Source organism: Phalacrocorax carbo, chromosome 2, assembly GCF_963921805.1.
Source record: "Phalacrocorax carbo chromosome 2, bPhaCar2.1, whole genome shotgun sequence".
In the NCBI taxonomy this organism is placed as follows: Eukaryota; Metazoa; Chordata; class Aves; order Suliformes; family Phalacrocoracidae; genus Phalacrocorax; species Phalacrocorax carbo.
Window position 1 is genome coordinate 131,346,576 of NC_087514.1, and position 70,380 is coordinate 131,416,955.

The window sequence follows — 70,380 nt, forward strand, 5'->3', positions numbered from 1 at the left end:
TGCAGATCTTCTTGATGTGAGCAATAGCTGTTCAATTCCACGTGGATTTGTTTTTTTCTTGTACTCATTTTTAGAAATGCCTGAGCTGCTTCCTTTGGGAAAAACATTACAAAACACAAGAGCCTGAGAAGACAAGTACTCCATCAGAACAAAGGTCCACCTGGCCCAATACTCAGTCTCCAAAATGGCCAACAATATATGTCTAAAGGAGAGCACATGAGCAGTGCAGGTCTACTTCTGTCAGGGTCCTGGGGGTGCTCATAGGCCTCAATGGCTGGGACTGGCCTCCCCTGGCACCCTCACCCCCACCATCTCCTGCCAAAGGCCCAGGGGACGTGTCTCAGCTCAGCCTGGGTCCTTCAGTCCCTGCCTGAGCGATGCCGTAGGTGTGCCTGTCTCTGACCCTGTCTCCTGGATGGGCCCGGGACCTGCACTGCAGAGAGCTGCCCTCCTGGATGGACCCCTGTGGCCTAGGCTATAGCTTGCCATGCATAATGCTAGGCATAACACAGCAAAGCTATTCTATTCTATTCTATTCTATTCTATTCTATTCTATTCTATTCTATTCTATTCTATTCTATTCTATTCTATTCTATTCTATTCTATTCTATTCTATATTTTCTGCACTCATGATGAGTCAAATAATGATGACACCATTATTTGCCTGAAATGCCAGGGGTTTTTCGGCTCCAAAAACACTTTCAAGGACACAAATCAGAAAGAATACAGGTGGAAACATGATTTTATTTTACTTTATTTTATTTTACTTTTCTTTTTCTGAATCTGTTTCAGAGCCAATGCTCAGGAGCGTTAACAAAATGCATATGTACAGCCAGCAGCAGGCTGATGCATTCTTCAGTTTAGCTTGAAAAAAACATCCCTTGCAGTCTGGCAAAGGAAAGTCACAGAGCTACAGAAAGTAGCAGCAAGAATACAGGCCAAGCAGCCCGTTTCCTGAAGAGTGAGAATTCAAAGAATGAGGATCGGTACCAGTCACACACAGAAGAAGAGGAGGTGTGTGGTACTGCGGGGTATTTTCAAAAGTATTAGATCTATAGACGACAATCATACTTTTTGCCTTCAAAAAATTCCTCTGCTGTGCTTCTTGGCCAGCAATGCGTGAAAAGTGCTCTCGTGCCTGCCCTGCGCTTGTGTTGCATGCAGGGAGAGCTGGAAAGTGGCAGGTCCTGATGGTGCAGCAAGCCTGGAGCCCTTTTGCACAAGCCGGAACACCTGGGGAAATGCAGCCAAGGAAAAGCAGAGCTCGCTCCCGCTACAAACTTGCAAGGGGAAAGAGAGCCAGAGAGATCCCAGGCATGAGAGGTGCCTGGAGGTGCAAGAGCAGAAGGCAAGAACCTCGCCTAAAGGGCCCAGAGGAGCCTTGACAAGGGGCTGTGCTCATTGCTACAGAGGACAAGAAGCAACCCCCGGGGGGCCACCCTTGGGGCCCACCCTGGGAGTCTATAAAGCTTCCTCCCCCTGAACGGGGGCACGAGGGCCCCCTTCATGGAGCACGAGCAGGCACCAAGCCAAAATGGCCCAAAGGAGCCCTGGCAAGGGGCCGTGCCCAGTGCACAGAGGAAGGCAAAAAAACCCCAGGGACATGCTAGCCCACCTTGGGGGAAAAAAAGCCTTCCTCCCCCCAGCTGCAGGGCATGAGAGGCCATCTTCGTGGTGCATGAGCAGCAGGCAGTAACCTAGCCAAAATGGATGAGAGGAGCCCTGACAAATGGTCGTGCTCAGTGCTGCAGAGGAAGGCAAAAAACTCCCGGGGACCAGTGCCAATCTACCCCGGGGGAAAATTCCTTCCTGACCCCAGAGCTGGCGATCGGCTATTCCCTGAGCATGCGAGCAAGACCTGCCTCCTCCTCCCACAGGCTGGTCATGCCTCCCAGGAGACACTAGCACTGCCCATCCCCTTTCCTCCCTCAGCCTGGAGCCATCTCAGGGGCTTCCAAGAGTAGCAAAAGGCCCTCGGGCCTGATGGACCTTGGGGGCAAGAATCCATCCTGTGTCTAGCAGGGCATCAGTGGGAGCTCCAAAGCACTGGGGGAGGGCACTGGGACATCTGTGCATCCCATTTCTTACAGGTGCTGCCACTGGCTCAGCAGGGGAAGAGGATGGTGAGCTCTGCACTGTCCCTCAAGTGCCAAGAATGCATTTCCCTGGTCTTGCCACTGCTATCCAGGTGAAAAAGCCTGAGAGCCTCGGGCACCTCCAGGGGTTGGTGGTTCTTCTCATCTCCTGAGGAGCTTGCTTCTGTTCCCCAAAGGCTGAAGCAGGATTTCCATCCATCAGATGAGCTTTGAATGTGGCCCCACCAGTAGCTGGAATTGCAGTAAGAACCTCCAGAAGCCTCGTCCAGTCTCAGCTCTTCCTCCCTCAGCCCCCTCCAAGTAATTCCACAGACTCCTCAAGGCATTACTCTCAGATGTCTTCAGGCTGCCCCCAGGCCAACCTTGTCCCCATGGCGAAGCCAGGCAGGCTGGCAGCAGGACACAGCAGGATGCCCCCTTTATCCTGCCCCGGGGCATTGTGACTGCTGCGTTGGCAGGTGGTGGCACTGTGCACTGTGACATGGGGGTGACAGGGGCCCCTGCAGCCCTGCCCACCTCCCCTCTGCCCAGCATCCCTCGGAGGAAGGCCTCTGGGGTGCTGGCCCAAAGACAGTCCCTGTGCCAAGGAGGACTGGGGTGCTGTTCCTGCCCTTGGCAGCCATGCGCTGGGCACAGCTGCTGGGCATCCATGTAAATTAATCTGTACGTTCAGACTATGTGAATAAGGGAATTTATACCATACACATTCATTTGATTATGGCAATGCCAGAGGTAAAAGAAAGTCCTGAATTGTTTTGTGTTCTTGACCATATTTTGCCTTGCACTTTGATACCTCTTTTTCCTCCTTTGGCCTTTGTGCTGATTTTGACTGGGATAGAGTTAATTTTCTTCACAGTAGCTAGCATGGGGCTGTGTTTTAGATTTGTGCTGGGAAGTGTTGATAACGCAGAGATGCTTCAGTTACCACTGAGCAGCGCTTACACAGCGTCAAGGTCTTTTCTGCCTCTCACCCCACCCCACCAGCAAGCAGGCTGGGGGTGCACAAGGAGTTGGGAGGGGACACAGCTGGGACAGCTGACCCCAACTGGGTCAGTATTCCATACCATATGACGTCATGCTCAGCATATAAAGCTGGGGGAAGAAGGAGGAAGGAGGGGACATTTGGAGTTATGGTGTTTTGTCTTCCCAAGTAACCATTACCTGTGACAGAGCCCTGCTTTCCTGGAGGTGGCCGAACACCTGCCTGCCCATGGGAAGGAGGGAATGAATTCCTTGCTTCCTTTGCTTGCATGCGCAGCTTTTGCTTTATCTATTAAACTGTCTTTATCTCAACCCACAAGTTTTTTCACTTCTATTCTTCTGATTCTCTCCCCCATCCTAACAGGGAGGAGTGAGCGAGCAGCTGTGTGGTGCTTAGTTGCTGGCTGGGGCTAAACTACAACAGCCTTCAACCTTGGTATCTTTCTTGAAAGTGATGGCAGCTCTGTTAGCCTTTGTCTTGCTCCTTCTAGTTGTCATCTTATTTTGTAGGCCCTCTATGCCCCTAATAAACTGCTTAGTTTTTGTTTGCCTTCATGCTAGATGGAATTTATCTTTCTTGAACCTGAGGAATGTGAAATGTCCATAGTGGTACAGGGGAGTTCTCACTAGGGCTTTGCACAATGCTTGCCTTCCTATGGAAAGGCTTGTAGCATTTAACAAATCTCTTTTGCATTTGTAACAGAGGATGCTTAGAAATTTGCTTGTGTTTATTAACATCAATGAGCGCCTAGTTTGGGGGTTTACCTGTTTGAGGGTTTACTACTGTTGATCTTGAATGCAACACTTCACTGATTGCTCCTTAATTTCATGTTGTTGACAGATCCATAAAGCACTTTGATCCCAGTTCGGTTTAAGCTGTGTGAACTGAGCAGGTTTTCCCTGCAACACTCAGGAAAAGCAAGTAATTGGTTCACTTATGTAGAACAGTTTAAAAAAACTCAGCTAAATAACACTCCAGGAAAGGGTACTGTACAGAGGGCAGAGATTTAGAGGTTGCACAAATAACCCCAGCAAGTTTTTTCACATTCTTGGAATGCAGAATGACTGTTGGTCTCTCTCCTATAAGGTTTATTTCTTGAGTGGTGGTCTATCAGAAGAAAAGGGAAAGTGACCAAGTTTGTTTTTGGAGATGTTGCTGTAGGCTGCAGAAGACAGCCCCAGCTGGGTTCCTATCTGAAATGAGGAAATTTCTGTGTCTGTCTGAACAAACTGTTCTTTTAAGCAAAACACCATTATTCACTTTGAAAACAACAGTAGAAAATGCTATTGCCTCTGCCCACTCCTGGTACAAAATGAGCATAATCACCTCTTAGACACCACCAGGAAAAAACAAGAAATATGCACACAACCAGACACTTATCTATATCTGTTTCTGCATCTATATCTAGAACTATATCTATATTGTCTACATCTACCTCTGCACCTCTGTATTTCTATATCTATACTTATCGGCTGGATTAGTGCAAATAAACACTCACATCACAGCAGTACTGGTATGTCCAATGGAGGGCATGTGTTGAGACACCAATTTGAAACACCAGAGCTGCAGCCAGGGCAAAGCTTTGTATTGGGTATCACCTGTTTTCCTGACCATGCAAACCACCTCTTATCTTACCATGCCTGCCAACATCTGTGATACATTGATGTGATGCACTGATATATGAAGATAATGCATTAAATTACTACAAATCATTCTCTCTGTGATTGTCATAATGCATGGTTTTTACCTGTCAAGCTGGTGAGAAGTTGGGATACAAATGTTTCCTCTGCCTATATTCTTCTGCCAAAAAACTCTACACCAAGAACTAAAACATAAGCTTTAAGCATAGAAACTCTGAAGTATCATGACATTGAGGGAAAATCACAAGCTGTCAGTATTTAAATATATCATGACCAGCCTTTTGTGATGCTCTTTGTCAGACCTTCCTGCTTTGAGGGATTGCGTACTATGGCTAAACCCGATACTGATCAGATAGAAACTAATTCCCCTACAAGAGAATGTGTCCTGTGAAGTATCTAAAATGGATGAAACCAAGGAAAGCGAGCCTTGGAAGGTCTGAAGTTTCAGCATGAGTAAACATGTAGAAAATACAAACTCTTGTTTTAAATCTGCTGAGCGTGAAACGCTGATCTGTGACTTGTGGGAGAAGTGTGCTCCTGTGAGGCTTCTCTTCCTTGTTCTTCTCCCTTCAGGTAGAAATACTGTGAGAAACAGTTTCAGAAGTTAAGCCCAAAAAGCAGTGTTCCAGTATGAAAAATGCTTATGCAGAGCATCAGCTTGCTTCAATATGTGTGTTGTGTCTCTGAACAGCTGTCTCTATACAAAAAAAGGAATACATCTTTTACTAAGCATAACTGCAACTTATAGTTCTGCTTCATTAGGAGCGGATTAGCTGATACTCAAAATAAAAATAAAAATGATGAGAAGCATAACCAAGGTTGTCTTTCAGTCTGTAAAAACTCCTACAAATAAAGAGCTCTAACAAGTTAAACCAATTCTGAGTCTTGGATCTCAGGCCCAAGAAAAACCTTCAGCCTAATGAAGACGACAATGGAAAAGAAAAGGCGATGGCTCAGTGCCACAGCACTCAGCAGATGCATCAGCTGAAAGAGGACATTTCTGGTTGAAAGCATTTAATCTAGAAATGACTGAGGAGAAAAAAAATTTTACCACCATCTTCTTTTCATTATGATTTCCCAGACCAGACATGTACCTTTAGATATATGAACAAATATTCTCAGTTCTGGAGCTTAAAACACCTTCAAGTTGGGAACAAGTTGGAGATTTGCTTATCTTCCATCCAAAGAGACATAATTCGCCTTTGCTCTGGATGGACAATGGGACTCCACTTAAAATCTTGTGATACTACGTTGCATAAAGTCTCCACATCCTCTTTGAGATTAGAACTATCTTTAGGATTATTTGTAAAAAATCCTTGGATAAAATTAAGCAGTATCAGCACATTTGTGTCTTAGACAAGTTGGTGAGTGAGCCAACTAGGGAAAAGGGCCCCACTGGACCTGTTGTTTGCAACAGAGAAGGACTTGCGGGTGATGTGATGGTTAAAGGCCATCTTGGGCACAGTGATCATGAAATGACAGAGTTTTTGATTCTTGGAGAAGGGGCGGAGTCAGCAGAACTGCCACCGTGGACTTTCAGAGAGCAGACCATTTAGGAGATAGGTTGACAGAGTCCCTTGGGAGCAGTTCTGAAGGGCAAAGGAGTCCAGGAAGGCTGGCCATACTTCTAGAAGGAAATCTTCAAGGCCCAGGAGCTGGTTGTCCCTATGTGCCAAAAGCCGAGCCAGCAGGGAAGAAGGCTGGCCTAGCTGAACAGTGAGCTTCAGCTGGAGCCCGGGAAAAAAAAGAGTTTATGGCATTTGAAAGAAGGGGCAGGCAACTCACGAGGACTACAAGGATGTTGAGAGGCTATGCAGGGAGAAAATTAGATGGGCCAAAGCTCAACTAGAACTTAATTTGGCTACTGCCATAAAAGACAATAAAAATGTTTCTATAAATACATTAACAACAAAAGGACAGCTAAAGAGAATCTCCATCCTTTATTGGATGCAGGGGGAAACATAGTGACAAAGGATGAGGAAAAAGCTGAGGTACTTAATGCCTTCCTTGCCTCAGTCTTTAAGAAGACGACCAGTTGTTCTCTGGGTACCCAGCCCCCTGAGCAGGAAGACAGGGATGGGGAGCAGAATGAAGCTCCCATAATCCAAGGGGAAATCATTAGTGACCTGCTACACCACTTGGATACACACGTCTATGGAGCCAGATGGGATCCACCCAAGGGTACCAAGGAAGCTGGCAGAAGTGCTCGCCAAGTCACTTCCAATCCTTTACCAGCAGTCCTGGCTAACCGGGGAGGGGAGGTCCCAGTTGCCTGGAGTTACAAATGTGATGCCCATCTACAAGAAGGGCCAGAAGGAGGATGTGAGGAGCTACAGGCCTGTCAGTCTGACCTCTGTGCCAGGGAAGGTTATGGAGTAGATCATTGTGAGTGTCATCATGCGCACATACAGGACAGCCAGGTGATCAGGCCCAGTCAGCATGGGTTTATGAAAGACAGGTCCTGCTTGACTAACCTGATCTCCTTCTGTGTCAAGATGACCCATGTAGTGGATGAGGGAAAGGCTGTGGATGTTGTGTACCCAGACTTCAGTAAAGCCTTTGTTACTGTTTCCCACAGCATTCTCCTGGAGAAACTGGCTGCTCATGGCTTGGACAGGCGTACCCTTTGCTGCGTAAAAAACTGGCTGGATGGCTGGGCCCAAAGAGCAATGGTGAATGGAGTTAAATCCAGTTGGTGGCTGGTCACAAGTGGTGTTCCCCAGGGCTCAGTGTTGGGGCCGGTTCTGTTTAATATGTTTATCAATGATCTGGAGTAGGGGATTGAGTGCACACTCAGTAAGTTTTCAGATGACACCAAGTTGGGTGGTAGTGTTGACCTGCTTGAGGAAGGCTCTGCACAGGGATCTGGACAGACTGGATCGATGGGCCGAGTTCAATTGTATGAGGTTTAACAAGGCCAAGTGCCGGGTCTTGCACAACATCCCCATGCAATGCTGCAGTCTTGGGGAAGAGTGGCTGAAGAGCTGCCTGGTGGAAAAGTACCTGGGGGTGTCTGTCAACAGCCAGCTGAACATGAGCCAGCAGTGTGCTCAGGTGGCCAAGGTGGCTGACAGCATCCTGGCTTGTATTAGCAGCGTGGCCAGCAGTAGGGCAGCGATCGTGCCCCTGTACTTGGCGCTGGTGAGGCAGCACCTTGAATACTGTGTCCAGTTTTGGGTCCCTCAGTACAAGGACACTGAGGTGCTGGAGCATGTCCAGAGAAGGGAAATAAAGCTGGTGAAGGGTCTGGAGAACAAATCTTATGAGGAGCAGCTGAGGGAACTGGGGTTGTTTAGTCTGGAGAAGAGGAAGCTGAGGAGAGGCCTTATTGTTCTCTACAACTACCTGAATGGAGGCTGTAGCGAGTTGGGTGTCAGTCTCTTTTCCCAAGCAGCAAGTGATAGGACAAGAGGAAATGGCCTTAAGTTGTGCCAGGGGTGGTTTAGACTGTATGTTGGCAAAAATGTCTTCACTAAAAGCATAGTCAAGCATTGGAACAGGCTGTCTATGGAAGTGGTTGAGTCACCATCCTGGAGGTATTTAAAAGACATGTAGATGTGGTGCTTAGGGACATGGTTTAGTGGTGGACTGAGAGTGCTAGGTTTACAGTTGGACTCGATGCTTTTAAGAGTCTTTTCCGATCTAAATGATTCTATGATTCTAAGTTTCTTTAATATGCCTCTTCTTTATAAAGTCAGACTTCTGACTGTTGATCCTGCTTACAGAAAGTCAGGCAACAAGCCCCAGTGTTTTTGACAAAGATTTTGAAGCAAAAATACACACAGATTTAAAATGGGAACTCTGTGCAGAGTGGTGCTTCTGAATAAGAAAACCATTTTTGGGAGGCAGGAATCAGATGTAGAAGCCAATGATGCCTCCGCTGATCTAGCAAATCTGAGGGATTAATACATTTAACCAAGGAAACAAACCAAACCCTGCCATCCCATACCTTACCCAGAAGACGTAGCTTTTCACCAGATTAAAGTAATTTTGGAGACACTGCAACGAATGGGATTACTTGACCACTTACTAAAAACCATTATCTAGTAAGAAAATCCATCACAAAAGGTTACTGCATTCTCAAACACCGTGCTGTTAATGCCAGCATCTTTAGACCTAAGAATATGAGCTCCCATCTGGCAGGTGCCATCTGGAGCCCTAGGAATCATATCCAATTCTCTCACCATGTTAAATCCCACAGCACTTTACAAGGAAGAAAAGCACCATTCCTGCTTGCATGGGGGGAGGATCAGTTGCAGACTCCTTTTCTTGGGCAAGTGTTTCAGTTTTGCTTGGCAAAATTTTTTTGTTTTTTTCAGCTTGAACCAACTATCATGTATTCGAAATGAGAGCCCAGAGTACTTTGATAGGAGTCCCTGTAAGGGATTTTCGTGATGGAAGTTTCCCATTTGAACTTCTAAAGGATGTGAAGTTACCCAAGCTAATGGCTGGGATTGTCCCAACAGGAAGGAGCAGGAGCGAAGCTCAGAGCTTCTGCAGCTCTTTCCAGGTCCTGCTGAGAGAAAGGTACCACCCGAACACTTTTACCTCAGCTGCTGCACACCCACCCAAGTGCTGTCATAACTGAAGGCTGAGAGAACAGCAAAACACCATCGGGTGGAAACTGCCCGTGAACAGCATACAACAGTTAGTCTACATACTCGCTCTGCAAACGAAGTGCAACTCCTTGAGCTAGTGGAGACACAGCTTCATAAATCAACAGGTAAAAACGTGGCTCTGCTTGACCCTGTAACATTTTGACCCAGGAACCAGCCCTATTTCCATGGTATTGCACTTGAGCTTGTAAGGTGCATCAATTCTGTGCAGTAAGACTCTTCATTGTGGGGGAGGCACCTCAGAAACAAATCTGGGGGTATCCAGTTTGGTTTGGAGGCCTCTGTCAGCAGAGTCGACATGTCATAAGATAAGCACCTGAACTCAGAAGTTGAATAAAAGGTGGCATTTTGAGGAAATCCCAAACAGAAAGGGGACACCAGCAGTGAGGAAAACACTGAGGATGTTGGAGAAAGCTCTTAGAACAGGAAAGGATGGCAATATTTTATAGTGCAAGAGTTTAATTCAGGTGAGTAAATAAGATAAATAATGATTGACAGTTAAAGAAAAAATGTAATTCTATTTATATTTGAAATTACAGCACCATATGTTGAATCCTAGATGTACTATAATCTATTTTTAAGAAACTGTCAAGCAGCTTTAAAGAGAACTGGACCATAAATCTAGAAGTTACCGCAAAGCATGTAGAATCCATTTGTGCTGAACTGATAAAATTCACTTGCAATGCTGACAGCTTTTTTTGCAGGTATTATTTGGTTTATTCCATTTAACAGCAGTTGCTCTTTAATTAACTGGCAATTCAATACTAACAAATTATGAGTTTTAATAAAAGCAAAAGGTATAATTCTTTCCTAGCAACAACCAGGCCGTGACAGGATGATGCCGTAAGTTACCATGATTTGAATTTTGCATAACCTAGAACTACCCGGTTATGTTTAACTCAAGAGTATTTTCTTCAGCCAGGGTCATGAATAGTATTGGAGCAAGCACAACTGGGGTTCTTTTCAGGACAGCAGCATCAACACAGAGTGATCACCAAATGTCAGCCTGAAACCTATTTGTTTTGGTATAACAAAGGACAATGACCAGAAACGTCCGCACAACTCACTAACTACAGAAGATATCTCATTTTATTTAATCAGTTAATTTTAAATCAATAACATTTGTTAACTTTTTGCATATGTATGCAGCACATTCAGCATTTTACAGAACTTGTAACTTTAAAGTGTTGCATTTCATTACTATCAAAATGCAGTTCAACACAAAATGAGGAGAAAAAAAAAAAAAGGAAACAAATACCAGTCAGCATTTCTACCATCATAATGTAAAAAATTAGAAATCTAAGTAATTATCTAACCAGCTGTAAAGTTGCTTAAATATTAATACAGTGCACTTTCACAGATCATCAGAAGGAAGAACCAAACATAATGTAAAAGCTGTATCTAGTTGCAAATCTGTACTTTAAGGGTACAAATGGAGGGGAATCAACCTTTCAACAAAAACCTCTATACCTACCACTTACAATAACTGATAATTTAAATCAGTTGTTTAACCTGTATTGCTTCAAATCAGCAACTTCATATAAACTTCATATCCACACTTGAAACAAAGTATAGAAACTGCGTAGTTTCAGACAGTAAAATGCAAACTGTAGAATAACAGTTTTAAGACTCTTTAAAAAGCACTCCATAACTGAAGAAGCAGGCAGAATGCAAGCTGCTTTGGAATTCTTGTTCAGCCTGTGTATTTCTCAAGCTACTGGGTAAAAAAGCAAGCATTTCAGAGTCTTACATACTAGGTGTGTAAATATTCCTATTATAGGCCTCAAAGAATTAACCTGGCAGGCAGCCAAACACCACAGAGCTGTTCACTCACTCCGCCACCATGGGATGGGGGAAGAGAATTGGAGAAATGGTAAAACTTGTGGGTTGAGATAAAAACAATTTATAATAGGACACAAAAGGAAGGGAAAATAATAATGATAAAAGAATATAGAAAACAAGTGATGCACAACGCAATTGCTCACCACCTGCTGACTGATGCCCAGCCAGTTCCCAAGCAGCAGCCACATCCCCCCAGCCAACTCCCCCTATTTTTTTGCTCAGCATGATGTCATGTGGTATGCAATAGCCCTTTGGCCAGTTGGGGTCAGCTGTCCTGGCTGTGCCCCCTCCCAGTTTCCTGTGCACTCAGCAGAGCATGGGAGGCTCAAAAAGCCCTCAACTAGCGTAAGCACTGCTTAGCAACAAGTGAAACATCAACATGTTATCAACGTTATTCTCATCCTAAACCCAAATCACAACGCTATACCAGCTCCTAGGAAGAAAACTCTATCTCATCCAAAACCAGGACAGCCATGAACTCTGTAGAAGACTTACAGATAAGACAAATTTGGGGTCATTTGTCTAAGGAGCAGGCAAGAGAAGCTAGCTAGGCTCTGAAATTACCATGGCTTGATGCAAGGGAACCCCTGCAGTAACAGCAATATCAGATTTTTCCTAGGGCCATAAATAGATGGCAACTGAATTCTGCCCAACCCCAGTAATACAAAAATCTTGACAAGACAAAGCAGTTACACAAAAAAAGGTAATAGAGCATCAGTTTAGTCACCCCGGTGTTTAACTTGAATTGTTTTACAATGACAAGTTTAGATTCACAATGCAAATGGCTTTTGAAATGATGTGAGGACAAATAGTTGTAGTAATGATTTGTGAAACAGTATCAAGAGAACATCAAGCACAGACTAAATTCCTTAATTCACTCATCACACCATATGACGGTCTCCAGGAATACCCATCTTTTTTTAACCTTCTAAGAAAACATAGCTGGGCAATCTTAACTGTCTCACCTAGGACACTGACAGTAGTGCATTACAGTATTCTTTTTTTTAGTCAAAACTCTGATTTAAGGGAATTCTGAAACAAGCTTGGCTGCTGACATATGGAGAGGCACAGCTGAAGGCAACCTGTACCATGGTAGTCAAACACAAAAAGGTGTGTAGATGAAAGCAAGTGAAAAGAGGAATGGCAACTGAAGAAAGAATGGAAAAAGGCAACTTTCCTCCTCCTGAGCTCCCACCTCTTATTTCTGCCCTTCTGAAGGCATTCTGCAAGCAGTCGATTATAGGACTCATTTTAAAATTCAATATGAAATAGAAACAGTATTTTCAGTAGATTGCCTTGTATCTTCGTTAAATATTCTATTTTAAAGGCAGAGCTATGAAAGTATCCTTCAGGTGACGGCATGAAGAGTAATTCCCTCCGAAACACCGCTAGTTACAGTACAGCCTTGCATTAAGACCTGAAATTAAAGCAAAGGCTGATATTTCCCGGTACATCTGCAGAGGCCACTTGGCTTTGTGACCAGCAGTCATACCTAGGCAGTATGGTTGCTATCGGTGGCTTAAAGTTTTAAGTACCCAAAGCACATTCATTTTACAGGCCCTTCCTGACAGAAAAAAAAACTTGTGCCTCAGGCATCATTCACTGAAAAAATACAAAGAGTCAAAGCCTGGTATTTGTCTCATATTGTGATTACAGAGTAGCAATGGCGTAATATTAATTAATCTACCCCGAAAAAACAACTTACAGTTAAATATATTACGAATTGAGAGCTTACCATATCAAAAGTTCAGAAATATCATACCGCTTCAAAAGAGTCACAGCCTATCAGTATAAAGGAAGAATATAAAACTATTTTATTGACCACTGTTCACCAGTATTTACAATAAAGTAAACAATATACAGTCTGATAACATTCAAATTACTACAAAGTTAGTTTTCACCTGGTCTTCTTAGGACCAAGGGATCCCAGATACTAAAAAGAATGATTCTACAGGTTTAAAGGGTTAGGTTTGGGTAAAGAAGATACATGCACATCAATAGTATAGAAGACTACAAAACATCTGTGAGTTTGTTTAGACATTCATTATGATTCTGTAATAACTATGGAAGTTTATGAATGTTTTATAAAAGCTTTTACCTAACATGGAGGAAGTAGTAGTATCAAATGCTCTCTTGTGATAAATGAAACAAGTTGCAGAAAGCTTTTATTTACTTGCTGTTGATGCAAAACATACTACTTCAAAAAAATATCAAATTTGATTCTGGTTAGAACGTATGCTTCCCACATTGCTAATAAATCAAATTTCATGTTTTAATATTAATATATATAAAAAAAGCAATGCAAACAATTATTGTGCTTCATCTTCTGGGCACGAATGCCAAGTTAGTCTCTCTTCATAAAAAGCAATTACGATCTGAGGACACTTCACGTTAGCTTCTTTGGCCAGGACCAGATCTGCCTCATCAGAGTCTTTCCTGATGTAGAAGAGAGTGGGGTTTAAGAAAATGCATAATCATTAATTCAGTAGATTTAGCAGCTCTTGATAGGTCATACGGTCTGAAAAGGATATCAGCTAAAAATCAGTTTTCAGTATACCTTTCACTATGGCTACCAAGCATTTCCATGCTAATGGCAAGGTTTCACAGCTGTTATCTTCCTTCCCTTCCCATGTTTTTTAATGTTTGAAAGGAAAACACTATTCAAAGGGAATCATTACACACTGCAGTAGGTAACTATAAATGGAAGAAGTAGAACTTCACTAATTTGTCTTTTAAAGCACAAAACTCCTTCACATTGTTTGATCTTCATCTCAACCTCAGCTTCCTCCACCAGTTCCTTCCAATTCTCTATCCGCTTGGTTGCACTCAAGACAGCAGCACTACAGCCGGTGAAAAGTTTGGTTATCTGGCAGCTGGCTTTTGCTTATTGAAACATGTAAAGCTGGAGTTCTGCCTGCCACTCCCTCAGCAAGAACACTACTGAGATCCAGCTTTTCCATACGAACGCCAATTTTTCCGTATTTTATCAAGATTTACCTTTCAAATTTCTACTTCTGTAGAACTGAACCAATAGAACCTAAAGTTATTTTCGTTTTGGAAAGAAGAGGCAATAAGTACTAACTGATTATACAACCCTCGTATTTCTAAGAATACAGGGTTAATAAGAAGATCACCAGCTGTCTTACTCCTGAAATGAAGTTGTCTCTTTAGCCTCAGTGCAACTGCCTGCCCTCCCTTAATATAGCCCAGAACTGTGGATGTAAGACTTACCATTTCATGAGGAACATAAGCTCTCCACTGCTATCCGTAGCCCCAATTATCCGCTCAGGATCAAGACCCCTTGCAAACCCTCTTGGTTTATCAACCTATTGAGTAAGTTATACCACTGTTATCTAGTTTAAGATAAAATTCTATTTTGGCATTAGAGCTACATATATGTGTGTGTATATATATATACACACAAGAACATGTGTATCAAAACAAAATATATATCCTCACATAATTATAAAAGCCCTAATTACATAAAGTTGTCAGAAGATGACATTTATTTTTTCATCTCTGATCTTCAGGCCAAGTCATTTAGATGTAGAGTAACAATGAAGGAGTTTTACGTCAATGCTTCTAGCATTTATTTCTGAAAACTCAATGGATGAAACAAGCGATCTAAAAATCCTTACAGTAGACAAAAAAGCAGGCATGGTCAGTAAAAGCAACAAAGAGGCAAAACAAAAATGCACTCCTGGAAGTGGGATAAACACATCCTTTTCAGCAAAACAACAGACTTGGGTAGGCTTAACCCAACTGTGAAACTACACCCTTGGGGAATACCTCAACTCTTGGCTCACTGAGATTGCACTGGTGGTAAAGAATATCACGACTACTTCCTGTATTAGTTCCTCTAGTTTCACAATATCCTTTTTGAGACTGTGGCCATCACTGTACCAGATGAAGACACAATTGACTAAAATATTCTTTGTATTATTCATCAACTATTCTTCCCGATGCCTTCCAACTTTTTTGAGAAACCCATGTTTGGTCACACTCTCAATGTCACAACAGGATTTGGGGAGGGGGGGAGGTATAGGGATGGAGAGGTAGGGAAGAGACACAGAAAAAGCAAAGCTTAGCACATGAACATATACTTACAGAATCACGCTTTTTCTTTGATTTACTATCATCAGATTCACTATCTGACAAAGATTTTCTTTTAGCACCATCTGTTTTTTCTTTACCGGCTTTCTGAGAGTTCAGAAAAGCTTCGATTAGCTCGGGACAATCTAAGTTTTCTTCAGGCTCCCATGTGTTGTCAGCACTGAAACATACACACATTTATGTAAAACTAGGAAAGGAAGAAAAACGTAAAACTAGCCACATGCCTCACCTTAAGCAAGTTAATTTTTTTCTCATTATGTAAGGCAGGTTTCTTAAACCTAAGGATGCTTATCTTGCCATCTTTAGTAACCTTCCTGTACTGCATTTGATGACTGAAGTATGCTTTGCTATTGTTGAAAAACAATGCTCTTAAACTAGAAATACATAATAAGCAGCTCAATCAACTGCAATTAACCAGCAATCCCCATCCTACCAAAACGTACCTGTCCATTTAAACTGACTCCCTTCCCTGGTTCCTCTAAAGACTGTCCATGCAAACAAACCATATGATATGAGCACTAAGACTTACAGAGAACAGAATGTACACAACACTCACTACAAGCGGTGCAAGTATATGTCTAAGCTTCTATATACGAGGAATGCTCTCAAAAGTTGTCTCTGAGAACTGAGATCAACTATACCTAGAACTATCTCCCTCCTTCAGTTGACTACAGGAGGGAACAAAGGTTCCGTGTCCAGAGCTGGGCACTGCAAACGTTCCAGTGAGTGTGCACTTTAACTAAAATTTGAAGAAGCCAGGAACGTTCCCTACAATAGCTAAGCACCTCATCAGAAGTCCTCATGCACAAATACTGCCACAGCACTACTGCACAAGCAAGAAGCCTACAAATTATTTTCAGTTACTAAAACATATTTTCACAACTTGAAATCAGACCCTTGAATACTAAACACATTGTGTTTTGCTTTAATGCATTTATCACTACACAAATTTCAGGTGCTACAATGCAGAATGTTGCAATGCAATCACTTTGGGAGGTACGCAACAATAATATGGCCGCATGTTTAACTACTTATGTTCAAATGCTAGGTGCGTCTCCTTTTTGCAGCTAGTAAAGCAGTCTGCCAGAAAGTGTCACGGGAGGGAGGAGGCACAACTATTTGTCTTCTTTAACAATCTACTTTTTAAGTCCACTCTAAGGTTTTCTTGTGCTTCCATAAGCCCTGGGAAAGAGACTCAAGAGACACCTTTTGGGTATGCCTAATGAAGGCAACCATGGCACAGAATTCCTTATGCAAATTCATCTAATTTGAGAGCAGTTCAGAAAAGTGAATAATAATAAGCAAACTATCTGCTTCAATTTCATCGCTTCAGAGCTGCCTGCAGTTGAAATCCCTGCAAAATTTCTTACTCAAAAGTAACATTCATTCTACTGCATGTATAAATATAACAACTGTCAGTCCAGCTTACCTTGACAGCTACTGACACAAGCTAAACCAAACAACAGTGGCAAAAGAACGGTCACTAAGGACTTGGTAAAAGTCTTGGAACATTTTATGGAGCACGAACACTAAGCTACATATCTTCTATTTTATTTTCATACTTGACTGCCCCACTTGAATATGCATTTATGGATGTCCTTCCCTTGAGGTTCTTTAAAAATGTATCCCCGTTATCCAATCCCCCCTCTGCAGAGTTATTTCAATTAAATATTTAGTATTTAGCATTCTATCAGAAAAAAAAAAATAGGTAATGCCTTACTCTGTAAATCCTTTCCACTTCAAGTAGTATTCCACCTTTCCATTTACGACACGTCTGTCCAGGACTTTCTCCACAACAAATTCTTCAGGCTCTGCCTCTTCAACTTTTTTACCTTTGCCATTCTGTTTCTTTCCCATTTTGTGCTACAAAAGAAATTCAGAATTACATTATTCGTTCTTTTGCTTTACACAGTTACTTCACCGGCCAAATCCAACTTTGCTCAGTAAACAGCAAAGAATCGTGTATTTATTCACACTAAAGCCAGAAGCTCAGACTCCTTTTACGTTAGTGCATGTGGTCAGGTAACCTGAGCAAGACACGTTAATGTTTTGGGTTTTTTCAGTTGCTTAATGAGATACCCAACACTAGTGTTTAAAAAGGTGAAATATTTTTGTTCAGTGCCTCCACTCCCCTTATAAATTTAATTCTCAGTGCTACATGCTCAAAAATTTATGAAGCTTCTAAAAGTTAACTCTACGCCTGTGAAAAGGCAGAGGGCAAGAAACAGCATAAGGCAGAAGTAAAGAACAGTAATAAGGTAACTGTGAAAATGCATAAAATAAGAAAGGGATGCTACTCAAAAAAAGGCGGTTACTACCTTTTCCAAAAAAAAGGAGAAGCTGATGGGAGCAAAATTTATGATGTATTGCTACAATAAGCAAAATACTCAACAATAACCCATAACTATTGAACAGGATACATGCTAGGAGCATTCCATTATTGCAGTCCCTTCTCATTCTTAGCCACGCACCGATGTAACTTACATTCAAACAGATGCCACAAAGGTGCAAAAATTTAAGACAGCTACAGCACTTAACATATAAATGAAATTTATAAGTGTTTTAAGTTTACATTTGATATTTCAAATAATATTAAGTTCTTAAAATAAATATTACATCCACATCATCCTCAAGGCATTCCCAGTTTAATAAGGCACAATTAAATAGTAATAGAAGGACACATTTCAGAATTTCCTTGTTTGTGATCTTAAAAAGGTTGGAACAAGCCTATCATGTTGTCATATCACATTTCTGGAGCACTAGCAGACCAAAAGCAGTTTGCTTGCCATTTTGGACCGCACCTTATAAGGAAATTGTTAAAGTGGCAGCCATAAACTAATGGGAGCAGTATTAAGCTCCTAAACCATATGGTCAAGCAGTACCCTAAATCAGAGTGGACATAACTAATTCCTCACTAATGCACTTCCTATATAACAGAAAACAGAAAAGCAAAAATCACAGAGCACTTCTATTTGCTTGATGGCCTTTTTCTAGCTCTCTCTAGAACTAATGCAGTTTAGTTTGAGAACAGTAAAAAGCAATTTTGAAACTTTCACATTTTTCGACTCTTGTAGAATTTAGTCTTGATGTGGTGAAAGGTAAAAAAAAAATGTATCTGTTAGACGTAAGAAAAACTGTCATCTTTTTGTAAACTGAAGATCTGATACCGATTCTTTCTTTCCAAAGCCCTGTTTTGTGCCCCTCATTTTTCATAATTAATTTTTCCCTCCCTCCCCAAAACAGCTTTACTCTAATTCGTAACCCATAAACTGAAGGTGCAAACAACAAAGACCAGGAAAAGTTTCAAGTTTCTCTTTCAAACAGCAAGTTTCTGTGTATGATTATATCTTGTGATATTTGTTTTGATTTGGAAGCATAGAAGAGAGATTATCTAAGACAGAGCATATATTTCCAATTGGACTTTAACTGCCTGCATATCCCAGGTATATTTTGACCACAGCATTCATGTCTGAAAAGTGGCAGCTTAAGCACACTGGCTTTTTTTGCCTCCACAGGAAAAAGAATATAAGACTGAAATTGAAGGAAAATAAAAACATGATGTCCAACGCTTCTATGAAGGCAGCTTCTTTCAAGAAATGGAAGTGTGAAAAAGAGAAACGGGTAGAGATGAGGGAAACAAAGAAGCGGAGGGGGAAAAAAAAAGCCAAAAAGACACAGACTCACTATACTAGAGTAATAACATTATAATTACTGGTGATGAGGCAAGCAGGCTACAAGTGGGGAACATCTTCATCAGTATTCTCCGTTGGACTACAACTCTTTGATTCAATGGAAGACTGTTTTCTGGTACTCTTTTCGGCTTCACTAATTCTTGTCACTTAAAGATAAACATTTTGGATTTCTGTATCAAAGCAACAACTTTTTTTTTTTTACTTTCTAAGACTTAAGTACCTATATAAACCTCCACAGAAGCAAATTAATGTCACAGGCATCTGTATTTTTTTTCTTGAAGTGCAGTAAGAAATAATAAAATTGAAAATATGTTGATTTTTGTTCTAAATATTAGAGAAGTAATTAGGTCTCCCGTGCATCAGCACTGCTTTCCAGTCTTGAGCCTTTCCAACCTACTAAAATAATTCTTGATTGCAGAGCATGCAGAAATACTGGACATTTGTTAAAAACCTGTACATTCTGAGATTACAGAAGCCAATGTAAATCTCAGCCCACAGCAAATGTGGTGCTTGACTGAAATGAAAGGGTACTAAACATCCACTAGACCCCTGAAGCTCCCTTCTCTAGGGTTGCATGTAGTAAGCTGTAACTTGGGCATCTGACCACTGAATGCTCATCTATGGCTCGTTTCCCTTTCTGCATTCAGAAGTCACGTATGACAGATGCAGATGCTCTTCAGTGGATTATTGTTCTTCCTTTGAGGGGCAAGAGTAAAATACTGATGTGACACTGTGGTGAAGGGTTTAACATACAAGAGGTAACAAAATCTGAATTACAGTTCCAGAGCTACGCTATCCCTTAATACATTTTGGTTTTGCATGCAAATACATAATGAAGCGGAATTAGTTATGGTTCCCATGGGAACCATAACTGATTTCCCTGACCTGTGCATCAAAATTCTCAACAACAGCAAAAGATTAAAAATACTGCATTCACGGATTCTTTCTTCTCCCTGAGGCACCCCCACCCCCAGGCTAGCTAACTCCTCTTACTCAAATTAGGGAAAGCAGGCAGTCAGTTACTAACAGAAAGTTCAGACATTCACCTTGGTGAAATCTTTTAAGTTAGTTTGTTATTGTATGATATGAAGGAAGCACTCCATTGCAATTCTAAGCCAGGAGTTAATACAAGTTTTTAACATACCTCTATCTGGGTCAACCAGTAATCATTTCAGGAAATATAAGAACAGGCCTTTTGAATGCATTATAAATCAGTTTTTCTGCTGTCTAAATTTTGAATTGTACATGTGGTTTTTTTGCTTATTTCCCCACCTCAACCTCAGATGCATCTCACTCTGTCTTTCACAAAACTATATATCACTATTAGTTGAGTGGTAACCAGTAACCAACTGCCCTTAGAAGTCCATTTTTAACCTCAAGCAAAGCTTTACAGGACTTGAAATCCATGAATGCATCATTAAAATGGTCCAGGAGGGGTTGACATCTGATAATCTCTGCTCCTATGAAATTCAAAGAAACTGTTATTTGTTAAAAATAATTTCAAAAGGCATCTTAACTACGCCACATCATTTCCCAGTAATGTTATTTTCATCCGTAGAGACTGCCTTTTCTCAGACAAATAGTTTCCCCAAACACACTGGGAGAAATTAAATTAACACATGATTTGGGTTTTATTTTTTACATATATGACTAATTACATGGTGTGCTGAAAGGAGGCAAAAAAAAAATCCTTAGTGTTTCCTACTGTAGGACAGATGAAATAGTGCTGAGTCGTTTAGTATTTTTTTCCCAACAAGTCTCTTCAGAAATGACAGATTTATTAAAGCCAAAGCCAATGTCCTTTCAAGTAGCCTTACTTTCTGGATCTGAGATTTTGGTCAGAATAATGCTGGGGAGGGGAGATGTGGATGTATCTTTTAAATGGAGATGCCAAGTTATAAGTTTGAAGAAAAATATGTTGATTAAATCCTTATATACTTTAGGTGTGCATGAACTTACCAATGTAGTTTTATTGGAGGCCATTTTTATTGCAGACTTGCAGAGCTTTTACTAGAAAAATGCATGACAATTAAAAGGAAGTTTACATTACTCAAAGAAAGGCATCCCAATACAAGCATGGTCCTTGTTCCAACCCCCATGAATTCACTGCATATAACATTTCTAATACGGATTAAATCCAGAACAAAAAGTAGGTTACTACTTTGTCCGGCATAACCCAGTAACGCACCATTATGCTAGCCAGGATAAATGATACTGACAAAGTGATACATAGGGTTGAAAAAAGGTTTCTCCCAAGGCCTTCTAAGGCACAGAGATGTTTCTAGGGAAAAGGGGGAGGACCATCAGGGATGCTTATTTCCTTAAACCCAATAGGACATGAGTTAAGATTCTAGCAGTTAATCAAGATATACATAGGTACATTAACTGCGAATTTGGTGGGGAGCAGCTACATATCTGGGGTGTAATAACGAATCGCCCATTACTCTTACACGGTAGTAAATGCTTACAAACAGCAAATATTTATCTTAACGCAACGATAACGTTGCCTTCTGATTCTCAAGTTTGCAAGAGTTAAGGTCCTAGAACAATATTAACTCGGCTAAGCTGTACATACTACATATTTAACCTGCGCAAACGATGCTGAACACAATCCATCCCCTTTTCCATGTCATTTTTCATACCGGCCATCTCCTTAGGCATGTATCGTCCCCGCCCCACTGCAAACTATAGAACTGTTAGAATTCCCCATATGCCTGGGCAAGGCAAAAGAGAAAGTCCTTCAAGGCCAGAAAACCTCCCGGGCTCGGCAATCCCGCCCAATTCTCCCCCGACAGGGGAGGTGGGTTTTGGCAGTCCCGTAGGCGATGGGGTAGGTGAGGTGGGAGGCGGGCAGGGATTAGGGCCCCTGCACAGAGGGGCTTGGCTCGTCCCCGCTTGAAAGGCAGGAGAAAGGGGAAAAGAACAACAATAACGGTAATAATCACAATAATAAAAACCCCAGCAGAAAATAAAGGCAGCCCTGCTGAGGCCTGCGGGGGGAGGCTGCGCCTCGGGCCTATGGTGGGCGCACGGGAGGCCGGCGGGGACGCCCGGGGCCGTCCCGCCGCTGCACGGCGAGGGCCGGGGGAGGGGACCCGCCGCTCCCGCCGCCACCGCCCGGCGGGCCCCGTGCGCCGCACCCCCGCCGCCGGGGCCCCTTCCAACGCCACCTCCCCCACCCCGCCACGTTTCCCCCGGGCCCGGCACACGCCACCGCCTCCTCCCAGAGCGGGGACGCCCGGTGGCGGAGACCGTCCCTCGGCGCTGGCGGGCTGGCTTTGTCTCCCGAGCGCGTCCGCCGCCGCCGCTGCCCCCGCCCCCCGGCGCAGCCCTCCTTCCCCGCGGCAAAGCCCGCTCACTCCGGGGTCCTCCTCCAACCCTCTCTCCCGCTCGGGGCCGGGAGCCGCCGTGCTCGGGGCCCGGGCGCACCCCCCTCCCCCGCCCCAGCAGCCCTGCTCCGCCCGTTACCCCCCGCCGCCAAGGAAGCGGCGGCGTACTGATGGGGGGGGGGGGGGGGGGGAAGGGAAGGCGGGCTGCGCCCCGCATCTCCCCGCAGGCGAGGCCCGCGCCGTGGAGGGGAGTTGGGGAGGGGTTGCGGGGGGGGAAGGAGGCAGCTGGAGCAAGAGAAAGAGGGAGAGAGAGAAGGATACAGACTTCAATGGTGCCCAGCCGCTCGGGTCTCCCGTCTCCTCCTCGCTCTCGCGCTGCGCGCACTGAGCAGCGGCGGCAACAGCGACATCTGAGGGGGGTTGAGGCGGGGGGTGGGGGAAGGGAGGGCGGGGGGAGGGAGGGGGTGGGGAGCGGCTGGGCGGCAGCGCGGCGCGGCGCAGGGCGGGCGCGGCGGCGGCTGGTGGGGCTGGGCTGGGCTGGCCGAGCACTGCGCGCCGGCGGCTGACGGGGCAGAGCGCACGACGCCGCCTACGCGCGAGCTGCAACCTCCTACCGTCGTCGCCGCCAGCACAGGAGGGGGGCCAAGACGTCTCTCCAACGGGGGGCTAGCGCAGGACCGCGTCAGGCGTCCAAAAGAAGGAAGATGCCTCGCGGCGACAGAGAAAGCGACTGGGTGAGCCGGCGGGGGTGGCGGGCGGGGGAAGGGACCCGCGGCGCCCGGTAACCGCCGCCGCCGCCATGATGGCCGCCGCCATGAGGGCGCGTTGGGCCGGATCGGACGCCGCCCGCCGCAGAGCGAGGCCCGCAGTCGGTGTGGGAGCGAGGCCTCGGCCAGCCCCCGGGAGCGGGGAGGGCGGGCGGGGAGCGCCGGCGAAGGGTTTTGAAGCTGTTCGCGGCGTGGCCGAGGGGGCCGTTTGGAGCGCGGCCATTTCCCGCGTTGCGGCGGAGAGGCCTAGTTGTTAGCGAGGGCGGGGGGGGGGTGGGGGAAGAAGGGGGGGCTCGGAAAGCACGGCGGGGGGCGCTCGAAAACTCTTTTATTAACGCGGAGAGGGGTCTGAGTTGGCCGGGGAGGCTTCGCTGCGGGTATGGAGCCGCGGGTGGGTCCCCGCGCCGGCTTTCCCCGGGAGCTGGGGGGAGGGGGGTTGAAGAAGAGGGGGCGGGAAAAAAGGAGCAGCCTCAGCGCCATTTCCCTGGTGCGCGGGGCGGCAGCACTCACCCTTTGTCGCGGTGCGTGCGGGGCCGCTGGAGAGAGAAAAAGGGAGGGAGGGGAGGGAAGAAGGAAGGAAGAAGAAGAGTGCCGAAGCGGGCGGCGCGCCCGATGCCGGCGGTGCGGGTAGAGCGGTGCAGGCTGCGGCGAAGTCCGCCTCCCTCCGCTGGCTCCCGGGCCCCCGCGGTGTGTCGGCGCTGGCGCCAAAATCTGGGTAGTTATCACTTCCTCCTGCCCGGGCGGAGGGGGAAGGGGCCAGGCCGCCAGCCACGGGGGGGTGGGGGGGGAAGGAAATTTCGGGGGTGCTCTTCGCTCCCCTCCTGTCCGCTCCCTGCCAGTACCACAGGTGGCCGCGGGGAGGGCAACGCGGTGGGGGGAGAGAGTTAGGGCGGGTACGAGCCGAGGCCGTCTTCGGGTAATTATAACCCCTCGCTTTGAGGTTTTGAGCCTTCTGGGCCGTTCGGCAATTTCCGGGGGGGAGGAAACGGGACGGTGCCAATCGTGCTCGGGGCCCGTTCGGCTCCACTCGGGCACGTATTGCGAGTTTCTTCCCTTGTCGGAAATTGCCGAACGGGCTCGGATGGTCGATGGCTGCTGCGTCTTTTTTCTCCGGAAATTGCCGAGCAGGTTCCGAGCGCCATTCCGGTCTGCTTCGGCAAATTCCGGAAATTGCCGAAGCCGGTCGGATGGGCTGCCGTTCCCCGTTCGGCTTTTTCCGGCGGCTGTCGAAGCGGATAAGCTCGACGACGACGGCTCCTTCGGCTCATTTCGGAGACGGCCATTACGAACGGGGTTGATGACTTTTTGTTACGTGATAAAAACACTTAGGGGCGTTACACAGAACTGCTGCCCCTTTGGAGATATTTAAGCTCCAGATTCAAGCCTTTTTTTTTTTTTTTAAAAAAAACCTAAAACCTCGGAAGCGAGTCTGGGCAGGAGGAGGAGGGCGCTAGCACTACGTGGAGCTGAATTTCAAATTACGTAACAGTTAAGGCAGCCATTACTGACCGCTTGAACGGTAGTCTCAAGCAGGAATACGTAAACCATGAAGAATATGGTATGTGAAGGGGGAAAATTCAGAGTTCGCTTTTAAAGAGGGCGGCACGTTTGGTTATGCGTAGGGAGTGAAATTTTCCGGGTCTGTGCGTTCCGAGGCTGTGAGCCCCTGCCAGCGCAGGTGTGAGCGCCGCGGGTCGGCGGGCTGGCTGTCTTTCGGCAGAGGAAGCGTTAGCGGGGAGGAAGGTTCTGGAAGCGGCGGTTGGGGCTGGTGCGCGGCCGAGAGAGGAGGCGGAAGCTGCGGTAGCTGTGCATGGCGGGTGGCGAGTTCTTAAATCGTTTGACATACCCGTTAACCGAGCAGCCGTAGGGGTGGCGCTGGAGGGGAACACACGGCTATGGAGGTCTGTCAGGGCGCGATGCGGGGAGTCGCCTTTGCCGTGGGAGGTGCCGGCCGGCCGGGATGGCGCTGCTAGTAATGGCGGTGGCGAGGGGGAGGGGTAAAATGGCGGCGCCGAGCTTCACTTGTGCGTGGAGCTGTGAGGATAGCTCCGGGGATGAGGAAGCGGGTGAGGCGGGAGGGCAGGCGGGGCTGCGAGGCGGGCAGGCAGCTGTAGCCCTCTAGTACCCGCGGAGGCGGAAAACAGCGCTCGGAAGATCTTCCTGGTACCGTGTGTGTAGGTGCACGCTAGAAGCGGTTTGTAGCACTTGGTTTCTGTTTAGCCCGAGGACCCGGGTGTTATTTTTCTTTTTTTTTTTTTTTCTTTTTTTAAATCTGGGGTCGGTGCTTCTATAAGTTCTTCCCTTCCCGCCGCATCGCTGTCCCTGGAGGTGACGGCTGCTTCTGGGCGCCATTTTCCCCTTCTAGCTGCGGGGGCCCCTGTTTTCCTGATATCCGCCACATGGCGGAGCCGGCACGGTAACCGCTTCGCTTCTGATAACATCAGGCAGCGGGGGAAGGGGGAGGACCAGGCTGTTGCATTGCGAAGCCCTGTAGAACGTATAGGGTTTAACGGGGCGCTTGGAGACGAGTGGGGGAGAGAAAGCAGGGTCTTCGTAGTTCGGGACCAGTAAACCCAGCTCTACTTTTGGCAGGCCTAGCCATAGGAATTCAGAGATGCCACTCGCTTGTCTCAGTTAACCATTTTGTTACTCGGGTTCTTAATTCCGCAGAAGTCTGCGGTCAGCTTGGAGTACTTGTGCACATATTCTTGCTATATGAAACACATTTCCTTGCTCTGATGATGAATTTTCCAGCAAAGGCTACGCATTTTCCAGTCCTTTGAAGTGTTGCTTTAAGCCTCTGAAGGAGGATTTAAAATAAGCACTAATGAAGATTCTACAGAGTTCATAAAGATATCCTCTCGTGCTCCATTCCTGCCACAGAGTGTACTATGGAAATCTTGAAAGAGGTTTTTCTTCCAGCTTTTATATTGTGCGCCTTGGTGTGGGTGGGTTGTTGGGGGTGGGGTGGGGTGTTGTTTTTACCAAATGAGGATTTTCATCAAGATTCTGAGAGGGACTGGAGTGATAATTTTTATCATACATTTTGGAGCTTCAGTATAACTTCACATGGCCAGAGCTTCTAAGAATTCATACACCTGTAAAGTGTGTTGTTGTTCTGTTTAATGTTTATTAGTAATGTCGGGTATGTTTTTGTCCTTTAAAAGTCAAATGCAGTTGTTACAACTGATAGATGCCATTCTTTCTCTGAGCATCATTTACATGTTTTTAACTGTTTTCAAAGATAAACCTAACACTGGAAAAATCCTGCTTGCCTACTAAACTTGATTGATTCTCATATTTTTATAAGACCATAAATGTGCATTATTAGACACGTGACAACAGGTTATATAGGAAAAAGTGTCTTTTGTGGACCTATGAAACTGTAATAAGTAGTCCCTAATTTTCAAGCAGCAGAACTGAAGTAATTTGAAGGGAGGATTTTTTTAGCAGTATTGTTGCTTACAATGATTTTTTAGCTTGCCTACCCAAATTATAAATTATATTATGACTTGGCAACATATGGCTTCTTAGCCAAAGTCTGGTATGCAGCTTTATTCCTTTTAAAGAGATGAGGTGAAAGGGAACTTGTCATAACGTGGGTTTACTGCTTTTAGACTCTTGTGTCTAATTTTGCCTGTCTGTACAAGGTGGAGACAGTGCTAGCTTTGTCTTCCTCAGAAGAAAATACTAGATCAACCAGCAGATTGCAAGTGTTTTTAAGAGACATTTACACTGAGCGTTCTTAAATATAGTATTGGGGGGAGTTTATTTTTCTAGTGGTTGACTTCCTTGTCAGACTGCAGTATCTCAAGCTGGTAATAGGGTGATGCATTTTGGACAAAAACGGATTCAGTCCTACCTACAGTAATTGTTTTCCTGTTACATGCATCTAGGTCCACGCCTGCCTTGGACAACCTTAGAAAACACATTGGCCTACATGCAGATTGGCTTAATACTTCTAAAGGCATTTGTGCACTGAACTGTTTCGTTTATTTTCCAAACCTCATTGTTTGTCTAATTTTATGTTTATCTTAAATGTCCAGTGCATAGTTGGTTGTGTTGTGTTCGTCAGTTATAGCTAACTGTACAGTGTTTGGGTTGTTTAAAAAACAACCACCACCCTGAACAAAACACAAAACCAAATACCCAAGCAGATTATTCTTGATTTTTTTTAAAACTAGTTAATAGCATAAAGCAGAAATATTCACTCCATTTGAGTTGTCTTGTCCTTAGCAGTACAGTTCTCTTTCAGACAACATGACGAAGTCTTAAATTTTATGAAAGGGAACTACTTTTTAGTGCATTTTTAAATTGTTGCTGTTTGACATAAAAAGTTTCAAAATATATAATCTAGTGAGTGATGCTATTGTGTGTGGAAAATGACAACTATGATGCTTGCTTAGTATAAAAAGTTAGTATAAAAGCATTTTTAACTGGTAGAAGTTGGAAGGTTGTCTTTCCTGCTCTGATAAGATACCACATACAAAACAGTAAATGTTCTTTTTTTAATGATGCACTTGTCACAGCAGAAATTTCTGCTGAACAAGTCCAATGATAATTTCTCTGAAAGGTAATAGAACTTAACTGAAGCCTTACTGAAAACATAGTTTCTGTTAGTGGATACAAATGCAAGTATGTATTATTCACATTTCCATTTTAAAGGGGATCTGCTTAGTTTTGATACCGCTGCTGCTGAGGTTACTATTAGTTCCAATGGTGCAGGATCCCAGATTAATTTTACAGATGTCCCAGCTTTCATTTGTTTTAATAATTAATTAGAAACTATGTATCGGTGACCAATCTTGGAACATCTTTAGCTGTATCTTCATTTATTTTCATTTGTAGTGCCTTGGATAAATAGCATGTTAGTATTCATGTACAGCAATTTGAGCCAGAATCGTTTTTAAAAATAAATGCCATTTGGAATAGAATGAGACAGTATGAATTAATTCATGTTATCTGTAATGAGAACTTTTGATTTTGTTTTTATTTTCCTGTTCTGTAAAAAGCGTCTCCTAAAGATCTTTGAGAGGACTATTCTGGACGTCTTTGAGTGTGGTCCATTGTTCTTCATATTTGGAGGGAGAGATGGGAAGAAGCACATTATCAAAGTATATCGTAAAAGTGGATCCACGGAATTGCATAAATTGCTTGATTTCTTGAATAGAACATTTAGAAGAGCCAATCCTAATTTTGAAAAATAAGTCTTGGTGAAAGTTTTTGACAGTTAAGATTAGTGTCATAATTATGCTGATGCAGAAGGGGTCTTGTTAATTATATTAATGTAATCTTCTTTTCTGTGATAGAGGGAAAAGGAGCAGTTCCGCAAACTGTTTATTGGCGGCTTAAGCTTTGAAACAACAGAGGAAAGCTTGAGGAGTTACTATGAGCAATGGGGAAAGCTTACAGACTGTGTGGTAAGTTTGGGATACTAATGCACAATCTCAGCATAGAATGTTCAGAAATTATGAAAGTGGGGAGGTTTTTTTTCTGGATAGCTTAATGAAAAGAAGGAATACTAAATTTTCTTAAGCATACAGTTGATTGGTTTAGCCATAATTCAGTCCACTGAAGCTACACACAGAGCTTCCCTTGCAAACTCTGTTCATAGAGTTAGGGAGTATTCACAATCTGTTCCCTGTCAAATCTCCCAGATAATCTCTTAACCAGTGATTTCAACAGTTTAAAATGAACTGGGGTGTCATTGGCTGAAGTGCATTAGGGAGCGCTTACACAGAGTTCTGTTACACCTGAGTGATTGGTAACCTTGAGCAGAAAGCTGATATGGTAAGTAGCCTCAATAAAATTGGAAAAGGATGTCTTTCTGTGTGATGTTTTCATAGAATCATTTAGGTTGGAAAAGACCCTTAAGATCATTGAGTCCAGCTGTAAAACTGATCTGCCAAGTCCTCCACTAAACCATGTCCCTAAGTGCCATGTCTATATGTCTTGTAAATATCTCCAGGGACAGTGGCTCTTGCAGAAGTACCTCTACTGAATTTTTTTCGGGAGCAGTACATACATGTTCCATAACACAAATTTAAAGTCTTCAGAACGCTTAAAAGAAATGAGGTGTTTGGTTTTGTTGGTTGGTTTTTTGTGGTTTTTTTTTTTGTGTTTGGTTTTGTTTTGGGGGTATGTGTGGTTTTTATGTTTTTTTTTTTGTTTGGGGGGGGTGTGTGAGAAAAACATAAACATTAATGTATGTCACTGATAATAGCAGCATTTCTGAGTTACAGGTAGAGTCCTAGAGGGCAACAATGGTTTGAATTTCCATGATGCCAAGCAATGCAGTTTGTGTACTTAACCAGCATAGCTTGCTACTTTATTATAATTGTGTTTTGAAATCAAATCAAGGAAAATGTAAATTAAGTTTACATGTTTCCTCCAAATGTTGTTAGCAATAAGCTTAACATGAGACAGGTAGAAATGTTTAAATGTGTTTATTTTTAGGTAATGAGGGATCCTGCAAGCAAAAGATCAAGGGGGTTTGGTTTTGTAACGTTCTCCTCCATGGCTGAAGTTGATGCAGCCATGGCTGCAAGACCTCACACGATTGATGGAAGGGTGGTTGAGCCTAAGAGAGCTGTGGCTAGAGAGGTAAGTATGGCTTTGAAAGCAGATACTTTTCATGCTTTGAAAAAGGAATCTCTGTTTTGGCCAGGCAGTTGTGTTCTCTTCTTGTTAGAAAATGCTTGGGTAGAAATTCTCTAGTTAAAAGGGTGTAGTTGAGGCGCTATTTGCCACCCTTCCGGTCTGTTAAATGATGCTATAAATGTCTGTTATTACAGTGAATTATTAAGTTATTCTGGTTGTACAGTCACGTCTGCAAGGGATGCAACTGGGGTCTGAAAGTATTGTTAACAAAAACATGTTGAATGCCTGTAATTATGCAAATTCCAAACTAACCTTTCTCTGGAATGGTTACTGTGACTAAACCTCAAACTAATAAACTCCTGTCAGTCTCTCCTGACTCTACTCCAGAATCTTTTTTGGTATTTCTAAAAGTGCATAACTGAAGTGACTGAAAACAGAGAATGTAGTAGGGGTAGAGAAACTCTGATTTTTTTCATAGAAAATGGTGTTGGGACTACTCTGCTTTTAGCCCCAGGCATATTTGGTTTTAAACTTCAGGGTACAAATCAGGTGTGTGCACAGGAATGCAGTGCACCTGTGAACTTTTCTGCCAGGTCACTGTGGCACAGAGATACTTGAGGATTAAGGTTGTGGTTTAACCCAGCAGATAGCTAAACACCATGCAGCTGTTCACCTCCCTCTCCCCACCCCCTGCCAGTGTGATGGGGGTGAGGTGGCAAAAATTGTGGGTTGATGTCAAGGTAGTTTAATAGGACAGAAAAGGAAGGGAAAATAGTAATGATGATAAGAGAACGTACAAAATAAGTGATGCACAGTGCAGTTGCTGACAACCTGCTAGCTGATGCCCAGCCAGTTACCAAGCAGCAGTTGCTGCCCACCAGCCAACACTCCCAAGTTTATATACTGAGTATGATGTCATGGTATGGAATATCCCTTTGGCTGGTTTGGGTCATCTGTCCTGGCTGTGCCCCCTCCCAGCTTCTTGCTGGCAGGGCATGGGAAGCTGAAAAGTCCTTGACTTAGTGTAAGCACTACTTAGCAACAACTAAACCATCAGTGTGTTATCAACATTATTCTTGTCCTAAATCCAAAACACAGCACTAGCCAAAACCAGGACAGGGAGCCAGTACAGATTGTAGGTGATTTCTGTTTACCATGTTGTGGGAGCTCTGGGAGGGTTTACCCATTTCAAGTTTTACCCATGTGTTCAGTGCATTTGGGCTGATGAACTGGAATTGAATGAGCTGTCTCAGAGGTCAAGGGAAATGGAAACAGTAACCACTGGTACCTCTGTTAGCTATCCCACTTGTCTTTCCGTATCCCGCAGAATGCAGGGTTGATTAGCATTTGGAAAAAGGTAATTAAAGCAGCATACATGCATACTGTTTATGCACACAAAGTGATTGCTAAGCTTCAGGAATAAGTCATTCCTACCTAGTGCAGCGGCTTAGATATCATGCTCAAAGTGTAAAAGTAACCCATGAATGTGAGGGGTTGTCTTCGTATTTTGAATAGGCATTAAAATACATAGCTGTGGATTCACTGAAGTCAAAGGATCTTTGCAGTTGATACGAGTGGAATGTGGATTTCACTGCTGTTGGGGAAGTAGGCAGAGGAGGCTGACACATCCTTAAGATATTAAATACTTGCAGTTTTTCCAAACAGTTGATCTTATATTTTCTCTAAACATGTTCAAAGTCTTTTTATTTACTTCTACACATTTCGTAGTGCTTTTAACTGTATCTTCTTCAGTGCTTTTTAAGGCTTTGACATAAAATGGGGAGAAAAAGCCTCCAAATTGCTCCATTTGCTTCCCTCCCAGAAGGCCCCCGAAGCAAGGTTGCAGGGACGTGCATCATAAGAGGGCTACTTCTGTGCTTGAAAAATCTTAGTTTTTCAGTACTCCATTCCTGAAATCCTGGCAAAATAGTGATTTGTGAAAATGTTTTTCTTTGTGGTAATTTAAAGGATTCTTTTAACAGGAATCTGGAAAACCTGGTGCTCATGTCACTGTGAAAAAACTATTTGTTGGTGGTATTAAAGAGGACACTGAAGAGCACCACCTTCGTGACTACTTTGAGGAATATGGAAAAATCGACACTATTGAAATCATTACTGACAGACAGTCTGGTAAAAAAAGAGGGTTTGGATTTGTTACATTTGATGACCATGATCCCGTGGATAAAATTGTATGTAAGTAAGCTTCATTTCAGTCTTCCACTTGATAGTATTAAACGTCACAGTCATGGTAACTGCGTAAAGCTAAACTTAAACTAAAGAGATAAAGGGATTAGTTATGTGCATGAATATTTGCTGTGTCGTAGTTCTTACGAATTGTGTGAAGGCTTGTATCTTAAATAAGTACTGGCTTCTTTGCTTAAAAATCATATGGTATTTTGGGTCCTTTTTTAAAGGACATGGAATAAGTATGGATTAATCTGAAAATTATCAGGCTTCCAAAAATGAAGTACACTTTGTTGCCAGATCAGTACTTAAATGGTGACGGTATCTTCCTTGTTGTGGTTACAGTGCAGAAGTATCACACCATCAATGGCCATAATGCAGAAGTAAGGAAAGCTCTCTCTAGACAGGAAATGCAGGAAGTTCAAAATTCTAGAAGTGGGAGAGGAGGTACGTACAAGTAATGGTTAATGGTTTGTGATTGGTTTTTGTGTTCTCATTCCATGATCTCACCACTTAAAAATATTAAACTGTTACAGGGAACTTTGGGTTTGGTGATGCACGTGGAGGTGGTGGCAACTTTGGTCCAGGACCTGGCAGCAATTTCAGAGGGGGAGCCGGTAAGACAGGCATGTTTGTAGCGCTTTTTTTTTTTTTTTTACCCCCCTCTCTTCCCCCCCATATGTATACTTGGGTAACAGAGCAGTGGAACAGGCTGCCCAGGGAGGCTGTGGAGTCTCCTTCCCTGGAGACATTCAAAATCTGCCTGGACACATCCCTGTACCCCCTGTTCTAGGTGTACCTGCTCAGGCAGAGGGGTTGGACAAGATGATCTCCAGAGGTCCCTTCCAACCCCTACCATTCTGTGATACTGTTTCTGGTTCTTGGTAACTGTAAGCTACCCTTGTTTAATTTAAATGCGGCTGTAGCAGTCAGAGAATTTTTGGGAAAAATAACATGCAAACATCTTCTGTAGTACACAGATTGATTATGTGGATATTCAGTAAAATTAAGGGGTTTTTTTGTTTTTAAAGGGTTTTATTAAAAGCCAAAATGAACCTAAACTTAATTTTGTTAAGGAATTCAGAGATTTCTCCTCTGTAATCCTATGCAGCAGTCGCCTGACCTTCACAGTGGAAGGGCTATGTCCAAAATTAGAACTGGCTACCCTCTAATGGCAAGAAAATAGAAGATAGAGAGCAATGATTGGGTGCATTATTTCACATATATTTTTCTAAATTCAAGTGTACATCTGCTTAATCAGTAATCTCTAAGATTTGCCCCTTAAGGTCATAGGGTTTTGAGGATTCAGTTAGTTTGCTACAGGTAAATTGAAATACTTTGGTTTTTTTCTCCAACAGATGGATATGGAAGTGGCCGTGGATTTGGTGATGGGTATAACGGTTATGGTGGAGGACCTGGAGGTTAGTTTACTTTTTTGGTGGTGGTTGTTTTTCTCTAGCTCAAAAATATCTTTACATTCACTTACCATGTGTATAAAACTTTCATATTAATTGCCAAAGCCATTTGTTGGCTTTAAGAAGCACACGTGGCTGTTGGCTCTTGTTAAACCTTTACATAGTAAATTGTATGGTTATTTCTTGGACAACCATGCCCTTTTCTTTTCTTTTCTTTAGAATAGCAGTGTTTCTTGAATTTCCTGGAAAATTAAGCCTTTTAATTGAAGCTTTTAGGCAGTTTGACTGGTGGGTTTTGGTCACAATTCAGTTAGGGTGGAAGTTAGTATGTGCCTTTAAAAATAGTGTTCATAGAAATCTTTACGAAACTCCGACACTTTTTTTTTCCCTGTAGACTTCTAAACAGAAAAATATCCTCTGATTCTGAGGATATTTTGCCTTCTACACTGAAAAGTTTAAAATAAACTATTATATTGTCATAGGTGGCAACTTCGGTGGCAGTCCTGGTTACGGAGGAGGAAGAGGAGGATATGGTGGAGGAGGACCTGGATATGGCAACCAGGGTGGGGGATATGGAGGTGGTTATGACAACTATGGAGGAGGTAACCTACGGACTGAGCATTTCAGTTGTCAAATACTGTAAATCATTTGAGACTGGGGGAGGAAGGGGTATAAATATTATCTAAGGAAGCTCTTGTTTTCCAAATAGTATGAAAAAGCAGTTCGCTGCATACACTGCTGGAATAGCCGTGTAATTTTGTACTTCAGTTAGAATTTTACTAATGAGAGAACTTTTTTGAGTGCCATATGGATTTTAGCTCATCTAGGTATTTCTCCACTTATTTATTGATAATGCAGGCAATTATGGAAGTGGAAACTATAATGATTTTGGAAACTACAACCAACAACCTTCAAATTATGGTCCAATGAAGAGTGGAAATTTTGGTGGCAGCAGGAACATGGGAGGACCATATGGTGGAGGTATTGTCTATGTTCTCACCTGCGTTGGAGGCAAACTGAGTGGATGGGCTTTAGCCTTTTGGGGAAGTGGAAGGGAAGATAGGACAAGGGGTAACTGTTTTGAACTGAAATAAGGTAGATTAGGATTAGATAGAAGGAAGAAATTCTTCACGATGAGGGTGGTGAGGCACTGGCATAGGTTGCCCAGAGAAGCTGTGGATGCCCCATCTGTGGAAGAAGTGTTCAAGGGAGGTTGGATGGGGTTCTGAGCAACCTGATCCAGTGGAAGGTGTCCCTGCCCATGGCAGGGGGGTTGGAACTAGATGACCTTTAAAGGTCCCTTCCAACCCAAACCATTCTATGATTCTAAGATTGATATGTAGAAATGGAGTAGCTTCTGCAATAAATGGAGTGCCCATATTCTTTCTGCAAGTTGGCTACAGTTTCTCATTTTGAGACTGTGAAGTTTGTCTTGGGGAAAATTATTTACTGTATTTTTAGAAGCTAAATTCTCCAGAATATTAGGAAATGTTTTGCAGTTCCCAGTCTGTAAAGATTTTAGTGAAGTGTCAAATTCTTTGCTATCAGCTCACTCTATTTGTAGAGAGCCTAGTTAATGTCCACTAAACTGGCTGGGATTTTTTTCTCCCCCCTTGTTAATTTTTTTTTCTAACACTTCCTGCATTTTGTTGTCAAAATGTTATTTAATATATAATGTTAATTATTAATGGTTAATAATTAATTAAAATTAATTTATTAATTATTAAATAGTTATTTAATACGTAATATTAAAGTGTTATTTAATATTGTTTGTGAAGCTTGTGAAACAAGCACGAAGCCCATTCTTCTAAGGTTTAGCATGCAAGTAAAGTCAACCCTCACAGGCCCAAGACAGCACAGTACATCAAATTGCATGTGACGCTTGAATCTTCTGAGATTTCAGCTCGTAGTTCTTGTGGCAGTTCTTGGAGGTTATTTAGAGGAGGGCAGTGCAATATTAAAATATTTGTTGTCTGTGCTGTCTCTGGAAGTAAAGTGGATGTTAATCTTTACACAGAATCAAAAGCATTCCAAGATTTAAAAAGTGTACTGATGTAACTGTTCTGTTTCCTCGTTTTCCTCAATTGCAGGAAACTATGGTCCAGGGGGCAGTGGAGGAAGTGGTGGATATGGGGGGAGGAGCCGTTATTGAGTTTCTGCAAGCATGCCATGGGTAAGTATGTTTATAAGTGTTAAAATTGCAGTGATTCTTGAGAGTAGCTGCAGGAGTTAAAAGCTTTTTAGGATCATATTATCTTTCCTTTAAAAAATGGTTAGATGAATAATTTCATAACCTATTTTTTTACTCTTTACTTCTGTTGAAACAGGCTTCACTGTATAAATAGGAGAGGATGAGAGCCCAGAGGTAACAGAACAGCTTCAGGTTATCGAAATAACAATGTTAAGGAAACACTTATCTCAGTCATGCATAAATATGCAGTGATATGGCAGAAGACACCAGAGCAGATGCAGAGAGCCATTTTGTGAATGGATTTGGATTATTTAATAACATTACCTTACTGTGGAGGAAGGATTGTAAAAATGCCTTTGAGACAGTTTCTTAGCTTTTTAATTGTTGTTTCTTTCTAGTGGTCTTTGTAAGTGTAGAAGCATTCCTTTGATAATGTTAAATTTGTAAGTTTCAGGTGACATGTGAAACCTTTTTTAAGATTTTCCTCAAAGTTTTGAAAAGCTATTAGCCAGGATCATGGTGTAATAAGACATAACGTTTTCCTTTTAAAACTTTAAGTGCGTGTGTAGAGTTAAGAAGCTGTTGTACATTTATGATTTAATAAAATAATTCTAAAGGAAATATTGTGTAATTTTAGATTTTTTTTTTTAATATTGTAAAATAAGGCAAGGAGTGGGTAGTATAAGGTCCCACAAATAATATAAAGCTACTGTTGTACATGTAAAATTAAATGCTGGTCAGAAAAAAGTATGTTGTTTGTAAATTATCAGGTTTAAAATATCTAGATAACTTAAGGGATATCTCTGCAAGGAGAAACACCTTTTTAGATCTTTTAGATGCTGCTTCTTCAATGGCAAGGAAAGGAAATATCCCCAGCGAGGTACTCTTCCAGGGACACAGGTCTAGTACAAGAGAACTCTTGAAAACGTCACTAAGTTCAGCCAGTCTTAAAAAGCTGCGCTGTATTTCTGCAAAGCTTTAACTACAGTAGTTGATAAGGATGCCAACGAAGGCTGAGGGTGTAGAGCAAAATAGTTCTAAGCTTCAGTTAAACTTCTTTAGGTAAGATCTTATTTACTTTTCCTTTCTTAATGTTACAAAAACAAGAAACTAATAATGTTTGACAGTATTCTTTCAGTATAGTGATTATCATTATGTAGTTTAACATAGCAATGAATTGAGTTAACAATTACCAATTGAAAAGAAACTTGTGAATCCTGTTTTCTTGTATTATTAAATTTTTTACAAACAAATTTTTTGTTAATTTCAGCTACTTAACATATTTTTTTCCTACTGGAATCTAGCCATGATATGAACCCTGGACAAGCATAGACTGCTGCCACTGTACACTGCTACAGTTGAACAAATGAGACCTGCAAGTGTCCATTAGTAAAGCTTTGCAAGGGTTCCATCCCTGGTGTTGGTAGTTAAAATGGTAGGTCACAAGTTAATTAAATCCTACAACTTTATTTTTGCATCCTGCAACATTTTATTTTTTCTTGGGAGTCTATGCATTATGGTGGTTGCAAGGTAATGCAATGAAGGTAGTTCTGTGCTGTTGAAAATGAACTCTGTTGTTGTGTGTCTTGTCTACTGTAATCTATTTTATATAACACGTTTCATCCTGAAGGTTCCAAGTAACTGTAGACTGTTTACGTGTAAGGAAAAAAATTGCACCACAGAATACATCTGCCTCTGTGAAGGAATGTGTCGTCCATTCTTTTAACAACTGCATAAGCAGTTCTTTAGGAGGGGAAGTCAAAACTTCAAATGAAACTGCAGGTGGTATTTCATAACTGTATAATGTAATAATGTAAATTGGAATCTGGCTAGAATGTTGAGGTTTCCACCATTTTTTATAGTTCTTGCAGCTAATAAACCTTAGTGCCAAATTTAGTCAGCCTTACTCTCACTGCATTGAATGTTTGCACCTCAAATTACTGGAAACTCATCAAGTAATGAGTTATTCAGAGTAAGGGTGGCATACTCTGCTAGATTTGGTTTTAAAGAAAAATCAACAAAACCCACCAAAAAAGGCAACCAAAAAATGCCCTTATTTCAAAGTTCCATTGCCTTTAAAAGGCTACCCACTGAAGAATGTGGACTCAGCTAACAACTCCTGTTCCTTTTTGTGTTAGACACACCAGTGAACTGCTTATACTTTTTTTAAAAAAAAAAAAATGGCTGAAGTTCCCCTCTTGGTAATTTGGTTTAGACATATGTTGTAAACATCTTCAGATACACTTTTTTTTTCTTTGGCAGGAAGGTGCCATGCTGCAGGTAACTAATGAAGAAGTGGTCAACCACAGAAACGCTTCAAGAAATAAGAAATTCTGTATCATCAGAAAATAGTTGTTTTTGCTGCCTTCATTAAAAATATAGAGGTTAAATGAATACTGATAAAACATCACAATTAGTACAGCTCCCTGTAATGCTGGGTTTTTTAAATTATAGTAATAATGTCTTGTAAACATTTCAAATAAAATTCAGATTCGTTAGGAGAAACAAATCACTAATGTTAAAATAACAAACATTCTGTGAGTAGAAAGTTTAACAACATATTTTTATAACTTTCATAGCTTTAAAATAAAGTATTTTTTATACCAAAGTAGTTCTAGTGTAATGCTTAATAAAACTTAGTGTGTGTCTAACATTAAATAATGTTTATGTGCAGCTTTTAGACCCCTTCATGATTTGAAACATTCCATTTTGAGGTGGATTTAAAACAAAGTCAACTTGGCAAGTGTATTCACAGAACCTGTGTCTCTGACCATAGGCATCTGTTCTCTGTTGGGAGAAACAGTGCTACAAATTAAAAATGCTGATCTTTTTGCTGTTGGACACAATTGCTTTAAAATAGCTTTTTGGCTGTGTTTTATATCACTTTATAAAAATACCTCATCCTTTCCTGTTAACGAAACTAACCACTTCAGACAGTTTGTCAAAATGGGATAGGACGATAACTTCATCCTTTTCACCTTTAAAGAGCTTTTAGTATCATGAGAGAGAGACTGAATGGAACGTAGAGTTCCTCCTGTACCAGAACTGTATTACTGGTAGCTGCCTCTTCACTTTGGGGGGGGGGGTGTCCCCAAAACCCAAACCAGACTCTTGAGTGTGAGCATGAGAAAGCTTCAGCTGGCAATGTATTTGAGGGAAGGTATCTTTAGTCTGTACTGTTTTAACCTGTTACTTAAACACATGGTTTATCCTAAACTTTGAGTATATGATTAGTGTGTTGGCTGAATCATGATGTCTTTAACCTTCTTTATATAATTCAAAAATATTATTTAAGGATTCATGTATGATTTTTTTTCCCATGTTCCTGAAATAGAAATTTGAAATATTCGTATAGGTAACCGGTGGGCTGCAATAGAAGCAGAAAATGAAGATGCACAAATTCTGCTTTACTTTCTTCTCTCCAACAGCATGAGTTGACCAGTTGACAGGGAACTTGCCTTCTTTGCCGGAGCTTAGATTTAGTTAACGGAAGCTTTTTTCTTTACAGTTGCCACATTCATATCACATTAAAAAAGCAACACCATTTCAAAGGGGAGTGATTCTCTCTGAGACATTTATACTCTTTCAGTAGTCTTGCAACAAGATCTAAAATTAACTTAAGTATGTTGTATTTTCCATAAGGAGGATTTTTAAATTTCAATCTATTGGTGATGGGGGAAGGGAGCGTATAGGGGACAGCAGTATGCAAAAACAAAGATATTGGATATTTGAAGGCTTGGAGTATTTGAGTAAGTTTCCTGTTGTCTTACTGTTGAACTTTCATGACTTTTCTTTCTTGGTATGATGTTCTTAAGAATTAATGTGACAATCACAGTGTTTACTGATGAATTCAGTGGGAGAAGTCACCATTTTGAGTCAACCTGATACTGAAAGCTAGCAACTTTGAATAAAAACAACAGTGTGTGGTCAATTATTGGTCCTTGATTTGTAGACAATGTGTACTTTTCATCTTTTAATTTCTAAGAAGTTGGCTTTATGTCACTACACGCTTTCTGTTTTCAAAGTAAGGGTAACATTGCCGGTCAGTATCTTTCTGTGTATTAAGAGCTGAGAATTAGGTTGTCAGTACAAGGCCCAGTTTGCCCATAGCAAACACTTTGTGCAGCAAACTGAGGGAAGAATGGGAAAGACAATATAACTTGTTACAAACTGGTATGGGAGGAAAAAAAAAATTATTGTTGTATTACTTGCATTTACAAAGTGGTGAAGAGAGGTCAATACTAGGGTTCTGGCCACTTAGACTGCGTTCTCTGTATTATTTACAATGAAAGTTGAATTTTATTCACTCCTGTTACTTGTGTTCCAGGTGCTGAAAAGTGTTTAGGAAAAATGTGAGAAATTGCTCTTAATATTGTAAAATTATCAGGAATTGAACTTTGTCACATGTGGGGAAGAAGATCACATTCTTTCATTTTTATGATGAATGTACATATTATCTTGGGCATGAAATAGTAGTACTACTGGGGAAGGAGAAACAAACCCTCAAAACCACAGATTTGAACTTTGAAGGAGCTGTCAGCTTGAGTTTGTTGTGGCAACTTTGACCATGTTTGTGAAAGATGATTTGCTGAGACCATACTGAAACAGTATGTTCCCTGTAGCTCTAGGGTTTCAGTTTGTTTTCAAAGCAGAGTGCATGATGCAAGTGGAATCCCAAAGTAGTGCTGTTACTGGTTTGGTTTTTTTTCTCCCAAGGGAGATGCCAGGTTCTCGTTTATGCAGTGACACTGGTAGGAATGCTCGGGAGTGACATGGGTAACGTCGATCTGTTTTGCCAGAAGTCATACTGTCCATTTTAAGAGTCGTGTTCTTGCCTTGCAGCTAGTCTCAATTTGCTTTGCAGCAGAAATTAACTCCAGTTAATGTACGCAAAACCTGGTTTATTTATCAACAGTAAAAGTAAACAAGTGTTTAATCTTTAATGGCTGTGTGACTTACCCGACCAATTGCTACAAATGTACGAGGGCTGCACCATTCGGGGACTGTGTAGTCTACAAACTAGCTTCCGTGACCTCCCACGGTGCTTCATTGTATGAACAAGGTGGCTTCTGCAGGCAGGTCCTAGAAAATTGCTGTTCCCCCAAGCTGGTGCCAACACGTGATTCCCCCACCCCTTCACTTCCTCTTCCTTAGTAGCTTTTTCTCTGTTCTTAGGCATTCTGGTATGAAAATCAATGGCTGGTGCATTTAATGGAGTTCTAGTCGCTGTGTAGCAGGTATCAAGTTGCACTGCTTTTATGAGGTACGCTAGAGTAATACAGCTTCACATGGTTACATGTGTCATCTCTGTCTGGTTTATTTAATAAACAGTTTTTCACTAGAACCTGGTGCTGAGCGTCTTGTTGCCTCATTTATAGGCCTCTACCCTGCTCTATTGTCAAGATTCTCGTTAGAGCCATACTTCTGACTCGCATAACATACGAACGTAGCGTGTGTATTTTGGGACAAATACCGAGCTGTTAAAACTGACAAACTTGTCTTGATGAAGTTGCGTTGTCCTTTGTTTCCTCTTCGAAGTTTGTTACTCTGGTTTACCGTGTCTAAAAGTAGACTGTAAGCTCTTGAGCAGGAACGGTCTTAGTTTGTAAAATTTAGCTTCTGTAAAAAGCAGAGTATTGAATAAAACCAAAATGTGAAGCTAAAGCTGTACTTGAGCACAGTACTGCTAGTGGTCATTCAGTGTGTGTGTAGTGTTACAGCAGCGTACTGTGTCTCCTCTTCGAGGGCTTTTTTGCAGTCTGCCTGGGTGTGGGTGTGCAGCCTTGCCTTTCATGAATGATGCTGAGGATATTGCGTTCTAATAAAGCATTAAACCTGTGTTCGTTTCCAGTGGATGCTTCTCTATAAAAGGGATGGGTCTGAGAGCAGCTAGCGGTTAATGCGGTTCCCTAGCACCTGGGTGTGTTGCTGCAAGCAGTAACGGGGAAGGTAATCTGTACGCTTTGTCCTTTCCACACCACCCGGTGGTTATATCTATACTTAATCTGACCTTTTCTCACCTCTTGCAGATAACCTCTTTAGTTCTCATTATTAATGGAAAAAAAAAACCGGTTTACCAGTCAAACATGGTTTACGGACTACAGCTTTACCATGGGACCAGTATTTTAATGGAAACTCACACATTGGTGTTTGTGTTTGTTGTTGCTGTATCAACAGCTAAATCTGTAGTTCTTGGCTTTGCAATTTTCTAGCAGTACAAGTCTTTAAAAAAATGTTATTCAATGTTCCTACTTCAGAGAGATGCTTTCTTCTGTGCTAGTACGGTAGAAGGCAGCCCTAATGGTGTTTTCACTAGTAACCTGGTTCCAGAGTAGGTCTGGTACCACATTGTGTCTCTACGCATTGTAGTTCCTCCTGGTTTGTACACTTAAGGCTTTGGTTTCCTGAGAGTTGTCGTTAATTGGTAAGAAAGCCAAGGCTGACTTCAGCTGGGGGTTTCCCACCTTTTACAACTATTTCAGTTTAAAATTTTAAGAATGCTGTTTCCCTGAATAGCTCCTTGACTGCTCTACAGTGTCTCCTTTTTGTGTATAGGTTGAAAATACAGCCTAAGGCCATTGAATGAAGCATATTAAAAGTAGCTTCAGGAACCCTTTGTGGAGGAAAGCTTGCTATAAAACCTGCTCTTTACTTACCTGTCTAGCCTGACTCACAAATTAAGGACGTCAAAATGTAAGGTGTAGTCAAGATCAAGCAATATTTGGGGTTTTGGGGTTTTGGTTGGTTGTGTGGTTTGGGTTTCTTGGTTTGGGGTTTTTCTTTAAGCATAGGCTAGTCACAGAAAGGGAACACTTCAAAAGTTTTTAGGTGAGACTTAATGGCAGTCTACTAAAATTGGGGGGGGAAAAACCCAGAACATTGTTCTGAATTCTGCCTACAGTTCTTTTTTGTGGGTGGGCAGCTGAAGGTTTGAGACAATGACATAGTACATCCAGACCTAACGCTCAGCGTCTGTGTCATCAGCACTTACAACTCACGGTCCCCCCAAAATTAATGACTCACCTGATAGGTTTTGTAGGGGTGTAGCTGCTAGCTGAGTTGTCAGCCATTGACATTCATACATAAGCTTCAGGAAACACAGTTGTTGAACAATAATGAAAGTGGAATTAGCTGAGGGCAGTTCATGATACTTTCCAATATGCAAATTCGCAGGTAACGAAATGGGGTTGGGGAAATGAGGTTGGGTGGGGCTGATGTGTTCACTTTGTATGGCTTACCTGAAGCATGCTGCTTTCTGTTAGGATTGCTCTCTGAAAGAGTTCCAACATGCTTCCTCATTTTTACCGTGTGCCAAAATGTAACCATGGAAGTGTTGCCTAGTTGGGTCTATGCGTTACTTCATACACGAGGCTGCAGAGCTCACTCTGCTACTGAAGGAGCAGGCAGCAAAAGATTTAGCTGGTTTTGGATTTTTCCCTTCCTTTGTAGGACTGCAGAAACTTGTGTTGTGAGGCCCTAAAACAGAAGTACTTGGGTTGCTGGGTTTATTAGTTACAGGCCTAATCTATCTATCAGAATTTGTGAACGTGGGCCATGAAGTAGACCTAGTCCTGCTAAGGCTACATGCATAGACTTTAAATTGCTTATTATGTCATTTAATTAAAAGATTACGATCATGCTGACTCAAACGTATACTGTGGGTTTTTTTCCCCCAGACCTAGAAATAAAGTTCACAATTGCTTGTATGTGTCTGTTACCTGTTGCATGTTTTTGCTGAAGTTCATGAACTAGTTATTAAATAAATCCCTTGCAAATACCAGTCAGGATAGGTATGATTCACACTGATGCTTAACCAACAGCAAGACATTTCAGAGCCTCACTAATGAAAGTTTCCGCTATGACTTTACCCTATCCGTCTGAGGCTGTGGCGAAACTGATAAATGAAAGAACAGATGCACACATTTGTTTAAAGAAATCTCTTAATGTAAAATACAGAGCAAATTGTTCAAACTGGCTGATTTCATTATTGGTAATTCAGTGCATTTTGCACTCTGAGGCAGCGCTCCCTTTTTAGAAAATTCCGTTTGAGGCTACTATTTACTGTAAACGCAAGTGCAAACAAACAACATGATTTACATGATAATGGCATAGGCTATTTCTTCAAGGTATAATTTCGCATTTAAACTTGTATTGCGTATATGTGTAGTTTTCATGTGTTTGGTGCAAGTGCTTTTTTTAACATACCTGACCATAAAGTTGCTATGTCGTCATCATGCCCTGAACAATAAGATTTTTTTTTTGTACCAGTTTTAATGGGGTTTGTTTATAGAAGATATAAAAAGTATTTGTTGCTATCTAGTTGTTTAATATTAATAATTATTTTAATAACTTACAAACTAGTATGCCTCAACATCCCTTCTGTATCATTCATTACATGCCTTTTAGGCCATTTTTTTTGCAAATCCTTTTCAGGTCGTAAAATAGAAAAGGATAAGCTGTTGTAAATAAGCATGCGAGTGAATAAAATGTCTTCTTTTTTTATAGCACGAATAAATAAATATCAAAACCAAAAGCTCTTCTCTTTATTCAAAGCCACCGTCAGAGTGTAACTTCATTATGACAAGTACAGATAATTACTGTAAAGATTTGGGGAAAATCTAAAAAAAAAAAAATACTTAAATCCATAACGTTACGTTGAAGATACTTTAAAAATACCAGTTTTAAAAAGCTAAAAAAACCTCTAGCAGTTCTTGAGGAAGATCTCCAAACAGGGGAGAAAGGGAACATACACAAGTAAATAGATCACAGACTAGGAAGCAACAGGAACTCATTCACCATCACTCATTTTCATGGAAGAAGTTGAGAATAATTCAGTTGCAGAGGATGAAGGTAAGATAATATTGAATCACATCCTAATTATTTTTCAGAATCTATTTGCAGATTGACCTTATGAGTGGTAAAATTAATTGGTACATTATGTTTGTTTGGATGGTGAAAGGAGTGAGGAAAAATGCAATAGCCTCCTGGGTGCCTCTCCTCAAAGGAAAACTAGGAAAAGCAGAAGAGTTCTGAACAAATGCAAAACACAGAGTAGCTCTTAGGAATATATAAATCCACAGTGAATTTAAGGTGAAGATGAACTTGAGCTACAATTTTTCTTTCAGTGCTAAAAAAGAATAATAAGGTCACTTTGCGTCTGAAGAATCAAGCAGCACTCAAGACTAAAACATTTTTCTTCCATGTGTAACTTTGATCTAAAACTTGCTTTTTTGCCCCACTGATGTTCTTCCCCCTCCCCCATCACCAGAAACTAAACTCATAGTTTTACATAGGCCTGTATAACTACGCTTATGCTGATGGCCTAGCTCCTTTAATTCTAATTAAAACTAAACAGATTTCCTCATTCAGAAGCCTCAGCTGGTAGACTCTCTAACAGATCGCAGTAGGCTGGGTTTGCCAGACCCTTGAACTGATGCAGTCTTCCTCCTCAAATGTAGTCTTTTCTGTTTGTACTACTGTAATTGCTGGCCTCCAGTCTTCATGCAAATATTCTTTCAGAAAAAATAAAATGTACGTGATCTTCAGCCATCTCATTTTTGTTTCTGCTCTTTTTTGTCGTCTTGTTTCTGTTCTGATTTGACCAAGTGTTTGGGTATTATGAAAACACCTCCATCGCTACTGCAATGAATGATATACTGGTATGGGTTAACAGGTCTACCGTGGTTATCCCTCAATCTACTGAAAATGTCACGGTACAAGTTGTTTAACTTTTGCTTCATCCGGCTGATTGATCTGCTACACTGAGAGTGCTCCTTTTTAAGGCTCTCCTTTTGTGTTTGAAGATTACTTACATCTTCTTCCAAGTCAAGAATTGCATTCAGTTTACGTTTACGACAATTCTGGGCAGCAACTTTGTTTTTTCCTCTTCGTCTGATGTCACGTAGAAGTGATACCTGAGTATCTGTTAGATGGTTCTTTGCTAGCATGGTGTTGAAAGAGTCAACGGGCATGCTCACAATTTCGTCTACTGAGAATGGTATTCTCAGAGCTTTTGCACCGCATTCATTGCTGCTAAGGTCTGTATCGATAGTATTATGGCACCTATCCTTTACTTCATTTGGTTTCTCTATCCACGGCTGCTGCTGATGCTCCAGAGTGGCTGCTGTTTGACTTGGCAGCTGATTATAAGTGTGATTATGAAGAAACTGCTGAAATGTGGCTTCTCTAGAACACTCTGAATCACCTGGATATTCCACATGGCCATATTTACTGTGTTCTTGGCTACGGCCACCAACAGCTCCTAAGCCATGCAAAGAAACAGATTTAACATCACTGCTGTACCCAACAGCACCTTCACTGCAGACTAAGTCAGAGGCGGTGCTGTGACTTGAATTCAAAGACAGTCCCAAATCTGAGCCAGGTTCTTCAAAGAGCTGAGAAACATCTATAGGATCAAAGCCTTCCTCCAAAGCCAAAGACATTAGTTTACTTTCATCAAAATTATCATCATGGGCCGTTAGGTTTCTAATGTCGGCAGCTGAAAACAGCCCTGTCAAATTTAACCCATGAGGTAGTGATTCTGGATTTGAGATATCAGAGCTTGTCTGAGGAAAAGACGCTTGCCTTTGTAAATGTCTTGTTTCCGAATTTGATCGAGTGGGGTAGTCTGTTCTTAGTAGCATGGCATCAGGAGGACCAAAACAGTGGTAAAGTGTCTGGGTAAAACTTATATTGTGGTGTGAGGATGATGGGTCTTGGCCTCTACTAGAAGTAGCAACTTGTTTATCTTCCAGTAAACTCGCCTAAAAGATGATGGGGGGAAAAATGGGATCTTTTATGAAATGAATGCCTCTACATTCCTCACCTACACAGTCTCGATCAATTTATTTTTTTAATAATCCACTATTTGAATCTATTAAAGTAAACATTTTGTATGTTAAACGCTTCTTTTAGCTAGCATGAATACTGTTTCCCATTTGTACACAGCAGAACCTGCACTGGCGTATGGCAAGAGGAAGTGGGAAGGGTGCAGAAGAAAAGTGACTGAAGGGATGGGAGGAGGAGGGCTTGTGAAGGACACTGTGGGACTGATGAGTGTTAAGAGGTGGAAATGGGAGTGTTGCTAAGTGTACATCAAACTACAGCCTAGTGTTCATCTATCTGGTCTAACAAAAGGTCTTTTAGGAGGGGTGGTCCCGCCCCTTCCCTGGTAGTGGTTTTGATAATCATCTGACTCTGGGGTGAGCTGGTTCAAGGTGTTAAACTATCAGAAAATTAACCTTGTAAAGAAGATAAATAGCTCACTGGCAGGACTTAACCAATGACAACAGTGCTGTAAGAAAAGAGGGAAGGACAACAGGAATGTTAAGGTCCTGCTGGCACAGTCTCACTGCTTTTCTTTCATAGTTTATAAGGTTTCTGGGGCTGTGAGCTGCCACGTTTGGCTTAGCTCCTTAACTGAGGTCTACTGTGTTCAGGTTTCAACTCAAGTTCTTTACTAATCAGTTTGGAGGAAACATCCTGCCCCGATTACACCTTCTGTGGATGTCTTTTGACTTTAAATTACTACTCAGTTTTTCCTTTTTGCAAAAGTAAAGCTGATGAATGATCCGTCAGTTATGAAGTCCAGACAATAAAAAAGTGCTGCAGTAGCATTAAGGCCCACCTTTTATGGGCCTGGGTTATAGTCACTGGGTCCTAGAAGTATAAAGCCACTGTGCAAGATTATGTCAGGGCACTTGCTGACAAGTGGAGTCGTCATAAGCATATGATATGATTCCTCCATAGCTGAGTGTCCCTACTGTGGTGCAGGAAAGGACTTCTCTGCTGTCCATTGAAGAAACAATGTAAGAAGCACTTTCCACAGGGAAGCAATGATGTACCATAAAGACCAGAAGTTCTCTACTATGCTTACCGGGAGCTCAGGTAACAGAAGAAAGTCTTGGCTTATTTCTCCTAGGGAGTTACCTTGTACTAGACCATCTGTAATCTGAGAGAGAGAACTGATATTTTCAATTAAGCCCTTGAAAAGAAATATTATTAGCAAGTTAACTATTAAAAAAAACCCACACTGTAAAGACTCGGTACCTGGAAGCAATCCATTTCAACAAATAGATTGTCACAAGATGGCAGTGCATTAATAGTCTTAAATAAAATATGCAACCATGTATTGTTATAGCTATGTAAAGGCTACAGCCAAATCCCTTTCAAATTATGAAAAGAACAGAGAACGCTAAACTGATGAACTTCTGAACCTTGTTAGTGTGGAATCCATTACCAAAGCTGAACAGAGGAGGTGGCTAATTTATGGCCTGGGAGACACTATTGAACTTAGAGACGCCCAAAACTAGGGGTTCCAGAGATAAACATGAAGTTATATGGAACACACTAACCACCCTGTAAGGCTCCTGCAATGGGAAGCATATGTAAGATGCCCTTGGAGTACTGCAAAAAGGAATGTAGGGAGTAGCTTCCCATATAATGATTGCAGCTATGAGCTGTGGGAGAGGAGGGAGATTCCACGTAAGGTAACAACTGTTTTTTGTGAAGATGTACACCCAGAAAGTAAAGAAGTCCTAGAAAAGAAAACAAAATGGGTTTGCTGCTAATGGTGACTGACCTGATTTGCAGCAAAGATGGGTCTATTCCTGAGGGTAGTACCTTTGTAAGCTCTTGACCCAATATTTATGACAACTCTAACCTTTGGCTGCAAATGCATAATAGCTGCTAGTGCTTAATAACTCAGTGTTGCTCTAGAGAAGCACACCAAGAGCTGCTGTATAAATGCAAATTGGCATTAGGTTTCAGAAATGGAATTATTGGTTGAACTCATTAAGTTCCATCCAACTTTGAGCACCAGCTGACAGAGGAGACAGGACTTCACAGTTTTCAAATCCCGGACAAGTTACTGGGGAAAATTTTTCGAGTACAGCCAATGACAGCTGCTGTAAAAGGTGGATACTAGCATCTTTCACGTCTTCAGGTAAGTTTTACTGCATTGATTTGCTGATATATTCACTGGGGGTTTTTTAATTAGACTGAACAGAATAAGTCATTATCCAACAATCACTGACTGTATCCCAATCTATTAGCAATGCATGTGTTTTCTCATTTACCTCTAGCACGTTTTCCATCTGCGATGACAGAAGCTGTAAATAGCCCTCTAAGGAGAGAAGGGAATCTACATTATTGTGGTTGCTCTGTAACAGAAGAAACAGAAATGCTTTGTAAAGCACAGTTATTTTACACAAACGGAGATAAAAATCAGGAGGTAAAAAAGAGGAAACAGAGCGCAGCTCTGTGAAACGCTGCTGCTGACCCTGCCATCAAGTCTTCATCCTGATGGGGAGATGTCACATTGCTAGAACAAGCAAGATAACTCCATGGCAAGAGCATCCTACTCTGCCCCACAACAGCAGAACTAGGCTTTCCTCCTCTCCGAGGCTGCACCTAAGCACCACTATGGAAAAATCAAGTATTTTTTGAAAGCCTAGCTGTGAAGTCGGTGGCGAACAGAGAGGCTGGCGAGAAAACCGGATCCAATGTTCTCAGCTCTCATAAGGTCTCAAGAAGAGGTTTCTTTTTACTGTAGCTCTCAGGGAGAACAAAACCCATTGTGCACCTGTTTCGGTTTAACACCATTACGGTTATTTCTCCGCCTTCTAGTTACAATACACGTTTTAAGATCTGAACAATCCAGCTTCCCACATGTAATTCTTCACCTGCGCATCAAGCTTTACATAAATGGCAAAAGCAGTAAAATTTAGCATCCATGTCTCAAATGTCTGTACGCCAAAAGAAAAATCCTTGCCCACAAACGCACCACCTTCATGATGGAGAAAATAAAACCAAATTGAAAAATGGTTAGATGCAAGTGGTTTCTATAAGCTTTAGAACATTTCAACTATATAAATATACTGGGGTGGGGGGGACACACCATTTTCAAGAAGGTGTACAATGGCATCATTCACAAAGTATCATCTGAAGTCACTGTTCCTTTCCTGCCCTTGCAAAGGACACTCCAGATGAAAAGAGGAAATCAAATATTCCTTTCAATACCATTCACTCTGTTTTTCGCTACTCTCCATCTCAGTGATAAGACCTATATCCTCCCTCACTTCCTTTTCACAGCTTTCCATTCTTCCTTTTTTTTTTTTTCATCATTTACTTCATTTATGTCTTCCTCCTCCTTCTCCTCTTGCAGTTGCAGCTGATCATCTCCTTGGTGAGGACAGCAGTCATCCAAAGCTTTCTGACATGCTTTCAGGTCAACATCCTGAAGACACAAGTAAAACAGTTCTACTAAGCAAAAAGCTGTCAAAATTAGTCTTTAAAATGCACTTTTTTTTTTAATGGCTGTAGCATTTCAAATAAAATATACACTGAACAGTTCATTCATGTGGATGAACTGACTCTGTGTAGACTTCGGGGGCAGAATGAGTGGACATCAGTTCAGGAGTGCAGACACCGCCCCCTCTTTTGGTGTCCAGGTGCTGAACCCATCTGAGGTAGAAATGGATGTTCAAAAACACTGGAAACAAATTCTTCTAAAACAGACACATGATGGGGTGATTTCATGGAAAGTTTGGGCTATCAGTGTCTTTTAGACATCATTTCACAACAGTGTATCCAAGCCAGATATATACTTAGTGATGCAATCTTAAAACAGGCAATTATACATAGCCGGTTAGTAAAATACCTTGATTTTTCTTTCAGGAAAATTATCACATTAACATGTATCATAATAACAGATCTGTTTCCCCATCGCTTCCATGTAGTCATTACCCTGTTCACATGTATCCATATTATGGGTGGTTTTTTTAATCTCCAGCAACGAAATTGTTTTGGTACAGTGGTCTTAGAAGCATTTTTCAAGTTACGTTTTATATATAGTCATATGAGCAGACTTTTAAAATTTTTATTATAGCACTGGGGTATTGCTAGGGTAAGAAGGAATCACTGCTAAGGACTTTGCACATCTATATTTTTTAAAATATTAATATTTCAGCTTTTACAGGGCAAGTTTGCGTTATTAAAATGTGAAACTCAGTGGAATGGCAGCCAGAAAACCAAGTGGCGCCACTGCATTAGTTCCATATATCCCCAGCTCAATGCTATGGCAGGAGCAGAAGAGACAAGCTCTCAACAGCAGCAAATGTAACAAGCTAGTATTCTGTTCTAAAAGTCACAACAAATTTACTTTACAGATTTTATATGAAAGCATAAACTGTATAAAAACTGCAGTTATAATAGTCATCAAAATGTGTAAGAGATTTTTTAAAAATTATTGTTTGGTACAAAACATTCAAATTAAATGTAAGAAGGTTTAAAAATAGGGGTCGAGTAAAATTAAATGTAGTTTGAAAATAAATACTAATTTCATTTTTATTAATTCTGTTAAAAATCATTTTTTAAATTATGATAATTCATTTTAATTGGTTTTATTTGTTGGCTTTCCATTTCTGTACTTTTTCAAGGATTGGAAGACAACTTTCATTTTATAAATATTCACTTCTAACAACAAATATACAGGGCATTCATCTGCCACTCAAATGTAAGAGGTACTTTCCTTCAAGGATGCCCAACACAATTTCTAGCTATTAAAAATTATATTCCAATATAGTATGTCTTCTTCGTCAGCTGCAGTTGGAAGTGACCAGATGACTTATTATTGCCAAATATGAGAGAACAAATTCACTATTCTAAACACACACACAAAAATACAGTTTTCCTCTATGTAGTAAAACAGCAGGAGAGGGAATTTAGTGTATGGGACACTGAGCGCATGGTAACTAGCTACTTGCAAACACTCAAATGAGTTCCCTGACGCTACTCACAAGCATGAAGATAGTCCCATAATTACATGTTTGCAAGATCAGGATTAGTCTTTTATTTTACAAACAACCAACTTGTCCAATGAGTATGATCTATTATCATCCTAATTAATAAAATTTATCATCATCAAAAGCAGATAAGAAGTCAAGGACAATTGCTACCAAAGACCTTAAGGAGCCCCAATTGAGCTGAGTGGCCTGGGAAGCTGTCACCGCTAAGGCAGAGTATTCAGCTCCTGAATAACACAGCAAATTCATTACTCTACTGGCTGATGAAGAGGCAAATGCAGGAAACAGGAATGCAATATCTATAATGTGATGCCTCAAAAACCACCTGTAAGCACGGGTTTTGAATACAGAAAGTATATGGATGACAACTTGATGGTTCCTATTAGAATTACCAGGGGTACAAACCTGTTCTACTGCCAGGGAAAAGAAAAGCTCACGGAAACTTTGTGAAGAGCCCTGCAGATCACTCGAAACCCTCACAGTTCAGCTTGCGAGTGGTGGAAATCTGCCTGCAGACAATGCCAGTCTGCTGAAGTCTATGATAGAGATGGACCTTCCCAGCACCATTGTGAGCACAACTGAATTTCTGATGTGCCTGGTGGGTCGGCTCCTTCCTGAAGAGAAAACTAAATGCTCCTGAAGCTCCTAGAAATTTGTGAAGACTGTCATGGCTTCCATTTCCCCAGGATGTCAGAGACAACTGAATTTTTAGGTCTTTTCCTGACAGTATATAAAGCTGTTGACCAATAAGGAGACGGGGGACAATTCTGACCATTAATTTTAGAATTTACCTGAAGTCTGCATTGATTTTTACGTATCTTTTAAGAAATAATAATGTCTTTGACTATTATCTCTGCTAAGACATAGACAGTGTCTTGGTGGCCTTAGCTTCCAAGCTGAAAGCCACCAACTGCGCTACAGGATCACACGCCATTTTGTCCTAACCACCCTTTGGCTTAAGAACAGCACAGAGGTCTGAGCCCCCTCTTATCTTTGCACAAAGCTCCTGCTGATGCGGAGGGAGGTGTCAGCAGGGATGGGATGGAGGCAGGGTCTCACATTTGCAATCATGACCATTCACTGTAGTTTACCAAAGGGAATGTATCATCACCTCTACTGAATGAGCTCAATAATGCTAAACTGTATGGCTTTGAAGATTAGTCTTACTACCACTGTTTCTTCCTCCAGCATATACTAAAATATACTCATGCCTGCTTACACTAATGATGACTGCAGTAAGTTATCCATCCTTTTAAAAAAACTGTTATCAGCACTACCAGGGCAGTTTCTGAAGGAGCACGGCCCTGTGACCAGATTTTCACAACAGTGGTGGTACAGATACAGTGCATGTAAGACTGTTCACAGCACCAGTTTCTATGTACGGGATCATTTCAGTGAAACACTCTATACAGAAATCATGTAACACAGCCAGAACCTTTTCCCCTTAATTTCTCACTTTTGGCTTTTAACAAAAATCACCTGGATTCTGCTGTTAAAGATTTACTCTCTGACATTACACTTCCCTCCTGCTTGTTAGCCTCTCCCAACGATGAAGGACAGCTGGAAAATACTGCTCCACAACTGAATGCTTCTTTCCATGCCTTTGCATCCCTAGGGATTGATTGCTGGGCTATTGCTATGGGGAGAATAGGGAACAGCCATATAATGTTTTTGAATAAGGCATTTCTCTAAAGATAGCTTAATTTTACAGTCTGAATACACATCTAATGACAAACTGGATTAGGTGTAAATACCACTCAGTACTGCACTGCCACACTTAATGTTTCAGGCCTGTTCCTTATTTTGCATTAACGGTAGCTGAATAAATGGTGATTGAGCTATAGTAATAGCACTATGAGTACAAGAGCTAGATCAGGACCACATATGGGTGGTGTCTACAGAGAAAAAGATTGATTCTTGCAGATTGTAGAAGACTTGTTATTACCACTAAACCCATTTATTACGGCAGCCTTTCTACTTCTACCACTGGAGGGTGTGGAAGTTCACACCTCCCACAGCAGGCTGTTTATAAACCATAACCTGCAACCCTACCTGATGACAACCTTGGAATTTCATTTGTAAGGATTTCTGTGCAAGCACAAAGCAGGAGATTTACACCCCACCCCCAAAAAACAAAAATCCCAGTATCTCAATTCTGTTCTTGCTTCTGCCATTTATTTGTTTCAACTGGGCTAGAGAACACAGTCTGAGACTAAGTCTGATTTACCAAATCATCTCTCAGCGTTGTACACCAAAGGGCCAGGCTCTAACCATGCATCTGCCCTTTCCCTAAGGTACAACTTACCGCAGGTCAACTATCAGCTTCAGTTTGTCAGTGTTTGGAATATGAAAAATAGTGATTTATGTCAAATCTGCTACTTAAGGTGGGCCAAGAATCAATGCGGAGGTGAGAGAAAGTATGATTTTGCAGGAGGCCTGGCTTACGTATAACTGGAAGGATGCTGCCCGCTCTGGCATGTTTTCTTACTGCGTTAAAAATAAAGCCTTTGGTTTCCAATTAAGTATATCAGAGTATTGATCTCAGCATAAATCAGGTGCACCGTACATCCAACTGCCCCTCCATGTATCTCCTCCCCTTGCTTCCCACACCCTTTATGCTGTCCATAAAACAACCTGTAAAGAGCAGAACCTGTAAAGCTATCAAAATACAAATAGGTCTGCCACATTGGATGCATTGGATGGGTGAACAAGACCCCTCTTTAGGAGCAGCAGAAAGCATAAGCAAGCTGTTTTCAGCTATTGATCAGCATACGGTTTGCAAACAGGGCTAAAACTACACAGCTCAGGACTACAAGTGCACAGAAATACCCGAACTATCTCTAGAGCTGCAGCAGAACAGAGCAGACAGGGTGGTTTGCCTGGGTGTACAGGCAGCACCGAGAGGCAGAGGGTACCTGCTCCTGCAAAACTCTGTTTCACTGCAGCAGACTCTGAGTTACCTCTAGAAATATCCCAGCGCTGGAGCAAAGGTATATGACCACCATTATCCGCAAAAGGACATAATCTTTTGTGCCGATTACTTATGTATCCTGTTCACATGCTGCCTTCTAATTCCTCTGCATTACATTTTCTTTATTTTAGTTGCCGTGCTTTAAATTGCTCCATTACTGCCATTAACCTTTGAGATGCTTTTCCTGAGAACTTATGTCACTTCTCCTTTATTAAATGCATTTCTCTGTAGAACTGGCCCTCTCCTTCCTACTAGCTGAAAAGATGTGGCACAGGCCTGGTGATCTTTGCCATATTTTGAATAAGTAAGTTATATAATAATATAATATATTGTATATATTATGTATATATTATATATTATATGTATCTTTATATATACACTATATAATAACTAAGTTTTGAATAACTATAGCACTTCCAGAAAATTGGCCCACACCAGTGTAAGTTAGGCAAAAGAAATACAGCTTCTAGTAACATAACCAGTAGTTTCACTTTACTACTTTGTAGGATTAAATACAATAATTAAATGTAATGATGCATAACTGTTTACATATAGCTCTAAGGTTACTGATGTTGCTCTTTGTGTGCTTTAAATATGCAATAATTAATCTTACCAATTGATATCTCCTTAATCTCTGCTAAAAAGCAAAACGTTTCTTGCTGTTTCTCTATATTCATAATGAGCCCTAAAATATCCCAGTAACACAGGAACAGAAGAGTACTTTATTATTTGAAATGCAGCCAGCATTTAGAAAGCATGGAGGCTGGAATGGTGGTTGGAAACACTAAATATCAAGGCAACTTTTATGTTACATATGGCTAGGCTTAAAAATTGCACTAAACCATGCTAACTAAGCAATGCGATTGACTAAATCAAATGGTGCATAACTGTGACTCCAAATGTGGCACCTGTCAAAGTGTCTATGACACATTTACTCTAAATCCTAATGATACTGTCTGGGCCACAACCAAATGCACACTATTAAAGCCACTCCTGCTTGTGGCAGTGAGTTGTTGGCACCGCTCTAACCGCATGCATTTTGGAAAGAAAAGCACTAGGGCTTTACACAGCACGGCTCAGCTGTGTCAGCTATTACAAAACACACATACTCTCACTACACGGCCAGCACATATACAGAATTAACACCAACCTACTCCCAAAGGGAAGCAGAGACAGGTACAAGTTGAAGACAGACACAAATAGTAATTCTCACTAATTTCAGTTAAGACATCAGTTTTCATGCCAAAGATGGCTCGATATCACTTTCAAAGTAAACCTTTTAAACTGCTTCTAAAACATAAACCAGTTTCGCACTCCAGCCGTTTGATCCTGTGCTGGTGTTTTGCACCGGAAACTAATTTCATCCTACAGGATGCAACATCTCTGACAGTAAATGTGACGAAGGTTATTACATTTATTCAGTTATTCTTTCAGACCAAACACGGTAACAAAAAAAGAGCTCTTTCTATGTCTCTGCTGTCCCAAGATGCTTTCTATTGTGGTCAGTGAACTACACAGCGGGGTTCCCTACCTTTAACCAGACTAGATTGCTAGTATATCCTCATTAGTGTAATGTAGTCACTACTGAATAAACAGAAAAGTATCCAGGGACTACCCTTTCTGATAAAACTTTGTCCACAACTCAGTGCCAGATGTCTTCCTTTTGAGCCATCTCAGGTGAACATCCTTTCTCAGGTATTCAGCTCTCAACTTTCTCAAGCCACCTGCCTCATTGCAACACCAAACGCCTGCCAACTCACACCTATAAGTAGGGAGCACTGTTAAAATCCAGTCTGATACTTTAGCTTCCCTCTGCCACCATATGTAATTCCTCTCTAGTTTCCACATTTACCACAGACTAACTCTTTCTTCTTTACACCTGATATTCCCCTCACCTCCTCTCACATACACTTTTCATACACATCCTACACCTGGAATACCTTCCCTGCTCTCCAGGGAGCAGGAAAATGCTGGCATAGGTCAGCCCTACACCACTGACTCCCTCTACACCCTTCTTGGACACTAGTTTGACTTGGCTTTTCAAACCCTTGTGCCTCCCACAGCATATCATAACAAAAATCTAAATCGTGGTCTTTCAAGACAATACATACCTCAAATGTCTGAGGCTCTTCTGCTACCCCACCTCTCTCTGAAACACCATGTGTTCCTTCACACACTCTATTATTAAACCTAGGGAAGTTCTGGCTAACAGGTAACAGCCATCCAGAAGCAGGCACCCAGCCCATTTATCGACTTGCAGATGTTCCTCCACAGCAATATTGCCACGTCCTTGTGCTCAATGAGTTCAAAAGGAAAAAAAAAAAAGGAATAATTTGAAATATGTTCTGTAAGTGAAGCACACAGCTTCAGTGAGACTCACAAACGGACTGGAGAAAAGCCTTCAGAGAAAAAAAGCCCACCTGGTTTCTACTTACCTTCATTTTACCTAACTTCTGACACTTGCCAAGAAAAAACATAATCCATAACTCTAACCTCACTCAGTGTAAATACTTCAAACGTACGCCCAAAGTCCAGGATGGATTCACCCCATCCAGTGCTTAAGTACTGTGAAACTCTGCCTCTAACAGTGTTCAAAGAACTGTGCTTGTATGAGGTTTCACATAACGTGGGCCAAACTGGCCTTTCTAAACATGAACATAGAGACTACAGTACAAACAATACAAATTATCCACTGTGCATCTTCTTCCTTAACTTTTGTAATTCTTTAATTGAGCACAGGAATTCAGCTTTTGGGAAGGACTTCAAAGTCAGTCGCAGAGAATGTAATACATCCAGATATAACAAACTCATTTGGTTTAGCATAGCCTTACTCCTCTGTCCCACTCCAAGCTGGAGCATGTCCCTCATACGGCGCAATGACCCAGCACCGCAACTGCTGCCCTTGTTCAGGTACTGCCTCTTCTGCTGACACGGGCAGCATCTGTGCTTGGGGATTCACACAACTTTGAAAGTAAGAACATTTTTACTTAAAGATTTAGGCTACAGATAAAAAACCTGTCCATTCCTGCTGATCTAAATAATTCCATGTATATTCCGTGAAAGATAAAGACACCATCCAATTTTTATACTCCCTTTCTTCAAATGTGTACATATATATACACACACACACACACATACACACATAGAAATACCAATACACAGAAAAGGAAAAGAAAACCACTGAATCAAGTAGGGCAGCTCTTAACTCTTGCAAGATCTTCAGCTAAGACAACTGTTGCATTACAAGCTTCTTGAGACTTTCCATGTATTTGTGAATACTGTTACTATATACATAGGACTGATGCCACATCTTGCAGCACCGAGGCCTCGTATTTCCCCACACATAGTTTTTAAGGTGCTTTGGAAAACAGGTCTCGTTCATTTTTCATATGGACTTGCGGTTCAACATAACAGCTTTTAGAAGTGTTGCGAGAGTAGGTTTCCAGTGAAAAGCCTCAGGAAAATGCAGCCTTCACTTGCCACAGTGAGCACGGGCTGCGTCCCAGGTTAGCACCTGTGAGGTGGCTTCTCTCCTCCCCACCAATACCAGACCTATATCCAGTGCCAGCTGCATGTCTTTTTTTCTGTATTTTTTGTTGCTTTTGCTATGCTTAAAACGTCAAAATTTACACAGCCACACAGTGTTTCAGTTTAGTGTTTTCCCTAAAACACATTGCTTGAGCAATCCAACAACAATTTACAAGCACATTGGGAAAAAATAAGCAAATGTGCCTAACTTTACCTGTGTGAGTAAGTCAACGTGACCTACTCACATATGGCCTACTCAGTGTGACCAACCTGTGGGAGCAGGTTTGAGTAGGATGAAAGAAGTTAGGCACCCATATTTTCAACAGTAGATGTCGGCATTCAAATAGGTGTTGAATATATTGTCAGCCCTTAAGGAGTACGTGGTGCTCCCCGTAGAAATTCTTTCTTAAAAACACAGAATTGCAATCTGGGTTTTTTCAGCATACTGTGAAGAGGAAGACAAGATGGTGCACAAACACTGTGGTGTCTAGAAAAGAAGGACCATGAGAAATAATCACCCCAAAGAAAAGACAAGGTTCACTCTTACGCTTTTCACCTATTTCCTCAGCAAACGTGCCCATTGGAGCCCAAAATCTTGGTCCCGGGTATTCTGCAAATGGTAGGGCCTTTCATTACTATAGAAATTACTCCATTTTCTTGCATGAACTGATGCATGTTTTCCTGACTATTAAAAGCAAAACGTTATTGCTTTTTTTTCTTTTTCCTCTAAAACTGTAACTCATGGTTCCCATGCAGGAACCCTGGTACCTTAGTCTCAGTCTTAAACATCCATGAGAACCAAACCTACGAGCTTTGATTCTGTAGTTGACCCAGATTAGAACAGCACAGAGGCATTAAACTAATATCCTAAGACATGCAAGCACACCTTCTACCAACCACCCGCTATGACCTGCTGCAGGTAGTGCAGGACAGTGTATAGGATTCAGAACAAAAAACTTTTTGAAAAGTAGCCTCTGCTGTGATACAAACACTTCATCACTGGTCCTGTTACACACATCCATCTAAGAAAATGGGGAGCAAGACTCTGAGATCATATGATTATTTTCTCCATTAAAAGGTGTATTTTAGAGGAAATATATTTTGTTATTTTTATTATTAAGGCAACAAAATATTGTAGGGTTGACATTTCATCAGCAAACTTACATTTGATTACAGAAAGGGACTGAATGGAATAGTTTGCTGGGAACACAGTGAAGACAAAGGTTAGGGCTGATCCCACTGTGTCTGTCCGCAAGCTAAATGTAGGAACCCACCTGTTTGCTTTACTCATTGTCAAAGATGAAGTGCTCAGGCTGTTCCAACACTGCACTACATCTCACCTTATCACAGAACAGAAAAATAGGCCAGGCCACCCCACAGAGTTTAGCATGCTCCAACAGCATGCTTCGGCCACTGAATTCATTTTCATCTGCAGTTGTCTTCCAGAGTGGTTTTAAATACCAGGTCCCCAAGGATGAGGATCAACAGCTCGCACTGTGTTGCCAGCAACGTCTGCAGCAGGGACTGGAGCCCAATGAATAAGATTAACCCAGGGGTGGGTGAACCCAGCTACTAACTTTTCAGAAGTCACACAATCCCACAATCCCGAGCAGAACAAAGAAATCACTTTCATCTGTTTACACAGACTCCTCATCCTGATCTAGCGTGGATAAGAGAAACGCTAAAAATAGCTCCAGCCTATTTTTACAAAAGGCAAAATGAAGGTTATAAATCCATTATACAGTTACAATAACATTTTGACAGCACAAGAGGACTTATTCAAACGTACAGAGGTCATCAACATTTTCCTCTGTGTTTCATGCTTTGGACCTGTCATGCACTTCAAGAAGTCTGGAGGAAGAGACGTGGGCATGGGGGTGGGGCGGGGTTCACTTAGAAGTCCATTTACATTTTAGGTCAAGAATTTAATACTGCCTTATCTTGCTCCAATCATTCTTTCACTTAAATAAAATTTACTTAAGAGAGAGGCCCAGACCAACGTTTAACGAAGAAGTGCATCGTCTTCTTTCCGCAGAAACAAGTGATCTCTTACATTTTGGGTGGTGAAACCAGTTTTGCAACTACTTTACAAAAATAACCAAGCTAACATGTAGGGAAATAGAAAAGAAAAAAAGAGGAAAAAGAAAAGGAAGGCGGGAAAAAAAAAACAAAACTACCATGCAAGACAGATTTAGTAACTGTTATTTGATGCCAGGCCGCTAATTCGTAATAAGAACCAGCTATTCATAATGGTTCAAAACCAACTTGAAAAATATTGGTGGCTCAACTTGATATTTCAAAACGTACCGAACATCTGAGTCACAAAAATCATCATCTTGGCACTACTGTATCCTTTGTATCCATACAGTGTATCACAGAAGTCTCAGATCATAAACTACTCAGGAAAAATGAAACTCTGTGCCCACTAGCGACTTAACTCAGAAAAGCAGTCCCTGCAGCTGAATGGCTCGGCTAATCTTCGAATTACAGACGGGCACAGCTCTTCCGCAGGATGAGGGTCTGAGCGGGTGCAGACAGAGAGAAGCGCAGTGGGGACTGTGCGCTGCGCGACCGAAATTGGGACACGGCCATCGCCGCCGGGTGCTTACGGCCTGAGCCTACTGGTCAAGATGCCACACTGATAACAGAGGCGGATACAGCCAGGCTGGAGTTTAGCCTTGGCACCGTTAAGAGTCTCAAGATGTAAGAAAAGTTCCTGATAAGCGTTGTTACCAGGCTGTGACATCCACGTGCCCTTCCCCAAGGTCAGGGGCGCAGTTCTGCTCCTCGTCATGATGCACAGCGGAGAAGCTGCACTTTCTGCCGCTGGATGATGTTCTTGAGCGGCCTGTGGGCCCGCCCGAAGGCAGCTGAGGCCATTCCGGAGGAAATGCCAAGCACAAGTAGCAGTCCCGGCCTCGCAACCCTCCCTTGCAGGTGACGAGCGGCGCCGGGGCCACGCGTGGGCCCTGCCAGGGCAGCTCCGAAGGGCTCACTCCGCTCCGGCGCTCGGGGCACCGGCCCCGCCAGCCGCTCCGTCAGCAAAAGGCTGCACGGCGGCGTCACGTCACCGCAGGGACGTGCCGCTGGCTTTGCTTTTGCTCTCCGCGACCCCCCTGGGGGCACGGAGGCCACCGCGGGAGGGGCGGGAGGAGCGCGCAGCCCAACCCCGCGACCACCCGCAGGCGTCTGGGCCCCCCCCTCAGTTTTTTTTTAAGGGGGGTGCTGGCTCAGAGAAGCGTCCCCCTTCGCGTCCTCACAGCTCGTCCGCCACCCCCTGGCCCCCACCCCCCAGCCAAAGCCTCCCCCGCCCCCGCCACCCTTACCTCCGCCATGGGGCAGCCGCCGCCACATCCTCCTCCCGCGGCGGGGCGGGGGGCGGCTCCCCCGGGGGGGGCCGGAGCGGGGCGGGCAGCCCCGGGCGCCGCCGCTCTCCCCGGGGCCGAGGGCCGAGGCGGGCACCTCCCGGGGCAAGCCCAGCAGCCAGCGGAGCCCCAGGAGGCTCGGCGGGGTGTCGGTGACCCATGGATGCCCGGCGGCAGCCCCACTGTCCCTGCAGCCGGAGCGCCTCGCGTGGGGTGCGTGTGCGTGGGGCGAGACGGGCCGCGGCCCACGGCTCCCGCAGCCGGGCGCAAACCCGCCCCGCCGCCCCGGCCCCGCTCCGCGAACAGCCCCCCACCCCCCCCCACCGCCCCGGCACCCCCCCGCCCCGCCGGGCGCCCCACCTGTGTCCTGGGGACTTCCTGCGTGCCCGGGGGGAGCAACAGCCTCGGGCTGCTGGAGTGAGCTAGAAATAAAGGAGGCGAGTTAGAAAGTACGGTAGCTAGGGAAAGGAAAAAAAAAAAAAGCAATTCTCCATTTGTCGCCCCCGTTTTAGAATCCCAAATTAAAAAAAAACCTTACAGGTTTTAATTACTACCTGTGTCTAAATATTTAACCCAATGCCTTTGCTTTCCCACCCATTGAACCGCATTTTCCACATCTACTTAGCACTACGCGAACTTACTCTCCCACAGGCTAGAAATACCTTTTTCAGCTGTTCTGTTCTCTCTGTCCTCCGAAAAGGCCTTTTATCACTTCTCATCACTTCTACTTATCTGAGTGTTTCAGACTTGTTTTGGCATTTACAAGGCGTACGGCTGTTTGGGCAGACCCTGAAAGTGTCACTTCTTCAGTGATAACTGTAATGGGTGCAGTTTCTCATTTTTCTGTTATCATGGCTGACATTTCCCTTTTTTCATTGTGTCCAGTGTGATACTATGCAAAGGGTGTGTTACAATACTCCTAGCGTTTTCTTGCATCTTGTTTTCTGAATTCCAGTAAAGTAACAGTTTTCTTTCAAAAATCCGATGAACTGGAATCTGCTAGGGCCTTCCATTGCCAGGTTTTTTTCCATGTCAGAGGTCTCTGGCTTTTTAACTGGAAGCATAACTGAAGGTAATGATGTTTATTTTGCTGTTGCAAAAGAAATTTATGTGTCCTAGGCTAAACACAGGAGACTTTCACATTATGATTCATGACACAAATGCCAGGACAGACATCCACCACAAGAAGTCCTTACATTCCACATTATTCATTGGTGTTAACACCCCCCCCTTTTATTTTTTTAGCACAGTCAAAAACTTGGCAAATAATTTTTAAGCTTGTAAATTAACTCTTCTAATGATTAGGAACTATATGACAATTTAATACAGCCTATAGAATTTCTTGCAAGAGGTGGAGAAGAAAAGGAACATGTATTCTGAAGACAGTGGATGTACTGTGGGAGAAGACCTTGGGGGATGTTTGGACACATCTCAGAGCTAGAAACCAGTGTTGTGTTTCCTTCAGCTTTTCAGTGAGGATGCCCAGTGCATCTCCAGTATCACCTGAAGCACAGCTGTTGTATTACAGCACAGGACACTCTCCTGCCTGACGCAACACTTGGCCTGCAGCTTGGCAGGTGTCAGTCCTCAAGGGAGACAAGAGCCTCTTTGTGGCCACTGTAAGGCCACTACAACAATGTACTTTTAAACAGGCCCATTTAATAGTTTAATCTTTTCTTTAGCAAGATGGTGGATTTTTAAATGGGTGTGAGGGTACAGAAGCTGTGCACTGTTGCAGTTGCTCTTGGCTGTTAGTTTTTCATCTGAGCTGAGTTTTGAGTCATAGTTCACAAGACCCTCAGCAGCGCACACAGGCCACTGGAGAGGAAGCGAAAACTGTGTCAGGCTGGTCCCGTCACCTTAAACTGGAGATGACCCTCACTCTCAAGAGATGTTACGGTGTTAGATTTAGGGATGCCGTTCAGGTCTCTCGCTCCCAGTATTCAGGACTTTAAAAACCTGCGCTCAAACAGTGATGAATAAGTGTGAGCTCAGTTCACAGTGTCCCACAGAGAGCTCATGTGTCCTCTGCCTACAAAGGCAGCCAGTCCCTCATCCTGATTTGCAAAGTGAGTATTATTTCTGTGCATGTGTCGCAAATACAGACTTGTGGGTACTGCCAGCTGCACCAATTTGTTGCGAATACGATTTATTACACGGCTTGGGTTAGCAGTTTAAGATTTATTAATATTTTTGAGATAGATCACAGTATTAGGTTGTATAATTCTTAACAGCACTTAGGCATCAGCCAATTTAAAACAGCAATTTGATGGAATTTGTTGTAATCAACATAACGACTTAGTTAAAGAGTCAAGAATGACAAGGTTCACTCTATTACTTACACAGAAGAGGTGCACAAAGAAAAATTGAGGTATACTCGAGTTAGAATTATTCAAAGGGATTGTGAATGCAGGGGATAAGGAGGACCCTCCCATTGAGTCACGAGGTTCAGAATAGACCCCCTTCCTTTCTAAACTTTCAGAGAGGAGTCCAGGTGCAGCTAGGTCCAGTCTTAGTCTCAGACTTGGTCAACAGTTTATGTGAATACAGATAATATGTATGTATCTATATTCAAATTGCACACACACACAGAGCTGTGATTAAGATTTCCCTTTTCACAAGTTTCACTAATTACTCACTTTTATGTGCTGGCATTCATCAACAGACAGTCGGTGAACATCACGAAGTCAGGTCTTTGAGTCCTCGCGAAATCGATGGGCAATCCTTCAATCCTCACAAAATCTACTCTGAGAGCCATCCCAGCTCAGGGGGAGACACTGGGTGACAGAGCCCACTGTGGTCCAGGAGAGCTCAGAAAGCTCTCCCTCTTGGACCACTATTTATAGGGTCTCGAGATGATTTGCTTTGGTCAGTATTTTACATTCTGGCCACAATTTGTGCTGTGTACCACAATTCTGGTACACAATTCTGGGAGCAGATGGCCCAGGTGTGGACAGAGTGGTTCGGGGCGGGGGCGGGGGGGGGCTGCACCACCACAGCATGTGTGCAAAGACCACTACAGAGATTATGTCATAGCATGAACACTTCTTTCAGCATGAATCCCTTAAACAAGAGATCTCCCCAGACTTCTTAAGTTCAGCACAACAGCAAACGTAACAGTTCGTATCAGTTCACTCTGCTCTGGCACGTCATTGATCAGGGAAAAACAACAACCGAGCTCCCTAGGTCTGACTAGACCCTTGATCTGAGCCTGTGAAAAATGTTTGCAGCAGAGTAACTTCGCAGAGTTTCTCCTGAGTTACTCAAATGGAAGGGAGAGTTGGTCCCTATGGCAATATGGTCCCTCAGACTCAGTCTCTGCAGAAGGGAAAGCTGGGCATGCAGCCTGGGTAAGTAGCACAGTGTTTTCATTAGGCTCCTGGTCTGAATTACTACAGAAGGAGGACTGCATATGTCTCTGTATATGGAGCTGCAGGTGAGCTTAGATTACATCTCAGCTGTTTACAGCTCCTAAATGCATCTGTAGTCATTTATTCGAGAGAATTCCCTTGATAGTTTCAAGTACTCTACCAGTCTTATATCCAGTGAATCTAGGAAATAGCTGTTCATTTTTTCCTTATTGCTAAATTCTAATAATAATTTATTTTGTTTAATAACACATCAGTGAAGTTTCTTCCATGTGACATTTCATGCATCATTTCTGATTATTTCAATTTATAAAACTACTTCCTGTGAAACATACTTTTAATCAAGGTAAACAATTCATAGATAATCTCGCAGAGAGGCATTAGCATCAGCTTTAATAAATAAGTTACTCAATGCGTGCATTGCTCCCCCAGCACGCCTTTGTGCTTCGTGCCAGCATTGAAAAGGAGGGAGAGGCTCTTTAGCATCAGAGCATTTATGGTGGTGGCTAAGCAATGGAGTAGAAATGCTTGCAGCAGCTGTCTACAATGATGCAAGTGTAGGCAAGCTTGGACCTTTAATTGGAGCAGGCAGGTACTGTCAGTCACAAACATACAAATGTCAAGAATTTGTCGCCTAGTTTTAGACTGTAATAATTTTCTTATTTTATTATCTGACTGGTTTCTCACGATCCCATTAGTTTGTCACCCTGACTGTGACCAAGTAGCTACATTTTTATTACTTTCCCACCGAGTGCCCTGTTCTAATTTTACTTTCGTCCTTCTTGTGGTGTAGTAGATGCTACAACTGGGACTGGTTTTAACCACTATCTTGCAAATCCTTCTATGCATAAGGAGATTCAGTTATCAGTCCTAGCAGTGTTAACTATAAAACAAATAGAAAAAAAATTCCTTTGTTAATTTTCATCAAATCTTTGCTCTGTGCTTTGAAAAAAAATAATTCATTAGAGGTGTTTCTGTGGGCAGAAAGGAGAAAAAGAGAATGAATCTGCAGTGGCCAGATCTGGCATACTCTGAATCAAACGGCACAAGCTGAGCATACATCTGGGACATGCTTTTCTACGTGTCACACTTTTATCACGTGGCTCGAACCAGCTCTCCTATATGTCAGATACACAGTTACTATACTAGTGAAATCACTGTATAAATACCTGGATGGATCATGTATCTTATCAAGCTTTTACTACAAATCCTTTGGCAGGGCTCTGAAATAGCCGCATTAGTGCTGCTGAAGCCACAGTTTACAGACCTGTGCACAGATCATGAGAGACTGGCTCATGAAATCCTCCTAAACAGGTCTGTAACACATACAGGCTTTCACACCTCGTCTCCAAGTACCTCCCCTTGCAAGGGATATATATACACTTGGTGATGGGAAGTCAGTTATGTCTCACCACAGAAAGACCTTATGTTCAAGATATTGAAAAAGTAAAAAGCTTTGTCCCCTGCATACTGAGCCACCCATTCACAGATTCAGTTAGCTAAGCATGCAATGGGAAGTGACATGAAGCTGCAACTCGCTTTCTGGAACTCACCCCCCTGGATTCATCCTGACAACTTAAACAAGCTGCCGACTCTCCTTCTCCAAACCCTTACCCGAACTGCCCACCTCTTGCTGGTGCTCTGCATATGCACAGCAGGCTCCCACAGAAAAGTGACGGACCCAGGTTTTCTGTTTTGACCAATACCCTTGCCTACCTACCTAGTGTATTTGTCTCTACCATCTGGAGAAAAGAAAATAAATGTCAATTCCTTTTCAAACCAGGAACATATTATTTTCCCTCCTTGACATACACTTAAAAAACCAGCAGACCTCCCAAGTTCAGCATTGCCTTCTTTGAGGTGTGCCTGGACAGGATCCAGCTGCCTCTCCATCCTCCACAAGGGAGGCCATTTGCCCTGGCTTAGTAGCCTTACTTCAGGAAAATCCACCCTTTGTTATTCTGTGGGCCTCTTTTTGCTACATTGATGGATCTCAGTGCAAGGACAGTTGGTAGTGGCCCTGTACAGATGGGTGTTAGGCACCTAAGTGCTTATTTTGAATCTGTGCCTTAATCTTCCTTCTTCAGATGGTAGCTGGGGACCAGCTGAGGCCACGGCTCAGCAGGAATTCCTCCCACCAACACAGTCAGGAAGGCATGTGCCAAAGCAGAAGACTGCACACACATACAGAAACGCACTCAGAGCGCAGGGCTAGTGGAAATAACCGTTGTGACCTGAGAAACACTTGTCTTCTTCCCGGAGAGGGTGATAAACAAGAAGCCACTGATTCTTCCATATAAAAATAAGAACCCAACACCCAAAGCCAAAAAACTACAAGACAAAACCCAGCAGGGACACCATCTGAAAGCCGAGGAAAAGAAGATTAAAAAAAATCCAAAGAGAAAACCCTCAAAACAATCTCAAGCAGAACAAAATATACTGAAATGCAGAAAATAAAATCATTTGATACAGGTAGCGGGAATGAGTTGGCTTTGTTTGGGAACTGGGAATGGAAGAGGTCAAAAACCATGCATGGCTAGCGCTTACTAGTAGGAAGGACTACATTTTCATCTCTTTTTCAGCTGAAGCTGTCACTTCCATGGTAGTGCCATCTGTGGGCTCCAAGGATATGTGATGTGATAGGAGGTCCTGACTTTTTGGAGGCAGCCAATGTCTCGATAATCTTGATAGCCTGAAATGCTGTTCTATTCTTTGTTACTAACTACGGAAGTAGAAGAAAATAGGAAAGATGGAGCACTTGGTGCTTTTAAGATCTGCTTGCTGTACATATAAAGCTCATGGAAGGAACAAAACTTTTTTATATTTGGTTTCTTCTTACTTATTGCACTAGTATGCCAGGGACAATTTGTCACTGAGACTGTAGAAACCCAGGATAGAAAGTTAAGATAGTGCAAGGTGAAAGGGGAGACTGCACGGTATTTTGCAGCCACAGCATTTAGAAAGATAGTATCCAGCCAGCAAAGGAGTTCATGGCTAAATGACAAATATGTTTTGACTCAGGTGGATTTGCTGGAACAAGAAGAGTTACATAGCTCTGAAACATCAGTCTTAAACGATTTGGCAATTTTAGGAGTTTAACTTAGGCTGGAGAGTTCAATTGGAACATGGGAGTTTCTCTTAGGTAGGCAGAGGCCTATGCCAGGTCAAAAGAGTGATTCTTAGGCATTTAGAAATCTACCACTGTCAGAAAATATTTTATTATGCCTGGAAAAAAATATTTAAGCTCTGAGGTTTCTTACTTAGGCTGCATATATATTATTGCTAGTTGCCTAAGCAATTTTTGAAACTTACTTTGGTGTCTATTGGTGCTTACAATTTTTCACAACTGTATCTTTAAAACATTTTAAAGGTTCCTAAATCTTTCTGTCTCTTTTTCCTTTTTGATATCTTAAATCTATATGACTCATGGATTTCTCATACTAGGTTGCTATGTGCCAACAATGCACTGTACCCAACCTGTTTGGCTTTGGGATGCTTCCAGAGAAAGGGTGAAAAAGGTGGAAAATGTTGTACTGATCTAGATTAGTACAACAGCTTCCACCTTTGCAACGAACGGATCTTCACCATGATTAGACCAAACGTATGTTGAAGCTGTGCATGTATCATACTGCCTTTTCTCCTGGAAGCTGTTTGCAATCAGAGGCATTGCTAATGCAATGTTTTTACCTGGTCACTGTTTGGGTAGCATCTTTTTTTTCCTGTTTTGTTGATGTTTTCAGCATCAGTATTGATCTCCCTCAAGCATCTGCTTGTCTTCTCCAGTGGCATCCTTTATCATCAGGATGACTTACATAAAACAATTCACCATTGCCAGATTGAAAACCTTTTGCAAAACATCTTCTGCACCAATTCCTCCAAGTGATGAGCACGTTGGAAGGTCCCAGCTATGCATGCCTAAATAAAAAGTGAAAAACCCTTATATCTGCTGGGATCCTGCACCTCGTATTTCTTTCAAAACCCTTAATATGGTTGCTGTTGCTAAAATACCAAAAAGGATGATAACAATAGCAATAACAATAATATCTGAAGAGCCAACAAAGAACAGAGTCTATTAGTGACAGACGCTGCTACCTGCATTTGTGTGCCAATGCTATGTTGGCTGAATCACTCTCTTCTGTCTCAGTGTGTATTGAACCCATAGAATTAGTAGAGTAAAAGTTATTCCTGAGTATAAAATTGATTTTGAATCCCATAATTAAATAAGAACAACCATTTTCTTAAGCACTTCTCAAAATCTTTCTCCTTTACCGACTTAAAGCAAGGAAATGTTAGCAAAAACTTGACAAGGTTTTGACCCTGGAGGTTTGGGGTTTTTTTGTGACATAGTAGGGCATGTTTTTAAATGTCTGAATATCGTGGCTCTTCACAGGAGAACATGGAAAAAGAAACTGTCCCTCGTGGGTCCGTGGGTCGGTGCAGGGCATAGAGACACCTGGTGGATAACCCACTGGGGTGCTGCTGGCTCCATGGTCCATAAGGCAGAATCACCAATCTTGGTGGCCAAAAGGAGGTGGCAAAGCAGCTGAATTGCTGCCAACTCATATCCCCCACATCACTTTGTTCAGGACTAAATGAGATCTGTCAGTCCTTTTCTGCAGTAGGGTCTCATGGCCAAGATAAGACCCTTGCTCCTGACCTCACTTCCCTCCTCCCACAGTGTCAGACACTGACCTGCCTGATGAAATAGTTAATTTAATAATGATTCTTTCTTCTCTGCCATATCTGCTCCTCAGGTCATTCGGATGTTAGCAGTATGTTCTTAACTCCATTTTAAATAATACATATTTTTTTAAGCTACTCTTAGATGAGGAGAAAGGAATGAGATACTGTCTCCTTAAATCACAGTCCTGGGTAATTACAGTTAGGTTAAGCCCTGAAGGTCAGAAATCAAACCCAGACTATTCAATTGCTGTAGCTAAAAAATAATATTCCCTAAGATTCAGGGTGTTACAGTGTCATCTTCATAATGAAAAGTATTATTTTTCTGGCGGGGCACCCTCCAGCTAGGTTAATGACACTTTTGACTCTGTCGTCCCTGCTGCAGTGCCTGGATTTCTGCATGACAAGAGCTCAGTTACTCCCTGCATTTTGGCATGTATGCTTTGGCTCTCTGCCCCTCAACTTTAATGGGAAAACATCACAAAACTAACTAGTAAAATCATTGCTGCCTTACTCAAGGTGAGATGTCTGACTCAGGAACAAGGGAGTTGTAGTCACTGCCTGTCTGCAACTTACTTTAATTTTCTGCAGCCTGAAATATATAAATTGCTAGATGGGATGAAAACAATCAGTAACTCTACAACATCGTGTCTGCACTGTGCCCCAGTGCAGGCCCAAAGGTCCCCTCTACTTCCTCAATTTTGTGCTGTTCCAGCTATGCAAAGCAGATGGCAAAGTGGAGGGAATCATATGGAATATATGTGTAATAATGGCTCTCTTCTGTTTAGGCACAAGTGTGAGTTCTCACAGCCCTGCACACTTCCACCCATCATCATCACCTTCAGGTGCTTCATGAGTAAAAGATCTACTTTGCATTGGAGACCAGACTGGTGACTGAAGTCCTGTGCAGGAAAACCCTGCATCTGGGATCAACCTTTGCCCTTATTTCCTAGCCTGCTTATTATGGTTTTAATGCAGAAAAACTTCTGGGCCATTGCCTCCAGGATAGTCCTGGCCAGAGGTGTATTTGCTGTCCTGGTCTCTATCTGACTGTTTTCACAGTCCAAAAAAGAAATTTCTCCCACTGCATTTGCTTGTGTATTAATTAACCTTTTGGTTCCCTTATTCTTTATGTTTTAAATGTACATAAAGGCTGAAGAAATTTTGGGGATGACTGCAAAGAGGAAAAGGAAGGACC

General features: G+C 42.3%; 3 protein-coding genes across 26 annotated transcripts; 1 reads left to right on the forward strand and 2 right to left on the reverse strand.

Annotated features, from left to right (window-relative positions):
- Positions 1–12,967: 12,967 nt before the first annotated feature.
- On the reverse strand, positions 12,968–23,902 carry CBX3 (chromobox 3). 5 transcript variants are annotated; one of them, XM_064444407.1, is made up of 6 exons: positions 23,588–23,700; positions 20,941–20,991; positions 17,010–17,152; positions 15,284–15,449; positions 14,408–14,502; positions 12,968–13,612 (listed from the first exon to the last, which is right to left on the reverse strand). In XM_064444407.1, the coding sequence occupies exons 2-6, from the start codon at positions 20,962–20,964 to the stop codon at positions 13,486–13,488; spliced, it is 555 nt and encodes a 184-aa protein (XP_064300477.1). In that variant the 5' UTR covers positions 20,965–20,991; positions 23,588–23,700; the 3' UTR covers positions 12,968–13,485. The 5 variants fall into 5 exon arrangements, with proteins under 5 accessions (XP_064300477.1, XP_064300476.1, XP_064300475.1 ...); XM_064444406.1 differs by lacking the exon at positions 23,588–23,700 and adding an exon at positions 22,636–22,756; XM_064444405.1 differs by lacking the exon at positions 23,588–23,700 and adding an exon at positions 19,002–19,127 and having other exon boundaries at positions 20,941–20,969.
- On the forward strand, positions 22,862–38,078 carry HNRNPA2B1 (heterogeneous nuclear ribonucleoprotein A2/B1). Of its 10 annotated transcripts, none has more exons than XM_064444397.1 (12): positions 25,954–25,986; positions 28,090–28,191; positions 28,387–28,497; positions 29,534–29,680; positions 31,660–31,870; positions 32,207–32,308; positions 32,398–32,487; positions 33,220–33,282; positions 33,759–33,878; positions 34,135–34,257; positions 35,367–35,449; positions 35,604–36,088. In XM_064444397.1, the coding sequence occupies exons 1-11, from the start codon at positions 25,969–25,971 to the stop codon at positions 35,426–35,428; spliced, it is 1,149 nt and encodes a 382-aa protein (XP_064300467.1). In that variant the 5' UTR covers positions 25,954–25,968; the 3' UTR covers positions 35,429–35,449; positions 35,604–36,088. The 10 variants fall into 10 exon arrangements, 9 of the variants coding, with proteins under 9 accessions (XP_064300468.1, XP_064300469.1, XP_064300471.1 ...); XR_010371708.1 differs by lacking the exons at positions 25,954–25,986; positions 35,604–36,088 and adding exons at positions 36,772–36,902; positions 37,730–38,078 and having other exon boundaries at positions 28,030–28,191; XM_064444398.1 differs by lacking the exons at positions 25,954–25,986; positions 28,090–28,191 and adding an exon at positions 22,862–23,044.
- A 5,910-nt stretch (positions 38,079–43,988) lies between these two features.
- Positions 43,989–61,873, reverse strand: NFE2L3 (NFE2 like bZIP transcription factor 3). Of its 11 annotated transcripts, XM_064444391.1 has the most exons (7): positions 61,797–61,873; positions 61,495–61,556; positions 58,040–58,256; positions 49,596–49,703; positions 48,544–48,627; positions 47,343–47,450; positions 43,989–46,230 (listed from the first exon to the last, which is right to left on the reverse strand). In XM_064444391.1, the coding sequence occupies exons 5-7, from the start codon at positions 48,559–48,561 to the stop codon at positions 45,019–45,021; spliced, it is 1,338 nt and encodes a 445-aa protein (XP_064300461.1). In that variant the 5' UTR covers positions 48,562–48,627; positions 49,596–49,703; positions 58,040–58,256; positions 61,495–61,556; positions 61,797–61,873; the 3' UTR covers positions 43,989–45,018. The 11 variants fall into 11 exon arrangements, with proteins under 11 accessions (XP_064300461.1, XP_064300459.1, XP_064300460.1 ...); XM_064444389.1 differs by lacking the exon at positions 58,040–58,256; XM_064444390.1 differs by lacking the exons at positions 58,040–58,256; positions 61,797–61,873 and adding an exon at positions 61,673–61,749.
- Between the last annotated feature and the right edge of the window lie 8,507 nt (positions 61,874–70,380).

What these genes read in the sequence shown, in the direction of transcription:
- CBX3 (XM_064444405.1), bottom strand. Translation starts at nt 19,043, where the DNA reads ATGAAGATGTTCCCCACTTGTAGCCTGCTTGCCTCATCACCA. An exon ending in GCCTGCTTGCCTCATCACCA is followed by an intron (nt 17,153 to 19,001) that starts GTAATTATAATG and finishes TTTCTTTTGTAG; the next exon opens with CACAAAATGGGAAAGAAACA. An exon ending in CTTATGTTCCTCATGAAATG is followed by an intron (nt 13,613 to 14,407) that starts GTAAGTCTTACA and finishes CTTCTACATCAG; the next exon opens with GAAAGACTCTGATGAGGCAG.
- HNRNPA2B1 (XM_064444396.1), top strand. Translation starts at nt 28,033, where the DNA reads ATGTTATCTGTAATGAGAACTTTTGATTTTGTTTTTATTTTCCTGTTC. An exon ending in TTATGGTGGAGGACCTGGAG is followed by an intron (nt 33,283 to 33,758) that starts GTTAGTTTACTT and finishes ATATTGTCATAG; the next exon opens with GTGGCAACTTCGGTGGCAGT. An exon ending in GGGAGGACCATATGGTGGAG is followed by an intron (nt 34,258 to 35,366) that starts GTATTGTCTATG and finishes CCTCAATTGCAG; the next exon opens with GAAACTATGGTCCAGGGGGC.
- NFE2L3 (XM_064444382.1), bottom strand. An exon ending in AGGAGGAAGACATAAATGAA is followed by an intron (nt 48,628 to 49,595) that starts GTAAATGATGAA and finishes CTTCTGTTACAG; the next exon opens with AGCAACCACAATAATGTAGA. An exon ending in TTCTGTTACCTGAGCTCCCG is followed by an intron (nt 46,231 to 47,342) that starts GTAAGCATAGTA and finishes ATCATCTTTTAG; the next exon opens with GCGAGTTTACTGGAAGATAA.